At 37.9% G+C, this 72,089-nt stretch overlaps 2 protein-coding genes and 1 pseudogene across 2 annotated transcripts; all 3 read right to left on the bottom strand.

Annotated features, from left to right (window-relative positions):
• Window positions 1–6,510: 6,510 nt before the first annotated feature.
• On the bottom strand, window positions 6,511–8,944 carry LOC147791293 (cationic amino acid transporter 1-like). Its single transcript, XM_087127183.1, has 2 exons — window positions 8,524–8,944; window positions 6,511–7,844 (listed from the first exon to the last, which is right to left on the bottom strand). Exons 1-2 carry the CDS (start codon window positions 8,942–8,944, stop codon window positions 6,511–6,513), a joined length of 1,755 nt encoding a protein of 584 aa, XP_086983309.1.
• A 17,219-nt stretch (window positions 8,945–26,163) lies between these two features.
• Window positions 26,164–28,534, bottom strand: LOC147791292 (cationic amino acid transporter 1 pseudogene; annotated as a pseudogene).
• A 14,612-nt stretch (window positions 28,535–43,146) lies between these two features.
• Window positions 43,147–45,592, bottom strand: LOC147791291 (cationic amino acid transporter 1-like). The gene is made up of 2 exons (XM_087127170.1): window positions 45,172–45,592; window positions 43,147–44,480 (listed from the first exon to the last, which is right to left on the bottom strand). Exons 1-2 carry the CDS (start codon window positions 45,590–45,592, stop codon window positions 43,147–43,149), a joined length of 1,755 nt encoding a protein of 584 aa, XP_086983296.1.
• Between the last annotated feature and the right edge of the window lie 26,497 nt (window positions 45,593–72,089).

Raw genomic sequence — 72,089 nt, 5'->3', positions numbered from 1 at the left:
AAAAAAAAAAAAAAAAAAACCAACTAATCCATCTCTCCCGGCCAACCTCTCACACACTTCCCCCTCAACTAACTCTCCTTTCTCTCTCCCACTCTTCCATGTAACACCACGAGATCTCCCATGGTAAAAAAATGTTTCTCTTGCAATCACAACGCGAATCAATTATGTCAGGTGGATATAAGCTTCAAGGGAAAGTCGAGTCAATCTTTAAAATAGAATAGAATGTCATTCAAGGCAAACCAAGTAAATGACCTTATTATCGACATGGTTGTATTTGATGCTGACACGTGCCTCGTGGTTATGTACATGTCATATATTTGACATGTGTGAATTTTTTATGTATCGATATGACTATGATATGACATGCATATGAACGACATGATAACTCTTACGTTATGATATGCGTGAGATAGGATATGAGAAGGATGCGATGAACGTAATGTAATGATATGACTAAGATATGATTAATATAACGATACAATTAAGTTATGTATAGAAAACGACATGGTTATGATAAATTGAAAAAAAACGATATGTATAGGTTATGTAAGAAAATGATCTGATTATGATATATTGATAAAACGATATTGTTAGGGTACGTTTGGAAAATAATATGACTGAGGTATGTCCATAAAATGATAGGACTATGAGATGTATAAGGACGATAAGGCTATGACAAGATTAATAAAACGATATGACAGGGATATGCATATGGAAACGATATGAGTATCAAATGTTGTGATACGATATAAAATATATGTTATGGTACGATATATGTGATAAATTGATATGTTTATGTTATGAAATATTGTGATACGATATGTTATGGTATGACATGTATACGATTCGAATTGTTATGTCCGAAAATATGGAAATGTTATGATATGGAATGTGTACGTAATATGATTGATATATTATGATTGACATGCAAACCGATGAACTAGCATGAAATACAACCCCGACATACTCATGAAAGATATGTTATGAAGGAAGACACTAGCGAAATTGTATTAAATGAGAACGAAAATTGAAAAACATTGAGACCTTATGCATTATTGTGTGCTCATGCATTGGGGGATACCCCTTATCCTTCTTAATAGTACAGACACGTACGCTACAAGACATGAGAACGAAAATTATGTTAACATAATGCTGCCGTGATGATCGCTATTCATAACGGGCGTCTAACATCAACAACTACCAGAGAATGCTCGCCCGATCAGAAAGAGGGCCTAGGAGGAGTGCGAACTGACTGGTGGGTCAATACTCGCATGTGTGGACCGTGTGTAGGAAAATTAAGTACACATCCCAATTGCCCGTTATGATGGCCGTCGCAAGAAAATAGACTGTTATGATAGGTCTCTTTCATGAAATTGTATGTGTTATCATTTAACTCCAATAGTGGGGTCACTTACTATACTAAGTCACGTGCTACTTCTATTTCAGGTAAATGCAAGGCATCCCTGAACCGATGACGACCACATCACAACTAGAGACCATAACACATGTATAGGGTAGTCCCATTTATTTTCTTAGACTTAGTCAATCTCAACACATATCAGGAACATCTTTTGAGAGTCTAATGAAGGAAGTTCAATTGAGTCAATTAGCAACTGAGTTAGGAAATAGACATCTTGGAAGGCTACAAGCAGACACCAAAACGCCAAGAAGAGAGAGCAATAAAATTGAGAAGTGGGAAAGAAATATCCTACAAAAAAGGTGAAATTAAAGAACACATTAACAATCACTCACGGATACATAATAGAGAAAGGAGGAAAATGCTGGACAAAGAAGCCGAGAAAAAATTATGTGGAAGCAGAACAATATCCTAAAACACAAGCAGCAGACAACCTCAAGAAAAGGGTAGAACATACATGCCAACACCTTTTTACCACAAAGAATAAAATTAAAGAAAGATGAAGTCCACTTCGTAAAGTTCATGGATATTCTATATAAATTCATATAAACATGCCACTTGTGGAGACTTTGAAACAAATGTCAAGTTATGTGAAATTATTGAAGATAGTGTTCACTAATAAAAGGTAGTTTGAAGACTTTAAGGTAGTAGCATTAAATGAAGAGCGTAGGTGAATGAAATGGTAACGTACACAAAAATTAGGAAAACTTACATACCTACCAAGCTCGAACATTACAATGTAGGTGAATGAAATAGTAACGTACACAAAAATGAAGTGTAATTTCCCCAACTCTTAAACGACTCCTTTGGTAGAAAATCTTGCTTCGAACAACCACAAGATCTTCTTCTGATTCCTTCTTCACCACTAGCGTCACCATTCGGTTGATCCATTATGAATTCACACGGAAACAGTCAACCAAAAAAGAAACTAATCGAGAGAATCAAGTAACTTAAGACAAGGGGAGAGAATAAGAAAGGAAAATGGGGTTTATAAAGGAAGCAGACACGACCGGTGATAGCCGGTAGACATAGTGGTTTCAGAGTCTTGAATATGAGAGGAAACTGACATGTGGAGGTTAATTTGGCAGTCACATTTGTGGTACCAAGGTGTCGATTCTAAATTTAATCATCTCAACTGCTAAAACGGCTAATACAACACTTCTGAACTCCAAATCTTCGCCTTTCAAATCGTTTTGCAGATTTAATGTCGTCCCATCAGAATCGTAATTATATTCCAATTAAAGCTGAATTTTAAAACTATTCTCCTAAAACTAGATTTGGTTAGATGAACCGATTGTTAACTTCAAACAATACAGTTTTACTCCGGGTACAATTATATATAAAAATATTAATTTAACTTCATAATTATTTTACAAACTAATTTAAGTATTATAACTAGTGAGTAGTTTAATAAAGCTCTACAAAATAGTCTCTAGGGTCGAGATTAATCGTAAGGATTTTATAATATTCTAATATTCTAATACTCTGCTTGCATGAAGTCTAACACATGGACCATTGTACACGGTAGAGAATTGAACTTCAAATTGTTGTCATGGGTTCACATGGGTTGACTTGGATACAAAGGACAAAATCAAATTTTTATTAAGGATAAATTGGTGACACCAGCCTAAGCTAATTAGATAAGTGCCTTTACTATCCGCATGGTTAGAAACTGATGTCGTATGATGACACATGCTTCGTAGTTCTGCACATGTCATATGCTTGATATGTGTGAAATGTTTATGAAATGATGTGATGCGTCTGATGATATGTTTGAGATAAGATATGTGAAAGATATAATATATGTTATGGTACCATGCGTTTGACGATATATTTGAGATACGATATGTTATTTCTATTTTCTTGTCTTAAATTAAACGTGTAAGTACATGGCTACATTTGCAAATATTTTATTTCAGACTACCACCTATGTTATTTATGGAATTCATGTGGTGATGCTTCTAATTTAAGCAAGAATATTAAGGACGTTACATTACGAGTGATATGTGATGAAAGAATAAGGGTTGTCCTGCATGATTTATTACGCCACGAAGAAAAATATGGGAACCACATGCATATTTGTGTGTTCACGTGCATCGGGATACTTCTCCGTTATGACGAGTACGAACGCGTACACTATGAGACAAAAAAATGATTATCATGCTTACCATAGTTCAACGATGATCGCTATTCCCTCTGGGTGTCCGACAATAGTCCAGAGGAGCTAGCCCGACCAGTAGGCCTAGAGGGTGCGCGAGCCCTCCTGGTGGGCCCATGCTCGCACATGTGGGTAGTGTGCAGAGAAGTACCATATACCATATTTGCCAAGTCTGGAAAGTAGGCTTAGAGAATACGATTTCAAATTATCATAGTGGGATCACTTAACGAGTATTTCTTAAAATACTGAAGTTTTGTATTATTCTTAAATTTCAGGTAAAGGCAAGACATCCCTGTGTGGTTGACGGCCACGTCGCATTGAAGATCATGGAACCTATGTTAGTGTAGTTGCATTTTCACTTCTTAGATACTAGGTTAGATTAGGGCATCGTTTTAATTATTTCTTCGGTTTTATTTACATGTCACATTGAATATTTTTCGTTGTTTTTTGTTTTAAGACTCTTAACGCAACTGTATAAGTCCGTGACATTATTTTATTAATTATTTTAAAGAATGTTTCTACATAAAGTAGTCACTTCATGCATATGGTGTAAAACCAGTAAAAAAAAATTAAAAAAAAATCAACTAATCTCATCTCTCCTCCAACCTCTCACACGCCCACTCCCCTCTCGATACTCAACCAACTCCCCTTGTGAATCAATTCTGTCATATGGTTACAAGCTTTGAGGGACAAGTCAAACCAATCTTAAAAATAGAATAGGACGTGGTTGAAGGCCAACCAAGTAAATGACGTCATTATTGACATGATTATATTTGATACTGACACGTGCCTCGTGAATATGCACATATCATATATTTGATATGTGTGAATTGTTTATGAATCGATATGATATGATATGATATGTATATGTTATAATATGTGAATGGTATGATAACTCTTACGTTATGATATGTTTGAGTAGGATACGAGAATGATGCGATGAACGTAATGTAATGATATGACTAAAATATTATTAATATAACGATACGGTTAGGTTATGTATAGAAAATGATATGGTCATGATAGATCGAAAAAACGATATGTATAGGTTATGTATAGAAAATGATATGACTAGGATACGCATATGGAAACAATATGCCTCTGAAATGTTTACAAAATGATACGATTATGATATGACATGTGAATGACGAATATATATATATGTGTGTGTGTGTGTTGTGATACGATATGAAAATGATATGATATATGTTCTGGTACGATATATGTGATAAATTGATATCTTTATGTTATGGTATATTGTGATACGATATATTATGGTATAATATGTATACGATGAAAATTGTTATGTATGGAAATATGGAAATGTTATGATATGGCATATGTATGTAAAATGATTGATATGATGTGATTGACATGCAAAACGACGAACTAGCATGAGATACAAATTTAGTATACACATGATAGATATGATAAATGATACAACAAATGATATGAGAAATGAAGGAAGACACTAGCGAAATTGTATTAAATGATAATGAAAATTGAAAAATGTTGGGACCTTATGCATTATTGTGTGCTCATGCATTTGGGGATACCCCTTATCCTTCACGATAATACGGACACGTATGCTACGAGACAGGAGAACGATCATATGTTAACATAATGCTGCCGTGATGATCACTATTCGTAATGGGTGTCCAACATCAAAAACTACCAGAGAATGCTCGCCCGATCAGAAAGGGGGCCTAGGAGGCATGCGAACTGACTGGTGGGTCAATACTCGCACGTGTGGAGGAAAATTAAGTACACATCCCGATTGCCCATTATGATGGCTGTTCGCAGGAAAATAGACTGTTATGATAGGTCATTTTCATGAAATTGTATGTGTTATCATTTAACCCCAATAGTGGGGTCACTTACTGAGTATTTCTTAAAATACTCAACCCATGTGTTACTTCTATTTCAGGTAAATGCAAGGCATCCCTGAACGGCTCACGACGACATCACAACTCGAGACCCTGACACATGCATAGGGTACTCCCATTTAATTTTCTTAGACTTAGTCAAGCTCAACACATATCGGGAACATCTTTTGAAGCCTAACGAAGGAAGGTCAATTGAGTCAATTAGCAACTGAGTTACGAAATAGACATATGGGAAAGCTGCAAGCAGACATCAAAACGTCAAAAAGAGTGGGCAAGGAACAATGTCAAGCAATAAAATTGAGAAGTGGGAAAGAAATACCCTACAAAAGAGGTGAAATTAAAGAACACATTAACAACCACTCCACTAATACATAATAGAGAAAGGAGGAAAATGCTAGACAAAAGAAGCAGGCTCCAACACAAGAATGAAGAGTGTAGTAACATTAAGGTAGTAGTATTAAATGAAGAGTGTAGGTGAATGAAATGGTAACGTACACAAAAATTAGGGAAACTTGCATACCTACCAGGCTCGAACATTACAATGTAGGTGAATGAAATAGTAACGTACACAAAAATGAAAAATAAAAAATGCCAGTTCGACTATATGATACTACAATCTTGAACACTTGTGAATTTTTGTATTTTTTTTCTAATTAATTAATGTTGTTGATAATTATATAAGGTGGAACCATTTATCTTGTATCAATTCAATAATTTCTCTCTCAAATTATTGAATACTTTATTTTCACAATTTTTTTTTGCATTTTTTATAGCATCAATTATAATTACACAAAAATGATATAAAAAGTCTCAAACTTGTAATAACCTCCACCATGGAGATCTTAAAAAAAAAGACATTATAAAAAACATATTATAGCATTTTGTTTTGCTATAATTTTTACATGTACAAGCAAAGTAGAGAGAAAGCTCAAACATATACAGACCACCATCCCTCCCAACATGAATCCAAGCTAACACAATAACAAACATAAACCACAAATTCCCTAATCAAACCACTGAGCCAATCATTATAAATTCAAAAGATCCAATCACAAACTGCTATTAACTTCAACTATGGTAGTTTTGGACTCCATGACCGAGTCATAAGAAGCATGTAATCCAATCAAGATATAGTAAATTAACAAAATCCCAGTCCAGATTCCAAACCTTTCAAATGAAGCTTTGTCGATGGAGCCAAGAAGGAAAAGGTTGATGGCGATCGACAGTGAAGGCAACCACGGGACGAGCGGCACGCCCCACACGCGAGGCTTTTTGGCCTGTGGGACACCGAGCCATAGGGCCAGAGTTGAGAGAAACCATATGGAATTGGAGACCACCAAGCCGATCCAGTCGTCGCTTGAGCTCCAGTATACGGCGGTTGCTATTGAAGATCCCAGGATTAGAACCAGGCAGATTATGAGCTTGTTTCGGTCGGATGGTGTCGTTTCACCGCTGACGTAGTAGCGTCGGACGATCAGGCCGATGGCTACAAGCATGAAGATGAAGAGGGTGGAGATAGAGAGGAGGTTCGAGAGGATTCCCAAGCTTGTAAAGAAGGCGATTATTGCTGTTGCAGCGAGCATTGTGGCTGTTGCATTCACTGGAGTGCCAGTCCTTTCATGCACTTTGGCGAACCATGGTGAGATCATGTGGGTTCTGGCAATGTGCGTGAGATAGCGTGCCTGTCCAACAGCATTAACCAACAAAACGGTGGTCATGCCTTTAATAGCACCAGCAGCCACAATGTACTTAGCCCAACCCCATCCAACAGCCTCAAAAGCCATCGAAAACGGCGCGTCCTCATCAATTTGTTGGTACGGCTGCATCAAGCACAAGGTAACTGCAAGAATGCAATAGGCTAATGTGGTGATCACCATTGACCCAACAAGACCAATAGGTATATCTTTAGCAGGGTTCTTAGTTTCCTCAGCCATTGTCGAAACGGCGTCGAATCCAACGTATGCAAAGAACAAAACGGCAGATGCTACGAAGATGCCACGAGGGCCATAGGGGGCAAAGGGAGTGAAGTTTTTCGGGTTGGCCTTGGTGAGGCCGGCAATGACAATGAAGAGGATGATGGCAACGTGGAAAATGGAAGCAACATAGTTGAAGCGGGAGGAGCCTTTGGTGCTGGCTACAGCCAAGGTGCAAATGACGACGATGACAATGATGGCAATAGGGTCGAGCTGGTTGTAGGAGTCGGGGAAAGACGAGACGTGGATGCGAAAATCGTTCGGATGGTGATTGCACAAAGTTGCAAAGTATGAAGTCCATGAACGGGCCACAGCAGCGCTACCAATTACATATTCGAGGAGGATGTTGCCCGCTGCGATGAATGCCACGAAGTCTCCTAGTTCTACCCTTAGGTAGGCGAATGATCCACCTGAACAAATAATTACGATGCACTCGTGTAGTTAGTAATTTAGGAAAAACCAAAAGGAAATCTAAAATAATTTTAAATTTAGATTATTGTGAAAGTATGGTCTTTATATTTATATCTATTTCATACTTCTTGAATTCAAAATCTAAATTTTTTTTCAACCAATTAAGATGTCATGCTAAAAATTTCAATAGAATATCACTTCATGTCATTATCTCTGCCCAAAAACAAAAATAAGACCACTTCATTGAAGAAGAAGAAAAAAAAAAGCACACATTATAAACTTTTTTAATTTTTTTTTTTTTAATATTCAAAATAGTATTATTAGTACACATTTTTAAAAGACTGATAAGAAATAGATAAGCGGTCTCCATTCATATATTGAGTTTTAAAATTTTTAAAATTTTCTTTTAATTTAAAAGTTAAGGTATAATTCTTTTCGAGAGTATCTCTAATAAAATTAAAAGATAATTTTTTAATAGTCAACCGACAGAAAAGAATTAGTAAACCTTAATTCATTAATGTAAAAAGAATGAAATAATTAATAAAAGATTAATATATCATGGAAAAATACAGGGATAAATGTTTAAAATTTTAAAAATAGAAATTAATTTAAAAAATTAATAATAAAATATATAATATTTTGACCACAAACAGAGACAAAATAGAAAAAGGCACGTACCAGCTGCTGGAATCTCCACGGCAAATTCAGTGTAACAAAAGACGGAAAGCATGGCGGAGACACCGGAGACGACATAAGACAAGACAACAGCTGGGCCGGCGTGTTTCTTAGTCTCAAGACCGGTGAGGACGAATATTCCGGCGCCGATGACAGCGCCGATACCGAACCACATAAGGTCCCACCATGTGAGGCTCTTCTTCATCTCGTGCTGGCTGCGAGCCTTCATCTCGACGAGCTCAATGTGCTCCCCAGACCTGGTCGTGAGCCGATCCAAGAGCCGGGCCGGCGTCGCCTTCAACGCTTTAGTGTAATTTCCCCAACTCTTAAACGACTCCTCTGGTAGAAAATCTTGCTTCGAACAACCACAAGATCTTCTTCTGATTCCTTCTTCACCACTAGCGTCACCGTTCGGTTCGCCCATTATGAATTCACACTCAAACAGTCAACCAAAAAAGAAATTAATCGGGAGAATCAAGTAACTTAAGACAAGGCGGGAGAATAAGAAAGGAAAAGGGGGTTTATAAAGGAAGCAGAGACGACCGGTGACAGTCGGTAGACACAGTGGTTTCAGAGTCTTGAATATGAGAGGAAACTGACATGTGGAGGTTAATTTGGCAGTCACATTTGTTGTACCAAGGTGTGGTTTCTAAATTTAATCATCTCAACTGCTAAAAGGGCTTATACGACACTTCATAACTCCAAACCGTTCTCAATTGGATCCTTCGCCTTTCAAATCGTTTTGCAAATTTAATGTCGTCCCATCAAAATCGTAATTATATTCCAATTAAAGCTGAATTTAAAACTATTCTCCTAAAACTAGATTTGGTTAAATGAACCGATTGTTAACTCCAAACAATACAGTTTTACTCCGAGTACAATTATATATAAAAATATTTATTTAACTTCATAATTATTTTACTCACTAATTTAAGTATTATAGTTAGTCTGTAGTTTAATAAAGCTCTACAAAATAGTCTCTACGGTCTAGATTAATTATGAGGATTTTATAATATTCTAATACTCTACTTGCATGAAGTCTAACACATGGACTATTGTACAATGTAGATAATTGACCTTGAAATTGTTGTCATGGGTTCACATAGGTTGACTTGTATACAAAGGACAAAATAGAACTTTTATGAAGGATAAATTGGTGACACCAGTATAAGCTAATCAGGTAAGTGCCTTTACTATCCGCATGGTTAGAAACTAATGTCGTATGATGACACATGCCCCATAGTTCTGCACGTGTCATATGCTTGATATGTGTGAAATGTTTATGAAATGATGTGATGGATATGATGATATGTTTGAGATATCATATATATGTTATGATATATGTTATGGTACCATGTGTTTGACGATATGTTTGAGATACGATATGTTATTTATATTTTCTTGTCTTAAATTAAACGTGTAAGTTCTTGGCATCATTTGCAAATATTTTATTTCAAATTAACACCTATGTTATTTATGTAATTCATGTGGTGATGCTTCTAATTTAAGCAAGAATATTAAGGACGTTACATTACGAGTGTGATATGTGATGAACAAATGAGGGTTTCCTGCATGATTTATTATGCCACGAAGAAAAATATGGGAACCTCATGCATATTTGTATGTTCACGTGCATCGGGATACTTCTCCGTTATGACGAGTACGGACGCGTACACTATGAGACAAAAAATGATTATCATGCTTACCATAGTTCAACGATGATCGCTATTCCCTCTGGGTGTCCGACAATAGTCCAGAGGAGCTAGCCCGACCAGTAGGCCCAGAGGGTGCGCGAGCCCGCCTGGTGGGCCCATGCTCGCACGTGTGGGTAGTGTGCAGAGAAGTACCATACACCCAATTTGCCAAGTCTTGAAAGTATGCCTAGAGAATACGATTTAAAATTACAGGTCTCATCGTTATGCATGTGGTTGCATTCAACAACACTAATAGTAGGATCACTTAATGAGTATTTCTTAAAATATTGAAGTCTTGTGTTATTCTTAAATTTCAAGTAAAGACAAGACATCCGTGTATGGTTGACGGCCATATTGCGTTGAAGATCATGGAATCTGTGTTAGTGTAGTTGCATTTTCACTTCTTAAATACTATGTTAGATTAGGGCATTGTTTTATTTCCATGTATAAGTCCATGACATTATTTTATTAATTATTTTAAAGAATATTTCCAAACATATTTATATGCTCTAAAACCAGTAAAAAAATAATTAAAAAAATAGTCACTCCCCTTTCTCTCTCCCTTTCTCCCGTTCTCTTTACATTATCTGCACCATTGTTTAACACCACCCGATCTCCCATCATCCAAAATGGAAATCTTTTTCTTTCAATCAATTCTGTCAGATCTTTACAAGGTTCGAGGAACAAGTCAAGTCAATCTTAAAAATAGAATAGAACGTCGGTCAAAGCCAACCAAGTAAATGACGTTATTATCAACATGGTTATATTTGATGCTGATACGTGCCCCGTTGTTATGCACCTGTCATATAGTTGATATGTGTGAATTGTTTGTAAATCGATATGACTATGATATGATATGTATATATATTATAATATGTGAATGGTATGATAACTCTTACGTTATGATATGTTTGAGTAGAATACGAGAATGATGCGTTGAATGTAATGTAATGATATGACTAAGATATTATTAATATAACGATACGGTTAGGTTATGTATAGAAAATGATATGGTTATGATAGATTGAAAAAACGATATATATAGGTTATGTATAGAAAATGATATGATTATGATAGATTGATAAAACTATATGGTTAGGGTACGTTTGGAAAACAATATGACTAAGCTATGTCCATGAAATGATATGACTATGAGATGTATAAGGACAATAAGGTTATGACAAGATTAAAATTACGATATGACTTGGATATGCATATGGAAACAATATGTCTATGAAATGTTTACGAAATGATACGATTATGATATGACATCTGAATGACGAATGACATATATATATATATATATATATATATATATATATATTGTGATACGATATGAAAATGATATGATATATGTGTACGATATATGTGTTAAATTGATATGTTTATGTTATGGTATATTGTGATACGATATGTTATGGTATGATATGTATACAATGAAAATTGTTTAAGTCTAAAAATATGGAAACATTATGATATGGTATATGTATGTAAAATGATTGATATGATGTAATTGACATGCAAAACGACGAATTAGCATGAAATACAACCCTAATATACGCATGAAAGATATGATAAATAATGCAACAAATGATATGAGAAATGATATGATATGAAGGAAGACGCTAGCGAGATTGTATTAAATGATAATGAAAATTGAAAAATGTTGGGACCTTATGCATTATTGTGTGCTCATGCATTGGGGGATACCCCTTATCCTTCACGATAGTATGGACACGTATGCTACGAGATAGGAGAACGATCATTATGTTAACATAATACTGCCGTGACAATTTCTATTCATAACGGGTGTCCGACATCAAAATCTTCTAGAGAATGCTCGTCCGATCAGAAAGGGGGCCAGGAGGAGTGCGAACTGACTGGTGGGTCAATACTCGCATGTATGGACTGTGTGTAGGAAAATTAAGTACACATCCCAATTGCTTATTATGATGACTGCCGTAGGAAAATAGACTGTTATGATAAGTTTCATTCATGAAATTGTATGACTTTGCATTTAATCCCAATAGTGGGGTCACGAGTATTTCTTAAAATACTCAAGCCACATGCTACTTCCATTTCAGGTAAATGCAAGTCATCCCTGTACGGCTGGCGACGACATCGCAACTCGAGACCATGACACATGCATAGGGTAGTCACCTTTATTTTCTTAGAATTAGGCTAGAATAGGATGTTTTTAATTTAAATGCTTATTTATTTCATTTAGTTTATTGTTGTGTTGTCTTAAAGATGTTTTTGAACACGTAAGTTCATGGCTGTGTTTTTAGATGAAGTTTATGTTTTATGAATATGTTTAAATGAAGTATTTTCGCATGAACATATGGTATGTCCATACAGTAGCGAAACAAACAAAAATCTCAAAATTCGAGAATTAAAATTATAACTTTAAGTGTCATAAAGTTTAAATATTAAGTAGACAACTATCATAATTCTAAAATGTTGGAACTTTGAGTTTCTAACTTTTTGTTTGAACTAAGAAAAGTTTGACCATCTGAAGAGCTTGGTATGCAAGGGAGTTGCATCCAGAGGTACCACGAGAGTTGTCACAGTGTTAAAAGTCAAGAAATTGATACACCAAGGTGCATGAGAATTTTTAGCTATTGTGACAATTGACTATGGGGTATAGTTGCCAGTCCCCTCAATATGGGGTAAGAGAGTTTGAGGGTGTTTTTTTAGAGAAGTTGCTTGAGTTGCCACAATGCAAAGAACTCACTTTGGAATCGACTTGGAACAAGGTACCGTGTCAATCTTCTAAGTATCTATATATATATATATATATATATATATATATATATATATATATATATAAATATAGATATAGATATCCTTAAATGTTCCATTTTGTGACTAATATATCTAAGATACATTTAAATTTTAAAAGTTAATGGATCTATTCGATATAAATCTAAATTTAATGTCCATGAAACGACCCTAGATTTTTACTAACCTAAAGTCGCTACTGTCATCATAAAATACTCTCTTATACACAAATAAACATTTAAAACTTTATCATGAAATATTGTCATGGACTTACATGTTTGAAAATGTCTTTAAAGTAACATAACGAAATATTAAATAAAACAAATAAAACATTAAAATTAAGAACACCATGTACTACCTTAAGCCTAAGAAATGAAATACCACTATCTTATGCATGTGTCATGGTATTTACTTGCGATGTCATCGTCAACCATATAAGGGTGTCTTGCCTTTACCAGAAGTAGATGTAGTACCCGACTTGAGTATTTTAACAAATACATAGTAACTGACCCCACTATTGGGGTCAAGGAATGCAAACACATGACGCTCATGAACAGGGACCTATCTGTTGGGTTTTATGTCCTAAAACTCATAGTTTGTAAAAAAAAACATATTCTATTTTCAATAAAGTTATTATTGTTATTTATTCAGTAAAGATTGTTATTGAATAAAGTGAACTTTACGATCATTAATCTAAATCCAATAAACTAAGAACACTCTGGCTATAGTATGATTACTTGAACTATATGTAGAGACATAAGAGTGGATCAAGTTCAAGAATATAGTCAAAATGATCTATAGTATAAGGATAAGGCTGAGTACCTTATTCTGGGGACACTATGGATGCGACCCACTTTTGTATATGATATAAACAATGTGATCACTAAATTGTACATGTGGAGACATGTGAGTGGGGGCGTCCTATGCAATGAGTATTGCATAAGATCGGACCATGAAGAAAACCACTCTCACATTATAATGTCGTTTACTGTTGAGACTGATTTTCTTTTCATTCGATAACCTAGGTAACTCGGTTTTAATCCTGAGCTAACAATGAACTCCTGTTTATTCGGAATTATCCTTAGATTTGCATGGGTGAGAGTGACTCTAGTTCGCCGACTCAATAGGCCTCCCATTTCAGGGGTAAGACTGGGCGAATGGCTGGGGACGTGGGGTGCAAGATGCAATTCACTCCTACCTACTTTTAGGGACAGAAGAGAGGTAGTTCCCTTAAGCATTGACTCCAGGTCTTGAACAAGGAGCCCCACCCTCTCATTGGCCTGAGAGGGATTCGGTTTACTGGTTGGACCACAAACCAATTTTTCATTAGAGGATCAGTGAGACATAAGGAACAAGAAGTAGCTTCAGGGGTAAAACGGTAAATTGACCCAGCTCTAGTTACGAACAACCTGTGAAGGATCGATTTACTAATCATGGTTATATCAAATGGACAGAAATATATCTATAGTGAGGGGAGTGCAACTACTAAGCTATAGTGGAGTGCAACTACTCAGCTATAGTGGAGCATCCGTATTCATCATCATAAATGGAGAAGTAACCCGATGTATGAACACACAATATGTATAAAGTCCCTATAGTTTTCATCTTTAAATCATTCCCATGATCCAACTCTATACATCATCCACACATTATCCTAGATAACATGCATGCATTGGCCTTCATAAATTCATCATCTATAACATCGATTAGGGTTGGGTTTTAGAAAATAAAAACTTAGAGTAAAATTTATGAGACTTATTTGACTTTCTTAAATTTCATGAACAATACTAGTAACTATTCCAAAAAGAAAAAAAAAAAACATATAAACTATTGTATTTTGCTTTTATTATCATCAATATACAATTTTTAAAAAAAAAAAGTAACAAGGACTTTTTTTTTTTTTTTTTTTTTTTTTTTTTTTTGTCTAGATCAACTCCAATACATCATTTGAAGGTTTAAGAGTATTTCTCTCTAGGGCCAATCTCATGTTTGCCTAAATAGTCATCTTTAGACTTGCAGTGAGATAAGAGAGTTGAATCCTTCGTATTAATTGCCACTTCCAATGGAGAGAATCGACGTTGTATCCTTGAGCTTTGTGCAAAAGATGAGTTAATAGTCAGATTTGAATCAAAAGCAAACAACAAGATGAAACAAAAAATGTTTTGAAGTTTCTTTTTCTTTTTTTTGTTTGAGAATTTAATTTGATCAGTTTTTTTCTACACAAATGTATTTGGTATGGTTCAAAATGCTTTGTGCATAAAGGTATGGTTCAAAATGCTTTGTGCATAAATCTATTTTGTTTTGTTTTATATACATACTAAGTCAAATTTGCATACAAGGAAGATTCACAGGTTGTTTTATATATATACTATTTTGTTTTGTTTGGTTTTAAATCTCTTCAATTTTTTAACCTTATTTATTAGAACATATACCAGAATCTATCATAAATAAGAAGTTGTTGCAGCTAAGTTAAAATATTTTATATTTAGATGAGAGTTTGAATCGAACTAAACCTAACCTATAGTGATCGTGTTGTTGATAATGACTAATGCAAAAGTAAACAATACAAACCCATAATAATTCATTCTTTAATCAACCTCTTTGGCGGGTGACATAATCTAGAATCTGAACACTCTTTTATTTTTGTAAGATAAAAGATTTTGATCTAGTTTATGTTGAGGACATAATTCAAATTATGCAATAGTTTCTTTAATTACTATGATCTAAATCAAACTATTGAAGTTTTTATGAGATTTTCAACTTTGGAGCATATATTGAACATATATTAGTAGGTGGGATTCAAACAAGAGAGTTGTTTTTAATCATATTATATTACAAATAAAGGAAAACAAACTTATCACAATCGTTATATTCTCCGTCCCCATCTCCGCCCAATTCTTTGACCTTTTATATCCTCGTCCGGCTTGAAAGAGAGACTTTTTAAGTTTCATTTTCAAATCTCATGATTCAAAGAGGAAGAAAACATTCTATATCCCATTCCAAGTTCGAATAGATTTTTTGAAGTTCCAATGTGATAGATGTCTTGATTTTATTTGTTTGATTTGTGTAGTAACATAGGTTGGATTAGTTTTTGGGCTAATTAGATTAATTTATCTGTCATTTAGGTTATTTTGTGTGTTAATTAGAAAAACATCCAAGAATTCATTCACTATTGGTACCACATCCAATCTTTTCTTACCCTTTGGTATCTACTGCACTAGCCAATATGGCCCAACCTCCTTCTTGGATCAATTTCATAGCTTTTATCATTGAGACCACCTTTGAGGCAACTCCAGTGCAGGTGTTCTTGACCTCCTTGTTGGATCAATTTCATAGCTTTTATCATTGAGACCACCTTAGAGGCAACTCCAGTGCAGGTGCTAACTTAAAATCTACGAAATTAAATGTGACCACCCTATGCATGTGCCATGGTCTTTAAATTGCGATGCTGCTATCAAACGTGCATGGGTGTCTTGCCTTCAACATATCATATAGTTCAACATATCACATCAAAACATGTATCATATCATAGACATATATCATATCATAGACATATCATAGTATAGACATATCATATCATAAACATCTCACAGATATCAAACATATGACATGTGTAGAGTCACTGAGCACGTGTCATCTTACATAACACAAACTTCTAACCATGCCTATTGTAAGACCACTTACTTGGATGATCTTGATCAACTTTCTATCTAATACTCGAATACGCTTGATTTCATCCCTCAGAGTTTGCTTCAAGTATCGTAGAGATGTTTCACCCTATTAGAACATTCATCTAGTTTCCTTAGAAAATTCTAGTTTCCTAACTTAATTTAACTTCAATTGAGAATTGAATATTTGTATTCACATTAATTTTCCGGTCAAATTCAACTTCGAGAGGGTCAAAAATATTGAAATCGTTCTTAAAACGTCTAACCCAAATCGAATGACTTTTTTTCAGCCGTTAGGGCCTAGCGAAACCGAGCCGAGTGAGCCAGTGGCTGGGGATAAGACATGTGTCGATAGTGTGCCAGTGCGTGCAGGTTGCGATTCAGGTCGAAGCGTAGACTTCAGATCAGATTCTTGGCGTCGCGGGTCACGTATAATAATTATGGGCAGAGCTGTGTGGGTAGTGTCTGCGATTGTTTGGTCCAAGGTTCCTGGCTTCGTGGGCTATAGCTAATTTGGGCCGCGAATTGCAAATGGATCTCTAGATCAAATGGAAAGTTGGGCTGTGGGCTGGCTGTTATGATTGTTGCCCGAGTCCATGTCAAATCTGACCCAAATCTTGTCGTCTTCCATGCCCGATTCACACGTCCTTCTGTCTGCCCTTTCTCTCTTCTAGAAACAGTGTTCTGACGTCTTCGTATTTCATGGCCTAACATAATCATATCATAGTACATCATGGCATCTCATCACATAACATAATTCATCGTAACATAATTTGACATTTCTTTTGTACCATAATGTTATTTAACATATCTTAGCATATCATACAGAGACACATATCATAACATCAAACATACCAACATATCACACATATGACACGTGTAGGGCCATTGGGAACGTGTCATCATATATAAACCAATTTTTCCAACCCAACTTAAAGTAGAGCCACTTACGTTGTTGGCCTTAGCCGGCGTTCTATCTTATTTCTAAAATTGGCTTGACTTCGTCCTTTTAAGTTTGTATCAATCTACGTGGAGGCACTCCACCATATTAGAAATATTCACCTAATCCCTTTGATAATTCTACTTCCTAACTTAAATTGAATTATGAAATATTATACTGATCTTAGTTGTTTTCAATAAGGCCAAAATAAGCTTTGAGAGGGTAAAAAATGTGGGAATTGGTACAAAATTCTTAAACCCGAGCCGTTTAAGCCATTTTCCAATCGCTGGAGTTTTTGAGCCGAGTCAAAGTCGGTCAGTCGAGCAATCGAGCAAGTCAAGAGGAGGCACACCCATGCACGTGCAAGGGGGCTAGAGGCGCAGGCAGGTTCTCGAGTGGGTCGGGTTATGTTGCTCGGGTCACTCTTGCGTCAGTGGGCTTTTAGTGGGCCGTGTGCATTCGTGGCTTGCAGGTGGGCTTCTTGTCATGTGCATATAGTGGCTGCAGATGGGTACACCCCGGTTGCCTACGTATACACGACTGTCCCACTATGACTTTCAAACTCCCCGCATTTTTTTTATTATTATTATTATTATTTTATTTGTTTACATTTTAGCTCAATTATAATGGAATATTTTTTAATTTGCCCTTTTATTAAAAAATTATTACATTACTGTAGGGACTTCATGCATTTTGTGTATATATATACATCGAGCTACTTTCCTTTTTATAACGATGAGTGCATACGCGTACACTATGATGATTATGATGCTCATGTCTTGCATGACACTCAAAGGTCTGCTGACTTTCAGATGTCGCCATGTACAACTAGCTCGACGCTCGTATGTGTTGGTCTAAAGGGGTGCGAACCACCTGGAGATCCACGCTCGTACGTGTTGGTCATGTGTAGGAAAATACTACACATCTAATTTTGTCTGGACTGGAGGTCACCCCTGTGATGGTTTTAATGATAGATCCCTCCATCATGAGTTGCATGTGTTTGCATTACCAGACCCCAATAGTGGGGTAATGTACTGAAAATACTCATGTCATGTGCTACTTTTATTTTCAGGTAAAGGTAAGACACCCCTGTACGGCTGGCAACAAAATTGCAAGTAGAGACCATGACACTTGCATAAGATAGTAGTATTTTATTTTCTTAGAGATAGGTTAGTATAGGGTGTTTTACTTTTGATGTTTTAATTATTTTTTTAATTTATTATTTCGTTATGTTGTTTTAAAGATGCTTTCAAACGCCTAAATCTATGGGAGTATTTTAAATTTATATTTTAAGATAAAGTTTTAAATGTTTAGTTTAAGAGCATAGAGTATGATGACAGTAGAGAATTTAAGTTACTAGAAATCTAGGATCGTTACAATCTTTCATCCTACAAAAGTAAAAGAGTGGTCAGATTCTAGATTATATTACTCCGACAAAGAGGTTAATTAAATATTGAGTTTCTTATGTGTATGTATTCTTACTTTTGCCTTAGTCATTATCAACCAAAAAATCATTATAGGGTAGGTTTGGTTGGATTCAAACACTCATCCAAATATAACATATTTTAACTTGGATGTAACAACTTGCTATATATTTTACACCCTAATAATCATTACATGTATTGTATATATTTAGATAAATAAGGTTAGGAAAATAGAGAGATTTAGATGGTATAACTATTGAATCTTTATGGTATACCACTTTGATTTGGCTATATATATATAAGTGTACAAAGAAAAAGTTACCAACTTAAACTCCCCGAAAAAGATGAAGCCTCAAAACATATTATGTCTCCTCATATTGCTTGCTTTTAGATCAAACATGATTATTAGCTCATGTTTTGCACAATCTGACTTAAAGATACAACGTCCATTCTCCCCATGGGAAATTGTGATTTGGAATCATATGAAGGATTCAACTCTCTTGGCTCACTGCAAGTCTAAAGACAACGATTTAGGGGAACATGAAATCGGCCTTGGAGAGAAATACTCTTGGACCTTCAAAGAAAACTTTTGGCAATCAACACGATTTTGGTGCAATTTTAGTAGCAAACAAGGACATACTTCGGGTGAAGTATTTTGGCCAGAAATGGAAAATTGGTTTAGTGATCAATGTTATAATAGTATTTGTACTTGGACAGCAGAAGACAATGGCATTTCCTTACGTCTTGGTTCTAAAGAACCATATCTATTAGAGTACCCTTGGAAATGATGTTGAGTTTCATTGGGTTGATTTAAACACAACTTCCAAGGATGTTTTGTTTCATTGGATTGATTTCAACACAATTGTTCATTTAGACACAAGAAAACCCTTATTACTTTTCATTTTGAGATTGGAGGTCAATCCTTTTGTATTTGTTGAGCTAAAATGTATATTGATGATAATAAAAATAAAACATGATATAGTTATATTTTCTTTTTTTTTCTTTTTTTGAAAAGATACAAGTTGTAAGGACCGAGCTGACTCGATGACTTTATAAAAGACGGAAATTTTTTTAGTGAAATAAAATAAGAAAAATTAAAACATAATATATATTACATCAAAATAAAGTTCATACATAAGTTTTTAAAACACAACCCAACAGTTGAGGACGACAGGTAAAATTTGTCTACGGCACCTACTCCAGAGTCCGCTCTCGACCTCGAAAAGCTCCTTATTACTTGAAAAATATGAAAAATACGGAATGAGTATAAAGACTCACTAAATAGCCTACTTGTAGGCTGTTAATCGTGTCCTTGATATGCTAGAGTATCAGACTCTTTCTTTTCTTTTTCTTGTTCTTGTTGTAAGTACTTATGCTCTTTAGTTCTTATCCTTGACTTGTGGGTTCATATCACGATCTATCCGAAGGACCTTGGTCCTTGGATCCTTAAACTTTAGTTCTAATCCAAGGGCCTTAGTACTATGGTTCTTAGAGGTCTTGGTTCTTGGTCTTAGAAGTTAGATCTTGATCCATGTTCTAGTCATTGATCTGTCTTATTCTTGGTACATTCTAGGTTCTTGTTCGGCTCCTTGTTCTGTTAAGAATATTTAGTACTAAATTATAGTTTCTCATATATATCATATTTGATATTTTATTATAGACAAATATCTAAATATTTGCCTCCTTAACATAGGTATCTTTCCATATATTATTATTTTCATTTATTAATATTTTCATTTATTAATATTTTCATATACTTGTAATTTATTTTATTATAAATAAAGAACTTTCACACACCATTTACATGTGGTGGTTTTCATGCGTTCCAAGGGACAGAGATTCATAATATTGGGAGGTTATCTAGTTCATGAACCGAAGCTAAATTACCTTAGGGGTATTCTGGTCATTTTACATCATTTCTTGGTTTACCTACTTAATCTTATTCAATGACCACCAAATTTCATATATAGTCTTAACATACCATAGTATGCATTTGAGTTAACATGCAACAGTTCATGTAATATTAACAAACATGTTCAACGGAAAGTTAACGTTCATCTTCATCGGGAACGCGCAGATTTGACAAATTTTCCTTCCTCCTTTATCATGCATACATTTAGTATCACATTCTCACTCTAAAATGATTTCATAGTCAACCATATCTAGATCCCATTGATTTTCTTAATTAATTTATTTGTATGGCTTACATGCTAATATGCTAGGTCCGACTAGCTAGGTTTATCAATTTTATAGCATGCATGCTTAATCCAAGAGGTTCCTACAAGTACTACTTGTGGGAATCCAAATGGTTACTTGCGTGTTTTCTTGATCTCGAGTCTCTTATTGGAGAGGGTTCCAAAAATTATGAAATTTCCTTGATGGGTTATAATTCACTAATAATAAGGTCAGTATTGAAATTGGGATGAATAACAAGCAAACAGGCGAAAAACAGGTGAGAATAGGGGGCTCACGTGCCTGCACACACAGGCAAGCTCCCCCACGCGTTGTCACGTGCCCCCCACACGCAATGCACACACGCGGTTGGCTCGGGCATGGCGTGAGCAGTGGCGCACATTGAACCCCAACGATGCAAACTTACCCGTCAAATTTTTTGGGCGTCACACATGGCGCACAGGGAGTGGCAAGGTCGTTAGGTTGGACTGTGGGTCGCCAGATTGGTCACGGGCCAGTTTGGTGGTTCCAGACACTGTTCGATTCACGTGAGCATTTTGATTTCGGTTTGACCCGAATTTGAGCGTGCTGACGCGTGTCAACAGGTAGGCTGAATGCATTTCTCTAGCGAAATACTGCCACATTTCACTCACCAGCTCCGCCGCGCTCCTTTGTACATTAGGCGACATGTGGCGGCAATTTTCTTTCTCATGCGTGTTTTCAACTTTCTAGATTTCATCAGTTCCGTGTGTTCAAACCATTTGCTTCAGATTTTCGTAACTTTCGTAACTTTCGTACATAACTTGGATTGACTCGGTTTCTTCACCAAAGTCGTATCTTTTTTATTCACCTACATCAACGTATTTTTCTTTTATTTTTTTTGTTGAATATAGAATGAATTAAATCCATTCAAAGATACGAGAAAACTCACGTTTGCTGTTCTTTTCCGGTTCACCCAAACTCCGATTAAGCTCCATTCGTTCGGGATTCCTTCAAGAAACCTTTGTGAATCCTCTTTCAATTGCACACCTCAAAACTCCACATCTATCATTCAAGAAACTCCTTAGATCTAGGCAAAATCGAAACGAAAAGGTTATAGTCTTACCTTGTCCATTCTTGGCTTTTCTAGCCGGAATGGGTGAATCCACCACCCGAACTCTTCCTCTAGCACCAAGAGGAGTCTTGATTCAAAGTTTTTTTTTTTTTTTTTCCATTTTTTTATTTTTATTATTATCATCTTGGATTCGATCTCCAACAGCGGATTTGAGGCAGGCGATTTCTCTGTTCTTATCCTTCTTTTCCTCTCCTTTCTATACCATTCTTGTTATGACTCAACTATCAAGACTCCTCAAGTAGGAGTAGGGGCAAAATGACCTTGTCCCTATGTTGATCTTGTTCGTTTTTTTTTATCTTACAACTATCTCGAGCATTGTTTCCTTCTTCATCGACTCGAGCCTCAGTCTCTTCATCCTAAAATAAAAAATCACGACCTAATTATCATGCATATATTTGGATCTTAAGTAGGAAAACAAAGGTCGTTGATACCTCATAAGTTCAGGTGTTACAAAAAAATAACATAGTATTTGAATACAAAAATGAAAGGCCACCTATCAACTACTAAATGAAATCAATGCATACTACTATCCTATATTGACTTCCATAGCCATTCTAACATTCATCGTCATCGGGGGCACTTTCTCTATAATGACCCTAGATTTATATTAACCTAAAGTGGCTAATGTCATCATAACATACTCTCTTGTGCGAAAATAAACATTTAAAACTTCATCATAAAACGAAAATAAACATTTAAAACTTCATCATAATACACCGCCGTGAACTTACATGCTTGAAAAAATATTTAAAGCAACATAACAAAACTAAGTAAAACCAATAAAATATTAAAATTAAAAACATCCTATACTAACTTAAAGTCTAAGAAATGAAATACGACTATCCTATGCATGTGTCACGGCCTTTACTTGCAATGTCGTCATCAACCGTATAGAGGTGTCTTGCCTTTACCTGAAATAAATGTAGCACACGATTTTAGTATTTTAAGAAATGCTCAGTAAGTAACCCCACTTGAGATTGAACACATAAACAATAACATGACAATCAAACAAAATTGAGGGATCTTAGTGGTTAAGTACCCAAAACTCACCACGCGTAATTTTTAGCCCATGAAAATCAACATCTACCTTTACTCCTTAGAATGACTATCAATGACTGGTTACCCGAAACACATAGCGTGTAACCCTTACCTTGTTAATTATTTTCTGCAATCACCCCATAGAGTGACCATTAGTGCCTGGTTACCCGATACACACAGCGTGTAACCTTACCACATGAAAATCAACATTTATCCTAACTCCTTAAAATGATTATCAGTGGTTGGTTACCCGAAACACATAGCGTGTAACCTTTACCTTGATAACCATTTTCTTAAATCACCTCGTAGAGTGACCATTAGAGGCTGATTACTCAAAACACACAACGTGTAACCTTAACCACATCCTCCTTAATCATAAAAGGTAACATGCACGCATTATGTCACAAAATGTTTATTTTCATGAGCAACCATACATTATGTCACACAACTCACGTCAGATATATACTCAATCATCAAACATAATTATGCATGCAATAGGTCCCAAAACATTTATTTTTATAGTCAACATACATCGTATCAAACAACACTCAACCATATAATACCAAACATATTCAACCCTGGTAGAAAAACAAAACAGTTAAGTTTCAATAGGAAGACCTCTTACTTGGAGAGCTTCTTTTCTAATCGTCCCTATAGATATTGGTCCAACTTCGACTTAGATCGAGCCTACATTTAAACACCCAAGTTTAACCACCAACTTGACGTGATACAACGACCCCTACAAATCATAGGGTTTTATTGCTTTATGGAGGAGCTGAACACTAAAGTTTATTTTTTAATGTATTGGGCTTGGGCCTAGGGTTTATTTTTAATTTATTGGGCTGGGCCAGGGTTTATGTAGCTGAACAGTAGGATTTTTTTTAATGTATTGGGCCTTCGGGCCAGAATTTGGACTTTACGCATCCAACCATGTTTGGAATTGGAAAGAGTAGTCAAGTCCTAGTTTCTCTTACTAGGGTCATCGGTTCATTAATGAGGCATCTCACCTACTTCCAGCTTAGGTTACTGACTCTCTCTCAATATGCTTATCTAGAATTTTTGGACTCGTATGTAAGACTCGCTCTCGGTCATATACTACCGCCTACTAATTTCTGGCGGCCTGTAAATCTCATATACCAACGGTTAGGAGTACTCATTCTCTCTAACTTAGCACACAGCGCTTTGGTCAAGAACTCTGCAGGAATTAGTAAACTATAATACTCATATAAATAAGCCATGGCTCAACAATCTATAAGCATATTCTGAATTCATAGCCTTTCTATTAACATGCTTAGCATACTCAAATCTGATGCATACTTTCCTACGTTTATAATGTTCGACACATAGAACATTCTAGTAATCATTTATAATATGCTTACATCACAGGCAAACAGTCACAATATACAAGTAAACATTCAATAACATCAAAGCTCATTTTAACATACTAAGCTCATAATTAGGTAAACAACATACTCACATGTTGTAAACAAGTTAAGAACTAGTTTAAAGAATGATATGCTACTTACTTGGTTTCGAATCCCATTTTTCCTTGGTTTCGAATGCTCGCCCGATCAGAAAGGGGGCCTAGGAGGCATGCGAACTGACTGGTGGGTCAATACTCGCACGTGTGGAGGAAAATTAAGTACACATCCCGATTGCCCATTATGATGGCCGTTCGCAGGAAAATAGACTGTTATGATAGGTCATTTTCATGAAATTGTATGCGTTATCATTTAACCCCAATAGTGGGGTCACTTACTGAGTATTTCTTAAAATACTCAAGTCACGTGTTACTTCTATTTCAGGTAAATGCAAGGCATCCCTGAACGGCTGACGACGACATCACAACTCGAGAACCTGACACATGCATAGGGTAGTCCCATTTAATTTTCTTAGACTTAGTCAAGCTCAACACATAGCGGGAACATCTTTTGAGAGCCTAACGAAGGAAGGTCAATTGAGTCAATTAGCAACTGAGTTACGAAATAGACATATGGGAAAGCTGCAAGCAGACATCAAAACGCCAAAAAGAGTGGGCAAGGAACAATGTCAAGCAATAAAATTGACAAGTGGGAAAGAAATACCCTACTGAAGAGGTGAAATTAAAGAACACATTAACAACCACTCCACTAATACATAATAGAGAAAGGAGGAAAATGCTAGACAAAAGAAGCAGGCTCGAACACAAGAATGAAGAGTGTAGTAACATTAAGGTAGTAGCATTAAATGAAGAGTGTAGGTGAATGAAATGGTAACGTACACAAAAATTAGGGAAACTTACATACCTACCAGGCTCGAACATTACAATGTAGGTGAATGAAATAGTAACGTACACAAAAATAAAAAATAAAAAATGCCAGTTCGACTACATGATACTACAATCTTGAACACATAATGAATTTTTGTATTTTTTTTCTAATTAATTAATGTTGTTGATAATTATATAAGGTGGAACTATTTATCTTATATCAATTCAATAATTTTACTCTCAAATTATTAAATACTTTATTTTCACAATTATTTGCATTTTTTTTATAGCATCAATTATAATTAGACAAAAATGATATAAAAAGTTAAACTTGTAATAACCTCCACCATCGAGATCTTAAAAAAAATTAAGACATTATAAAAAACATATTATAGCATTTTGTTTTGCTATAATTTTTACATGTACAAGCAAAGTAGAGAGAATGCTCAAACATATACAAACAAACCACCATCCCTCCCAACATGAATCCTAGCTAACACAATAACAAACATAAACCACAAATCCCTTAATCAAAGCACTAAGCCAATCATTCAAAAGATCCAATCACAAACTGCTATTAACTTCTCCTATTGTAGTCTTGGACTCCATGACCGAGTCATAAGAAGCATGTAATCCAATCAAGATATAGTAAATCAACAGAATCCCAGTCCAGATTCCAAACCTTTCAAATGAAGCTTTGTCGATGGAGCAAAGAAGGAAAAGGTTGATCGACAGTGAAGGCAGCCACGGGACGAGCGACACGCCCCACACGCGAGGCTTTTTGGCCTGTGGGACACCGAGCCATAGGGCCATAGTTGAGAGAAACCATATGGAATTGGAGACCACCAAGCCGATCCAGCCGTCGCTTGAGCTCCAGTATACGGCGGTTGCTATTGAAGATCCCAGGATTAGAACCAGGCAGATTATGAGCTTGTTTCGGTCGGATGGTGTCGTTTCACCGCTGACGTAGTAGCGTCGGACGATCAGGCCGATGGCTACCAGCATTAAGATGAAGAGGGTGGAGATAGAGAGGAGGTTCGAGAGGATTCCCAAGCTTGTAAAGAAGGCGATTATTGCTGTTGCAGCGAGCATTGTGGCTGTTGCATTCATTGGAGTGCCAGTCCTTTCATGCACTTTGGCGAACCATGGTGAGATCATGTGGGTTCTGGCAATGTGCGTGAGATAGCGTGCCTGTCCAACAGCATTAACCAACAACACGGTGGTCATGCCTTTAAGCACCAGCAGCCACAATGTACTTAGCCCAACCCCATCCAACAGCCTCAAAAGCCACCGAAAACGGCGCGTCCTCATCAATTTGTTGGTACGGCTGCATCAAGCACAAGGTAACTGCAAGAATGCAATAGGCTAATGTGGTGATCACCATTGACCCAACAAGACCAATAGGTATATCTTTAGCAGGGTTCTTAGTTTCCTCAGCCATTGTCGAAACGGCGTCGAATCCAACGTATGCAAAGAACAAAACGGCAGAGGCTACGAAGATGCTACGAGGGCCATAGGGGGCAAAGGGTGTAAAGTTTTTCGGGTTGGCCTTGGTGAGGCCGACAATGGCAATGAAGAGGATGATGGCAACGTGGAAAATGGAAGCAATGTAGTTGAAGCGGGAGGAGCCTTTGGTGCTGGCTACAGCCAAGGTGCAAATGACGACAATCACAATGATGGCGATGGGGTCGAGCTGGTTGTAGGAGTCGGGGAAAGACGAGACGTGGATGCGAAAATCGTTCGGATGGTGATTGCACAAAGTTGCAAAGTATGAAGTCCATGAATATTCGAGGAGGATGTTGCCCGCTGCGATGAATGCCACGAAGTCTCCTAGTTCTACCCTTAGGTAGGCGAATGATCCACCTAAACAAATAATTACGATGGACTTGTGTAGTTAGTAATTTAGGAAAAACCAAAAGGGAATCTAAAATAATTTTAAATTTGGATTATTGTGAAAGTATGGTCTTTATATTTATATCTACTTTATACTTCTTGAATTCAAAATCTAAATTTTATTTCAACCAATTAAGATGTCATACTAAAAATTTCAATAGAATATCACTTCATGTCATTATCTCTACCACAAAAATAAGACCCACTTCATTGAAGAAGAAAAAAAAAGCACACGTTATAACTTTTTTTAATTTTTTTTTAAATATTCAAAATAGTATTACTGTTAGTACACATTTTTAAAATACTGATAAGAAATAGGTAAATGGTCTCCATTCATATATTGCGTTTTAAAATTTTTAAAATTTTTTATTTATTTAAAAGTTAAGGTATGATTGTTTTCGGGAGCATAAGATAATTTTTTAATAGCCAAATGACAGAAAACAATTAGTAAACCTTAATTCTATAATGTAAAAAGAATGAAATAATTAATAAAAAAATTAATATATCATGGAAAAATACAGGGATAAATGTATAAAATTTTAAAAATAGAAATTAATTTAAAAAATTAATAATAAAATATATAATATTTGACCACAAACGGAGACAAAATAGAAAAAGGCACGTACCAGCTGCTGGAATCTCCACGGCAAATTCAGTGTAACAAAAGACGGAAAGCATGGCGGAGACACCGGAGATGACATAAGACAAGACAACAGCTGGGCCGGCGTGTTTCTTAGTCTCAAGACCGGTGAGGACGAATATTCCGGCGCCGATGACAGCGCCGATACCGAACCACATAAGGTCCCACCATGTGAGGCTCTTCTTCATCTCGTGCTAGCTGCGAGCCTTCATCTCGACGAGCTCAATGTGCTCTCTAGACCTGGCCGTGAGCCGATCCAAGAGCCGGCGTCGCCTTCAACGCTTTAGTGTAATTTCCCCAACTCTTAAACGACTCCTCTGGTAGAAAATCTTGCTTCGAACAACCACAAGATCTTCTTCTGATTCCTTCTTCACCACTAGCGTCACCGTTCGGTTCACCCATTATGAATTCACACTCAAACCGTCAACCAAAAAAGAAATTAATCGGGAGAATCAAGTAACTTAAGACAAGGCGGGAGAATAAGAAAGGAAAAGGGAGTTTATAAAGGAAGCAGAGACGACCGGTGACCGTCGGTAGACACAGTGGTTTTAGAGTCTTGAATATGAGAGGAAACTGACATGTGGAGGTTAATTTGGCAGTCACATTTGTGGTACCAAGGTGTGGTTTCTAAATTTAATCATCTCAACTGCTAAAAGGGCTTATACGACACTTCTTAACTCCAAACGTTCTCAATTGGATCCTTCGCCTTTCAAATCGTTTTGCAAATTTTCCCATCAAAATCGTAATTATATTCCAATTAAAGCTGAATTTAAAACTATTCTCCTAAAACTAGATTTGGTTAAATGAACCGATTGTTAACTCCAAACAATACAGTTTTACTCCGAGTACAATTATATATAAAAATATTTATTTAACTTCATAATTATTTTACTCACTAATTTAAGTATTATAGTGAGTCTGTAGTTTAATAAAGCTCTACAAAATAGTCTCTACGGTCTAGATTAATTATGAGGATTTTATAATATTCTAATACTCTACTTGCATGAAGTCTAACACATGGACTATTGTACAATGTAGATAATTGACCTTGAAATTGTTGTCATGGGTTCACATAGGTTGACTTGGATACAAAGGACAAAATCGAACTTTTATTAAGGATAAATTGGCGACACCAGTACAAGCTAATCAAGTAAGTGCCTTTACTATCCGCATGGTTAGAAACTAATGTCGTATGATGACACATGCCCCGTAGTTCTGCACATGTCATATGCTTGATATGTGTAAAATGTTTATGAAATGATGTGATGCGTCTGATGATATGTTTGAGATATGATATGTGAAAGATATAATATATGTTATGGTACCATGCGTTTGACGATATGTTTGAGATACGATATGTTATTTCTATTTTCTTGTCTTAAATTAAACGTGTAAGTACATGGCTTCATTTGCAAATATTTTATTTCAGACTACCACCTATGTTATTTATGGAATTCATGTGGTGATGCTTCTAATTTAAGCAAGAATATTAAGGACGTTACATTACGAGTGATATGTGATGAAAGAATAAGGGTTGTCCTGCATGATTTATTACGCCACGAAGAAAAATATGGGAACCACATGCATATTTGTGTGTTCACGTGCATCGGGATACTTCTCCGTTATGACGAGTACGAACGCGTACACTATGAGACAAAAAAATAATTATCATGCTTACCATAGTTCAACGATGATCGCTATTCCCTCTGGGTGTCCGACAATAGTCCAGAGGAGCTAGCCCGACCAGTAGGCCTAGAGGGTGCGCGAGCCCTCCTGGTGGGCCCATGCTCGCACATGTGGGTAGTGTGCAGAGAAGTACCATATACCCAATTTGCCAAGTCTGGAAAGTAGGCTTAGAGAATACGATTTAAAATTATCGGTCTCATCGTTATGCATGTGTTTGCATTCAACAACACTAATAGTGGGATCACTTAATGAATATTTCTTAAAATACTGAAGTTTTGTATTATTCTTAAATTTCAGGTAAAGGCAAGACATCCCTGTGTGGTTGACGGCCACGTCGCATTGAAGATCATGGAACCTATGTTAGTGTAGTTGCATTTTCACTTCTTAGATACTAGGTTAGATTAGGGCATCGTTTTAATTATTTCTTCGGTTTTATTTACATGTCACATTGAATATTTTTCGTTGTTTTTTATTTTAAGACTCTTAACGCAAATGTATAAGTCCGTGACATTATTTTATTAATTATTTTAAAGAATGTCACTTCATGCATATGGTGTAAAACCAGTAAAAAAAATAATTAAAAAAAATCAACTAATCTCATCTCTCCTCCAACCTCTCACAAGCCCACTTCCCTCCCGATACTCAACCAACTCCCCTTGTGAGTCAATTCTGTCATATGGTTACAAGCCTTGAGGGACAAGTCAAGCCAATCTTAAAAATAGAATAGAACGTGGTCCAAGGCCAACGAAGTAAATGACGTCATTATTGACATGGTTATATTTGATGCTGACACGTGCCTCATGGATATACACATGTCATATATTTGATATGCGTGAATTGTTTATGAATCGATATGATATGATATGATATGTATATGTTATAATATGTGAATGGTATGATAACTCTTACGTTATGATATGTTTGAGTAGGATACGAGAATGATGCGATGAACGTAATGTAATGATATGACTAAAATATTATTAATATAACGATACGGTTAGGTTATGTATAGAAAATGATATGGTCATGATAGATCGAAAAAACGATATGTATAGGTTATGTATAGAAAATGATATGACTAGGATACGCATATGGAAACAATATGCCTATGAAATGTTTACGAAATGATACGATTATGATATGTCATGTGAATGACGAATATACATATATATATGTGTGTGTGTGTGTGTGTGTGTGTGTGTTTTGTGATACGATATGAAAATGATATGATATATGTTCTGGTACGATATATGTGATAAATTGATATCTTTATGTTATGGTATATTTTGATACGATATATTATGGTATAATATGTATACGATGAAAATTGTTATGTCTGGAAATATGGAAACGTTATGATATGACATATGTATGTAAAATGATTGATATGATGTGATTGGCATGCAAAACGACGAACTAGCATGAGATACAACTTTAATATACGCATGAAAGATATGATAAATGATACAACAAATGATATGAGAAATGAAGGAAGACGCTAGCGAAATTGTATTAAATGATAATGAAAATTGAAAAATGTTGGGACCTTATGCATTATTGTGTGCTCATGCATTGGAGGATACCCCTTATCCTTCACGATAATACGGACACGTATGCTACGAGACAGGAGAACGATCATTATGTTAACATAATGCTGGCGTGATGATCACTATTCGTAATGGGTGTCCAACATAAAAAACTACCAAAGAATGCTCGCCCGATCAGAAAGGGGGCTTAGGAGGCATGCGAACTGACTGATGGGTCAATACTCGCACGTGTGGAGGAAAATTAAGTACACATCCCGATTGCCCATTATGATGGCCGTTCGCAGGAAAATAGACTGTTATGATAGGTCACTTTCATGAAATTGTATGTGTTATCATTTAACCCCAATAGTGGGGTCACTTACTGAGTATTTCTTAAAATACTCAAGCCACGTGTTACTTCTATTTCAGGTAAATGCAAGGCATCCATGAACGGCTGACAACGACATCACAACTCAAGACCCTGACACATGCATAGGGTACTCCCATTTAATTTTCTTAGACTTAGTCAAGCTCAACACATATCGGGAACATCTTTTGAGAGCCTAACGAAGGAAGGTCAATTGAGTCAATTAGCAACTGAGATACAAAATAGACATATGGGAAAGCTGCAAGCAGACGTCAAAACGCCAAAAAGAGTGGGCAAGGAACAATGTCAAGCAATAAAATTGAGAAGTGGGAAAAAAATACCCTACAGAAGAGGTGAAATTAAAGAACACATTAACAACCACTCCACTAATACATAATAGAGAAAGGAGGAAAATGCTGGACAAAAGAAGCAAGCTCGAACACAAGAATGAAGAGTGTAGTAGCATTAAGGTAGTAGCATTAAATGAAGAGTGTAGGTGAATGAAATGGTAACGTACACAAAAATTAGGGAAACTTACATACCTACCAGGCTCGAACATTACAATGTAGGTGAATGAAATAGTAACGTACACAAAAATGAAAAATAAAAAATGCCAGTTGCTTGCTTTTAGATCAAACATGATTATTAGCTCATGTTTTGCACAATCTGACTCAAAGATACAACGTCCATTCTCCCCATGGAAAATTGTGATTTGGAATCATACGAAGGATTCAACTCTCTTGGCTCACTGCAAGTCTAAAGACAACGATTTAGGGGAACATGAAATTGGCCTTGGAGAGAAATACCCTTGGACCTTCAAAGAAAATTTTTGGCAATCAACACCGTTTTGGTGCAATTTTAGTAGCAAACAAGGACATACTTCGGGTGAAGTATTTTGGCCAGAAATGGAAATTTGGTTTAGTGATCAATGTTATAATAGTATTTGTACTTGGACAGCAGAAGACAATGGCATTTCCTTACGTCTTGGTTCTAAAGAACCATATCTATTAGAGTACCCTTGGAAATGATGTTGAGTTTCATTGGGTTGATTTAAACACAACTTCCAAGGATGTTGAGTTTCATTGGGTTGATTTCAACACAATTGTTCATTTAGACACAAGAAAATCCTTATTACTTTTCTATTTTGAGATTGGAGGTCAATCCTTTTGTATTTGTTGAGCTAAAATGTATATTGATGATAATAAAAATAAAACATGATATAGTTATATTTTCTTTTTTTTTTTCTTTTTTGAAAAGATACAAGTTGTAAGGACCGAGCTGACTCGATGACTTTATAAAAGATGGAATTTTTTTAGTGAAATAAAATAAGAAAATTTAAAACATAATATATATTACATCAAAATAAAGTTCATACATAAGTTTTTAAAACACAACCCAACAGTTAAGACACAAAACATTTTAAAATAAAAAGGTTGAGAACGACAGGTAAAATTTGTCTACGGCACCTACTCCAGAGTCCGCTCTCGACCTCGAAAAGCTCCTTATTACCTGAAAAATATGAAAAATAAGGAATTAGTATAAAGACTCACTAAGTAGCCTACTTGTAGGCTGTTAATCGTGTCCTTGATATGCTAGAGTATCAGACTCTTTCTTTTCTTTTTCTTGTTCTTGTTGTAAGTACTTATGCTCTTTAGTTCTTATCCTTTATTTGTGGGTTCATATCATGATCTATCCTGAGGACCTTGGTCCTTGGATCCTTAAACTTTAGTTCTAATCCAAGGGCCTTAGTACTATGGTTCTTAGAGGTCTTGGTTCTTTTCTTGGTCTTAGAACTTAGATCTTGATCTATACTCTAGTCATTGATCTTTGTCTTATTCTTGGTACATTCTAAGTTCTTGTTCGGCTCTGTTAAGAATATTTAATACTAAATTATAGTTTACTATATATATCATATTTGATATTTTATTATAAGTAAATATCTAAATATTTTCCTTCCTAACAATGCATGTTTCATATATTGTTATTTCCATTTATTACTATTTCCATATTCTGTTAATTTATTTGATTATAAAGAGAGAACTTTCACACACCATTTACTTGTGGTGGTTTAGCAAACATTCCCAAGTTCGTTCTCCAAGACACTCCCCCTAAGATTTACAGTACAAGTCATGTACTTGACAACCTTTGTCCAAGGTTTCATGCGTTCCAAAGGACAGAGTTTCATAATATTTGGAGGTTATCTAGTTCATGAATCGAAGCTAAATTACCTTAGGGGTACTATGGTTATTTTACCTCATTTCTTGGTTTACCTACTTAACCTTGTCCAATGACCACCAAATTTCATATATAGTCTTAACATACCATAATATGCATTTGAGTTACCATGCGGCAATTCATCCAATATTAACAAACATGCTCAATGGGAAGATAACGTTCATCTTCATCGGGAGCGCTGATTTCACAAATTTTCTTTCCTCCTTTATCACGCATATATTTAGTATCAAATTCTCACTCTAAAATGATTTCAAAGTCGATCATATCTAGATCTCATTGATTTTCTTAATTAATTTATTTTCATGGCTTACATGCTAATATGCTAGGTCCGCTAGCTAGGTTTATCAATTTTACAGCATGCATGTTTAATCCAAGAATTCCTATAAGTACTACTCATGCGAATTCAAATGGTTACTAACTTGGTTAACGCGTGTTTTCCCGATCTCGAGTCTCTCACTAGAGAGGGTTCCAAAAATTATGAAATTTACTTGACGGGTCCTAATTCACTAATAATAAGGTCAGTATTGAAATTGGGATGAAAAACAAGCAAACAGGCGAAAAACGGGTGAGAATAGGGGGCTCTACGTGCTTGCACACACAAGCAAGCTCCCCCACGCGCTGCCACGTGCCCCCCACGCGCAATAGACACACGCGGTCTGCTCGGACATCGAGTGAGCAGTGGCGCACATCAAACACCAACGACGCAAACTTACCCTTCAATTTTTTAGGTGTCACCATGGCGCACAGCGAGTGGCGAGATCGTTAGGTTGGACTGTGAGTCGCCAGATCGGTCACGGGCCAGTTTGGTGGTTCCATACGCTGATCGATTCATGTGAGCATTTTGATTTCAGTTTGACCCGAATCTGAGCGTGCTGACGCGTGTCAACAGGTAGGCTGAATGCATTTCTCTAGCGAAATGTTGTCACGTGTCACTCACCCGCTCCGCCGCGCTCCTTTGTACATTAGGCGACGTGTGGCGGCAATTTTCTCTCTCATGCGTGTTTTCAACTTTCTAGATTTCATCAGTTTCGTGTGTTCAAACCATTTGCTTCAGATTTTCGTAACTTTTTGCACATAACTTGGATTGACTCGGTTTCTTCACCAGAGTCGTATATTTTTTATTCACCTACATCGACGTATTTTTCTTTTATTTTTTTCTTGAATATAGAATGAATTAAATCCATTCAAAGATACGGGAAAACTCACGTTAGCTGTTCTTTTCCAATTCACCCAAACTCCGATTAAGCTCTATTCGTTTGGGATTCCTTCAAAAAACCTGTGTCAATCCTCTTTTAATTGCACACCTCGAAACTCCAAATCTATCATTCAAGAAACTTCTTAGATCTATGCAAAATCAAAACAAAAAAGGTCATATCTTACCTTGTCCATTCTTTGATTTTCTAGCCGGAATGGGCGAATCCATCACCCAAACTCTTCCTCTAGCGCCAAGAGGAGTCTTGATTCAAAGTTTCTTATCTTGGATTCGATCTCCAACCGAGGATTTGAGGCCGCTGATTCAAAGTTTCTTCTTTTCTTTCAAAATCCTAACTTCTTCTTATCCTTCTTTTCCTCTCCTTTCTATACCTTTCTTGTTATGACTCAACTATCAAGACTTCTCAAGCACGAGTAGAGACAAAATGACCTTGTCCCTATGTTGATCTTGTTCGTTTATTTTTTTTTAATCTTACAACTATCTCAAGCATAGTTTCCTTCTTCATCGTCTCGAGCTTTAGTCTCTTCAGCCTACAATAAAAAATCATGACCTAATTATCATGCATATATTTGGATCTTAAGTGGAAAACAAAGGTCATTGATACCTTAAGTTCAAGTGTTACAAAAAATAACATAGTATTTGAATACAAAAATGAAAGGCCACCTATCAACTACTAAATGAAATCAATGCATACTACTATCCTATATTGACTTCCATGGCCATTCTAACATTCATCGTCATCTGTGCAGGGCACTTTCTCTGTAATGACCCTAGATTTATACTAACCTAAAGTGGCTAATGTCATCATAACATACTCTCTTATGCGAAAATAAACATTTAAAACTTCATCATAAAACACTGCTCTGAACTTACATGCAAAACACTGCTTTGAACTTACATGCTTGAAAAAATATTTAAAGCAACATAACAAAATTAAGTAACACCAATAAAATATTAAAATTAAAAACATCCTATACTAACCTAAAGTCTAAGAAATGAAATACCACTATCCTATGCATGTGTCACGGTCTTTACTTGCAATGTTGTCATCAATCGTATAGAGGTGTCTTGCCTTTACCTAAAATAAATGTAGCACGCGACTTTAGTATTTTCAGAAATGATCAATAAGTGACCCCACTTGAGATCAAACACATAAATCATCACATGACAATCAAACAAAATTGAGGAATCTTAGTGGTTAATTACCCAAAACTCACAACGCCTAATTTTTACCACATGAAAATCAACATTTACCTTTACTCCTTAAAATGACTATCAATGGTTGGTTACCCAAAACACATAGCGTATAACCCTTACCTTGTTAATCATTTTCTGCAATCACCCCGTAGAGTGACCACTAGTGCCTGGTTACCCGATACAAACAGTGTGTAACCTTACCAAATGAAAATCAACATCCATTTAACTCCTGAAAATGATTATCAATGGTTGGTTACGTGAAACACATAACGCGAAACCCTTACCTTAATAACCATTTTCTTAAATCACCTCGTAGAGTGACCATTAGTGGCTGATTACCCAAAACACACTGCATGTAACCCTAACCACAACCTCCTCAACCATCAAAGGTAACATGCATGCATTATATCCCAAACTGTTTATTTTCATGAGCAACCATACATTATGTCACACAACTCACATTAGATATATTCTCAATCATCAAACATAATTATGCATGCAATAGGTCTCAAAACATTTATTTTTATAGTCAACCTACATCGTATCACACAACACTCAACCATATAATACCAAACATATTCAACCCTTGTAGAAAAATAAAACAGTTAAGTTTTAATTGAAAGACCTCTTACTCGGAGAGCTTCTTTTCTAATCGTCCCTATAGATATTGGTCTAACTTCGACTTAGATCGAGCCTACATTTAAACACCCAAGTTTAACTAATCCAACTAGACGTGATACAACGACTCCTACAAATCATAGGGTTCTATTGCTTACCTTCTTCCTACGTAGAGGTTGGGTCAAATCCGAACTATTCAGAAAAGAAACCACATTGTAGCTTCGATTGTTGGCACATTGTACCTTGGTTACGTTTACTCCTCCACATCGTGGTTCTGCCGATGAGACAGTATTCAATTCGTGATGACGACAACAATTCGATGCGCGACGGCGACTGGCGGTGGTTGTTGTTTTTTGACAATCGGCAAGGGGAAATCCCTTTTCACAATTGGTGTGAGAGGAAATCGTTTGACTGAAAGAGAGAAGAAAGTTGTTGGAAGAAAATAAAAACGGGCAAAAATAACAGAGAGAGAGAGAGAGAGAATTGAGATTTGACTTTGCTTAAAAAGAGGTGATGTTTTCTTTCTCAATTAGCCTATTTAAATAATTAACTTACACTAAAAATTGCCAAGAGTAGCCAACTAAATCTGCGACACTTCCTTCAAAATGGCCACCTAAAAGTTGGTAATCCATTCGTGTTTGTCAAATGGTCAAAGGAAGATATTCAATTAACTAATTGAAACGTGTAAAGCTAAATAAGAAAACCTCAGGCTTTTATTTAACAATCTCCTACTAAAACCTGTGGTATATCTACCTTATTATTTGAACTCCGATCTTTGAATGGAGTTCCTCAAATTTTACCCGTGCCGAAGACTTGGTGAAGATGTCTCCAAGCTGTTCCTCTGTTCGGATGAAGTCAATCTTGATAAGCCCTCGATCTAACGGAATAAGCAAGATCAGGGTGAGTGTTTACCAGATAGCGCAGGCTCCCGACAATGCTGCGGTAATTGGTGGAGTCGACTACCGTCGTAGTGCCGGCCTTCCTCAGCTGGAGTCGGGCCTCCATTGACGTCCTTGTAGGGTTACTGTCTGCTAGTCTAGCAGTGTCCAACAGCTTCTTTGCGCACGCACTTTGACAGATGGTGATGTCGGCAGTACTCTGTTGCACTTTGATGCCGAGGTAGTAGCTAAGTACGCCGAGATCGCTCATCTTAAAGTTCTTTGATATCTCCCTCTTGAATCTTCCAAGGACTTCTATGTCGCCTTCAGTGATTATAAGGTCGTCGACGTACACTCCCACAATCAGTCGCTGCTCGTCGTGGTTGTGCGTGTACATGCCATGCTTAGAGGCACAACATTTGAACTTCAGTGACAGTAGGGTACTGTCAAGCTTCGCGTTCTAGGCTCGTGGTGCTTGTTGAGGCCCGTAGAGTGCCTTGTGAAGGCGTAGTACCTTACCGGAGTTGTCGTTGACCAGGAAGACAGGTGGTTGTCGGACGTAGATGGTCTCCTTCAGCTCTCCGTTAAGGAAAACAGACTTCACATCCATGTGGTGGACCTCCCAAGAGCAATGTGTCGCGATTGCCAGCAAAAGGTTGACGAATTCTAACCTTTCCACCGGCGCAAATAACTCTTCGAAGTCCACACCTTACTTCTGGACGTAGACCTTCGCCACCATACGGGCCTTGTGCTTCACAACTTCTCCCTTTTCGTTGCGCTTCAGTTTGAAGACTCATTTGAGCCTTATGGCTCGGTGTCCCGATGGCATATCCTCCAGACTCCACGTCTGGTTCTTGGTGATGGATGTCATCTCCTCCTGCATTGCCTTCAGCCAGCACGAGTTCCTTTCTGCTTCTGCGAAGATGTTCGGTTCATCTGCACTGATGGCATGCAGTTTGGCCACCTCTTGTTCGAGTTCTTGTGGCGCCAATCTACGTGGTTCACCTCCTCCCACTAGGTCTTCCATCCTCCGATACCTGGCCACCAGATCATCATCGTGATCGGCATCCAGGGTCGAATTCGCAGTCCGTGGTGTTGCAAACTTCACTGGTTCAGGGGGTGTTGCTGTTGGCGGCGGTGACGGTTCCTCATGCTGGACTCCTCCTTACTGTGGCTCAGTGACGAGGTACACCACCGTGAATTGATTTGGGTTGTGGTCTGCCTCGATCACGTCGTTCCACTATCTGAAGGTGCTTTCGTCGAAGATGACGTCGTGAGACACGTGAGCTCGCCCCCCCCACCCTGCAGGATCATAGAGTCTGTACGCCTTGCTCCCGGGTTCGTAGCCGATGAAGACGAATTTCAACCCCTTGGGATTGAGCTTGGCGAGGTGGGGACGCGCTACCTTCATGTATGCAATGTAGCCGAACACTCGGAGATGGTGTACCGTTAGCTTCTTGTTGTACCAGGCCTCATGTGGCGTCTTCCCGTTGAGACTTCGCGTTAGCGAACGATTGAGGAGGTAGACTACCATCATTACCACCTCTCCCTAGAATCTCCCAGACATCCCGACCGTCATCAGCAAAGACCTTGCTGTCTCGACGATGGTCTGATTTTGGCGTTCCACCACTCCGTTCTGCTGGGGGGAGTAGGGCGCCATTAGTTGCCGCTGCATGCCGAACTCGTCGCAGTACTTACCGAAGCTCGCTGAGGTGAATTCTCCGCCTTGGTCCATGCATAGCATTCGCATCTTCTTCCCACATTCGGCCTCTGCTCGCGCCTAGATGCGCTTAATCGCCTCTGCCGCCTCACTTTTCGCTTGCAGCAAGATCAGCCACATGAAGCGGCTTTCGTCATCAACCAACAAAATGAAGAGGGTCTTGCCGCCTGGGGTCGCCGGCTTGATGGGCCCGCAGATATTGCCATGTACAAGCTCCAACGGCTCATCGTCGCGGTAGGATGTCCAAGACGGAAAGGGGGTGCGCTTCTGTTTGCCGATGAGGCACCCGTCGCACAGCTTGTTCACACCTTTGATTGCCGGAAAATCGTGCATCATCTCCTCCTTTTATAGTTTTTCTAGATCAGGAAAGTTTAGGTGCCCATACCTTGCATCGCACAGCTTGTTCACGCCTTTGATTGCTGGAAAACCGTGCACCATCTCCTCCTTCTATAGTTTTTCTAGAGCAGGAAAGTTTAGGTGCCCATACCTTGCATGCCACCTCCAAGATACTTCTTCAAGCACTCGTCGCACAACTTGTTCATGCCTTTGATTGCCGGCAAACCGTGCACCATCTCCTCCTTCTGTAGTTTTTCTAGAGCAGGAAAGTTTAGGTGCCCATACCTTGCACCGTGCACCATCTCCTCCTTCTATAGTTTTTCTAGAGCAGGAAAGTTTAGGTGCCCATACCTTGCACCGTAATCTCGCAAAACGTGAACCCAACCCGTTTTCCTTCGTCTTCCTTACCCGAAATCTCGCAAAAACCCTAATCGTCGCTGCGCCGCCAACGACGTCGTCACAACCCCGATTCCGACTACGCGACAACACCCCTTGCCTATTCCGACCGACGCGCAACGATATTCAACACCGATAGCCTCGGTCGCTTCTCCCTCCGGCCACTCATCGAAGAAAATCCAGCGAACCACCTCACACATTTTTCTTGGCTAACCCTCTCGATTTTTTCGTACTCTTAGACACCCTCGAAAACCCTAAATGTTTGGAGAGCAAAAGTTGTTTTCAACGAAGGAGAAGAGTTGTATATGGGAATATAAAAGGTCTTTATGACTTTTCCATTAAGGCAGTAATTTCCTTGCTAGAAATCATTCCTTTTCCAGCGACAATAAATGCAGCATAATATCTTTTCGTTTTGGCAGCAAAAATAAAATCTTAGCATAAAATGTAAAATAAATAAAACAAAAATTCGAATCCTTACATTATCCCCTCCTAAAAAGGACTTTCGTCCTCGAAAGTCTCCCTAGAAATAACTCTGGATACTTTTCTCTTATCTCATCCACTCGTTCCCATTACGTAACTTCCCCTACTAGTTTTTAGAATCCTTTGTGCCGCCTCCCGAGCAATCCTTGGCCACGTGGTCCTCCTTTCCACACCGAAAACAGGCTCTAATGTGACCTAAACATTTACCCCAGTGATTTTTCCCACACTTATTACACTTAGGCTTGCCATCTAATTCGTTTTCATGTTCGTGACGACGTTTTTGTCCCACTGACGATGAAGGGGTTTCATGCGAACTATCAAGTCCTTCCATAGACTTAGCTGCTCTCAAGGCGACAGCGTAAGTGGCAGGTGCAATCGCCTCAACAGTTTTACGAATCTTCATATCTAACCCCAGCACAAATCGTTGGGCTGTCTTGTAGTCTGTGTTCACTAATTCTGGGGCAAAACGCTTTAGCTTAGAAAATTTCCTAGCATAGGTAGTAACAGTACGCCCCCTCTGACTCAATTGGGTAAACTCCTGCTGCTTTCGCAACTGGACATCCTCTGGGTAATATTCTTCAGAGAAGGCATCCTTGAACTCCACCCACGAGATTGCACCACACTCAGGACTAATAAGGTCGCGGGTGGCCTGCCACCACAATTCTGCATCATCACGCAGCATAAACGTAGCACACTCTACCCTATGGGCCTCAGGGCAGTTGGTCAACACAAATACTGACTCAATGGACCTCAGCCACATTTGTGCCACCGTTGGATCTTCAGATGCCCCCTTAAAAGTTCGAGGGTCACCCCTCTTGAAATCCTGCAAGTACCTAGCCTCCATAGTTGATGTAGAAGCATTCGCTTGCTGGTTGGCAGTCAGATTTTGAATCACAGTTTGTAATGCATTTACTAGGACAGCTGTAGGATCTGGTGCGGCCTGAGGTGCCGCTGGTGCGGGATAGGCTGCTCTACAGAATCCTCTCGTCTCCCATTACGTCCCCTTCCTCTTCCTCTACCCCTAAGTGGGGGTCGTCCCCTAAGACCTCCTCCTCAAGTTCTAGGTGGCATCTCGACAGTGCATGTAACCACTACGTCACACACTTATCTAATACATTCTATTCTAACATTCGTAGTCATGCAAGTCACGCATACATACAACTATAGCATTATCATAACCATCCGATAGTACATGACATATCATAACTCATGCCAACATATGAAACATGTATATCATATCATTCACCACAAAACACACATTCACTACTACATACATCATTAATTAAGAAGCTTTATTTTAAAAAAAGGCGTACCTGACGGCGACGACGCGTTTGCTGGAGGACCATGGAAGTACGTTAGGCCTACATTGTAAGCAAGTCTACAAGATCTATAACCTAGGGCTCTGATACCAACTGTAACGCCCCTAATTAGGTTAAAGAAAATTAGGGGCGTTATAGACTTAGTCAAGCTCAACACATATCGGGAACATCTTTTGAGAGCCTAACGAAGGAAGGTCAATTGAGTCAATTAGCAACTGAGTTACGAAATAGACATATGGGAAAGCTGCAAGTAGACATCAAAACGCCAAAAAGAGTGGACAAGGAACAATGTCAAGCAATAAAATTGAGAAGTGGGAAAGAATACCCTACAAAAGAGGTGAAATTAAAGAACACATTAACAACCACTCCACTAATACATAATAGAGAAAGGAGGAAAATGCTGGACAAAAGAAGCAAGCTCGAACACAAGAATGAAGAGTGTAGTAGCATTAAATGAAGAGTGTAGGTGAATGAAATGGTAACGTACACAAAAATTAGGGAAACTTACATACCTACCAAGCTCGAACATTACAATGTAGGTGAATGAAATAGTAACGTACACAACAATGAAAAATAAAAAATGTTAGTTCGACTACATGATACTACAACCTTAAACACTTGTGAATTTTTGTATTTTTTTTTAATTAATTAATGTTGTTGATAATTATATAAGGTGGAACCATTTATCTTGTATCAATTTAATAATTTCACTCTCAAATTATTGAATACTTTATTTTCACAATTATTTGCATTTTTTATAGCGTCAATTATAATTACACAAAAAAAAATATAAAAAGTCTCAAACTTGTAATAACCTCCACCATCAAGATCTTAAAAAAAAAAGACATTATAAAAAACATATTATAGCATTTTGTTTTGCTATAATTTTGACATGAAAAGGCAAAGTAGAGAGAATGCTCAAACATATACAAACAAACCACCATCCCTCCCAACGTGAATCCTAGATAACACACTAACAAACATAAACCACAAATCCCCTTATCAAAGCACTAAACCAATTATTATAAATTCAAAAGATCGAATCACAAACTGCTATTAACTTCTCTTACTGTAGTCTTGGACTCCATGACCGAGTCATAAGAAGCATGTAATCCAATCAAGATATAGTAAATCAACAAAATCCCAGTCCAGATTCCAAACCTTTCAAATGAAGCTTTGTCGATGGAGCCAAGAAGGAAAAGGTTGATGGCGATCGACAGTGAAGGCAGCCATGGGATGAGCGGCACGCCCCACACGCGAGGCTTTTTGGCCTGTGGGACACCGAGCCATAGGGCTAGGGTTGAGAGAAACCATATGGAATTGGAGACCACCAAGCCGATCCAGCCATCGCTTGAGCCCCAGTATACGACGGTTGCTATTGAAGATCCCAGGATTAGAACCAGGCAGATTATGAGCTTGTTGCGGTCGGATGGTGTCGTTTCACCGCTGACGTAGTAGCGTCGGACGATCAGGCCGATGGCTACCAGCATGAAGATGAAGAGGGTGGAGATAGAGAGGAGGTTCGAGAGGATTCCCAAGCTTGTAAAGAAGGCGATTATTGCTGTTGCAGCGAGCATTGTGGCTGTTGCATTCACTGGAGTGCCAGTCCTTTCATGCACTTTGGCGAACCATGGTGAGATCATGTGGGTTCTGGCAATGTGCGTGAGATAGCGTGCCTGTCCAACAGCATTAACCAACAACACGGTGGTCATGCCTTTAATAGCACCAGCAGCCACAATGTACTTAGCCCAACCCCATCCAACAGCCTCAAAAGCCACCGAAAACGGCGCGTCCTCATCAATTTGTTGGTACGGCTGCATCAAGCACAAGGTAACTGCAAGAATGCAATAGGCTAATGTGGTGATCACCATTGACCCAACAAGACCAATAGGTATATCTTTAGCAGGGTTCTTAGTTTCCTCAGCCATTGTCGAAACGGCGTCGAATCCAACGTATGCAAAGAACAAAACGGCAGAGGCTACGAAGATGCCACGAGGGCCATAGGGGGCAAAGGGAGTGAAGTTTTTCGGGTTGGCCTTGGTGAGGCCAGCAATGACAATGAAGAGGATGATGGCAACGTGGAAAATGGAAGCAACGTAGTTGAAGCGGGAGGAGCCTTTGGTGCTGGCTACAGCCAAGGTGCAAATGACGACGATCACAATGATGGCGATGGGGTCGAGCTGGTTGTAGGAGTCGGGGAAAGACGAGACGTGGATGCGAAAATCGTTCGGATGGTGATTGCACAAAGTTGCAAAGTATGAAGTCCATGAACGGGCCACAGCAGCGCTGCCAATTACATATTCGAGGAGGATGTTGCCCGCTGCGATGAATGCCACGAAGTCTCCTAGTTCTACCCTTAGGTAGGCAAATGATCCACCTGAACAAATAATTACGATGGACTCGTGTAGTTAGTAATTTAAGAAAAACCAAAAGGAATCTAAAACAATTTTAAATTTAGATTATTGTGAAAGTATGGTCTTTATATTTAATCTATTTTATACTTCTTGAATTCAAAATCTAATTTTTTTTTTCAACCGATTAAGATGTCATACTAAAAATTTCAATAGAATATCACTTCATCAATAGAATATCACTTCATATCATTATCTCTACCACAAAAATAAGACCCACTTCATTGAAGAAGAAAAAAAAATAAAGCACACGTTATAAACTTTTTTAATTTTTTTTTTAAATATTCAAAATAGTATTACTGTTAGTACACATTTTTAAAATACTGATAAGAAATAGATAAACCGTCTCCATTCATATATTGAATTTTAAAATTTTAATTTTTTTTTTGTTTAAAAGTTAAGGTATAATTCTTTTCGAGAGTATCTCTAATAAAATTAAAAGATAATTTTTTAATAGTCAAGTGACAGAAAATAATTAGTAAACCTTAATTCATTCCGGTAAAAAGAATGAAATAATTAATAAAAAATTAATATATCATGGAAAAATACAGGGATAAATGTATAAAATTTTAAAAATAGAAATTAATTTAAAAAATTAATAATAAAATATATAATATTTTGACCACAAATAGAGACAAAATAGAAAAAGGCACGTACCAGCTGCTGGAATCTCCACGGCAAATTCAGTGTAACAAAAGACGGAAAGCATGGCGGAGACACCGGAGACGACATAAGACAAGACAACAGCTGGGCCGGCGTGTTTCTTAGTCTCAAGACTGGTGAGGACGAATATTCCGGCGCCGATGACAGCGCCGATACCGAACCACATAAGGTCCCACCATGTGAGGCTCTTCTTCATCTCGTGCTGGCTGCGAGCCTTCATCTCGACGAGCTCAATGTGCTCCCCAGACCTGGCCGTGAGCCGATCCAAGAGCCGGGCCGGCGTCGCCTTCAACGCTTTAGTGTAATTTCTCCAACTCTTAAACGACTCTCCTGGTAGAAAATCTTGCTTCGAACAACCACAAGATCTTCTTCTGATTCCTTCTTCACCACTAGCGTCACCGTTCGGTTCACCCATTATGAATCCACACTCAAACCGTCAACCAAAAAAGAAATTAATAAGGAGAATCAAGTAACTGAAGACAAGGCGGGAGAATAAGAAAGGAAAAGGGGGTTTATTAAGGAAGCAGAGACGACCGGTGACCGCCGGTAGACACAGTGGTTTCAGAGTCTTGAATATGAGAGGCAACTGACATGTGGAGGTTAATTTGGCAGTCACATTTATGGTACCAAGGTGTGGTTTCTAAATTTAATCATCTCAACTGCTTAAAGGGCATATACAACACTTCTTAACTCCAAACCGTTCTCAATTGGATCCTTCGCCTTTCAAATCGTTTTGCAAATTTAATGTCGTCCCATCAAAATCGTAATTATATTCCAATTAAAGCTGAATTTTAAAACTATTCTCCTAAAACTAGATTTGGTTAAACATTGTTAACTCCAAACAATACAGTTTTACTCATACAATTATATATAAAAATATTTATTTAACTTCATAATTATTTTACTCACTAATTTAAGTATTATAGTTAGTCTGTAGTTTAATAAAGCTCTACAAAATAGTCTCTACGGTCTAAATTAATCATGAGGATTTTATAATATTCTAATACTCTACTTGCATGAAGTCTAACACATGGACTATTGTACAATGTAGAGAATTGACCTTGAAATTGTTGTCATGGTTTCACATAGGTTGACTTGGATACAAAGGACAAAATCGAACTTTTATTAAGGATAAATTGGTGACACCAGTATAAGCTAATCAGGTAAGTGCCTTTACTATCCGCATGGTTAGAAACTAATGTCGTATGATGACACATGCCCCGTAGTTCTACACATGTCATATGCTTGATATGTGTGAAATGTTTATGAAATGATGTGATGCATCTGATGATATGTTTGAGATATGATATGTGAAAGATATAATATATGTTATGATATATGTTATGGTACCATGTGTTTGACGATATGTTTGAGATACGATATGTTATTTATATTTTCTTGTCTTAAATTAAACGTGTAAGTTCTTGGCTTCATTTGCAAATATTTTTATTTCAAACTATCACCTATGTTATTTATGTAATTCATGTGGTGATGCTTCTAATTTAAGCAAGAATATTAAGGACGTTACATTACGAGTGTGATATGTGATGAACGAATGAGGGTTTCCTGCATGATTTATTACGCCACGAAGAAAAATATGGGAACCTCATGCATATTTGTATGTTCACGTGCATCGGGATACTTCTCCGTTATGACGAGTAGGGACGCGTACACTATGAGACAAAAAATGATTATCATGCTTACCATAGTTCAACGATGATCGCTATTCCCTCTGGGTGTCCAACAATAGTCCAGAGAAGCTAGCCCGACCAGTAGGCCCAGAGGGTGCGCGAGCCCGCCTGGTGGGCCCATGCTCACACGTGTGGGTAGTGTGCAGAGAAGTACCATACACCCAATTTGCCAAGTCTTGAAAGTATGCCTAGAGAATACGATTTAAAATTATAGGTCTCATCGTTATGCATGTGGTTGCATTCAACAACATTAATAGTGGGATCACTTAATGAGTATTTCTTAAAATATTGAAGTCTTGTGTTATTCTTAAATTTCAAGTAAAGACAAGACATTCGTGTGTGGTTGACGGCCATATTGCGTTGAAGATCATGGAATCTGTGTTAATGTAGTTGCATTTTCACTACTTAAATACTAGGTTAGATTAGGGCATTGTTTTATTTCTATGTATAAGTCCATGACATTATTTTATTATTTATTTTAAAGAATATTTCCAAACATATATATATGCCGTAAAACCAGTAAAAAAATAATTAAAAAAATAGTCACTCCCCTTGCTCTCTCCCTTTCTCCCGTTCTCTTTACATTATCTGCACCATTGTTTAACACCACCGGATCTCCCATCATCCAAAATGGAAATCTTTTTCTTACAATTACAACCTCAATCAATTCTGTCCGATCGTTACAAGGTTCGAGGAACAAGTCAAGTCAATCATAAAAATAGAATAGAACGTCGGCCAAGGCCAATCAAGTAAATGACGTTATTATCAACATGGTTATATTTGATGTTGATACGTGTCCCGTTGTTATGCACCTGTCATATAGTTGATATGTGTGAATTGTTTGTTAATCGATATGATTATGATATGATATGTATATATTATAATATGTGAATGGTATGATAACTCTTACGTTATGATATGTTTGAGCAGGATACGAGAATGATGCGTTGAATGTAATGTAATGATATGACTAAGATATTATTAATATAACGATACGGTTAGGTTATGTATAGAAAATGATATGGTTATGATAGATTGAAAAAACGATATATATAGGTTATGTATAGAAAATGATATGATTATGATAAATTGATAAAACTATATGGTTAGGGTACGTTTGGAAAACAATATGACTAAGCTATGTCCATGAAATGATATGACTATGAGATGTATAAGGACAATAAGGTTATAACAAGATTAAAATTACGATATGACTTGGATATGCATATGGAAACAATATGTCTATGAAATGTTTACGAAATCATACGATTATGATATGACATCTGAATGACAAATATATATATATATATATGTTGTGATACGATATGAAAATGATATGATATATGTGTACGATATATGTGTTAAATTGATATGTTTATGTTACGGTATATTGTGATACGATATGTTATGGTATGATATGTATACAATGAAAATTGTTAAGTCTGGAAATATGGAAACATTATGATATGGTATATATATGTAAAATGATTGATATGATGTAATTGACATGCAAAACGACGAATTAGCATGAAATACAACCCTAATATACGCATGAAAGATATGATAAATAATACAACAAATGGTATGAGAAATGATATGATATGAAGGAAGACGCTAGCGAGATTGTATTAAATGATAATGAAAATTGAAAAATGTTGGGACCTTATGCAGGGATACCTCTTATCCTTCACGATAGTATGGACACGTATGCTACGAGACAGGAGAACGATCATTATGTTAACATAATGCTGCCGTGACGATTTCTATTCATAATGGGTGTCCGACATCAAAAACTTCTAGAGAATGCTCGTTCGATCAGAAAGGGGGCCTAGGAGGAGTGCGAACTGACTGGTGGGTCAATACTCGCACGTATGGACCGTGTGTAGGAAAATTAAGTACACATCCCAATTGCCTGTTATAATGACTGCCGTAGGAAAATAGACTGTTATGATAAGTTTCATTCATGAAATTGTATGTCTTTGCATTTAATCCCAATAGTGGGGTCACGAGTATTTCTTAAAATACTCAAGCCACGTGCTACTTCCATTTCAGGTAAATGCAAGTCATCCCTGTACGGCTGGCGACGACATCGCAACTTGAGACCATGGGACATGCATAGGGTAGTCACGTTTATTTTCTTAGAATTAGGCTAGAATAGGATGTTTTTAACTTAGATGCTTATTTATTTCATTTAGTTTATTGTTGTGTTGTTTTAAAGATGTTTTTTAACACGTAAGTCCATGGCTGTGTTTTTAGATGTAGTTTATGTTTTATGAATATGTTTAAATGAAGTATTTTCGCATTCAATGTTCATGGTATGTATCGACATTAGATTGAGTAGAAAATTTAGAATTGTTACATATGGTAGCGGCTTAGAGTCATTACAATTTAAACTTGTTAGGAACCCACTGGATACCGAACCTGTTAAACACTTTTGAAAGTTCATGTTCTAAACAAACAAAAATCTCAAAATTCGAGAATTAAAATTATAACTTTTAAGTGTCATAAAGTTTAAATATTAAGTAGACAACTATCATAATTCTAAAATGTTGGAACTTCCCGTTTCTAACTTTTTGTTTGAACTAAGAAAAGTTTGACTTAAGTTTGATCATCTGAAGAGCTTGGTGTGCAAGGGAGTTGCATCCAGAGGTACCACGAGAGTTGTCACAGTGTTAAAAGTCAAGAAATTGATACACCAAGGTGCATGAGAATTTTTAGCTATTGTGACAATTGACTATGGGGGTATAGTTGCTAGTTTCCTCAATATGGGGTCAGAGAGGGGTGTCTTTCTAGAAAAGTTGCTTGGGTTGCCACAATGCAAAGAACTCACTTTGGAATGGACTTGGAACAAGGTACCGTGTCAATCTTCTAAGTATCTATCTATTTATATATATATATAGATATATATATAGATATAGATATCCTTAAATGTTCCATTTTGTGATTAATATATCTAAGATACATTTAAATTTTAAAAGTTAATGGATCTATTCGATATAAATCTAAATTTAATGTCCATGAAACGACCCTAGATTTTTACTAACCTAAAGTCGCTACTGTCATCATAACATACTCTCTTATACACAAATAAACATTTAAGACTTCATCATAAAATATTGTCATGGACTTACATGTTTGAAAATGTCTTTAAAGTAACATAACGAAATATTAAATAAAACAAATAAAACATTAAAATTAAGAACACCCTGTACTACCTTAAGCCTAAGAAATGAAATACCACTATCTTATGCATGTGCCATGGTCTTTACTTGCGATATCATCGTCAACCATATAAGGGTGTCTTGACTTTACCAGAAGTAGATGTAGCACACGACTTGAGTATTTTAACAAATACTTAGTAACTGACCCCACTATTGGGGTCAAGGAATGCAAACACATGACGCTCATGAACAAGGACCTATCGTTAAAATCATCATAGGGATGACTTCAAGTCTGGACAAAATTGGATGTGTAGTACTTTTCGACGCACATGCAAGCATGAGTCCTCAAGTAGCTTGGACCCCTAGACCCATCATACTCGGCCTTGTTGTTTGTAGACGGACGTCCGGAGATCAGCAAATCCCTGAGTATCATGTGAAAAATGATTATCATCACCATCACCATAGTGTACACATCCGTACTCATCATCATAAATGGGGAAGTAACACGATGTTTGAACACACAATATGCATGAAGTCCCTATAGTTTTCATCTTTAAATCATTCTTATGATCCAACTCTATACATCATCCACACATTATCTTAGATAACATGCATGCATTGGCCTTCATAAATTCATCATCAATAACATCGATTAGGGTTGGGTTTTAGAAAATAAAAACTTAGAGGAAGATTTCTGAGACTTATTTGACTTTCTTAAATTTCATGAACGTAACTATTCCAAAAAGAAAAAAAAAACATATGAACTATATTGTATTTTGCTTTAATTATCATCAATATACAATTTTTTTAAAAAAAAGTAATAAGGACTTTTTTTTGGTGTCTAGATCAACCATGGTGTTCAAACACAATGAACTCCAATTACATCATTTTCAAAGGTGCTATAGATATGATTCTTTAGAACTAAAACGTAAGGAAATGTAATCGTCTAAGTACAAATACTATTATAACATTGATTACTAAACCAATTTTCCATTTCTGGCCAAAATACTTTTTAGAAGCATACCTATGTTGCTGCCAAAATTGCACCAACACTATGTTGATTGCCAAAATTTTGATTTGAAGGTCTAGGAGTATTTCTCTCTAGGGCCAATCTCATGTTGGACTAAATAGTCGTCTTTAGACTTGCAGTGAGATAAGAGAGTTGAATCCTTCGTATTAATTACCACTTCCTATGGAGAGAATCGACATTGTATCCTTGAACTTTGTGCAAAAGATGAGTTAATAGACAGGTTTGATTCAAAAGCAAACAACAAGATGAAACAAAAAAATGTGAGGTTTTTTTTTTTTTTTTTTTTTTTTTTTTTTTTGAGAATTTAATTTGGTTAGTTTTTTCTACACAAATGTATTTGGTATGGTTCAAAATGCTTTGGGCATAAATCTATTTTGTTTTATATATATACCAAGTCAAATTGCCATACAAGGAACATTACGGGTTACAATTTAAATCTCCTCAATTTTTTAACCTTATTTATCTAAACATATACCAGAGTCTATTATATATAAGAAGTTGTTGCAGCTAAGTTAAAATATTTTATATTTAGATGAGAGTTTGAATCGAACTAAACCTAACCTATAGGGATCGTGTTGTTGGTGTTGTTGATAATGACTAATGCAAAAGTAAACAATACAAACACATAATAATTCATTCTTTAATCAATCTCTTTGGCGGGTGACATAATCTAGAATCTGAACACTCTTTAATTTTTGTAAGAAAGATTTGATCTAGTTTATGTTGAGGACATAATTCAAATTATGCAATGGTTTCTTTAAGTACTGTGATCTAAATCAAAATATTGAAGTTTTTATGAGATTTTCAACTTTGGAGCATATATTGAACATATATTAGTAGGTGGGATTCAAACAAAGAGAGTTGTTTTTAATCATATTATATTACAAATAAAGGAAAACAAACTTATCACAATCGTTATATTCTCCGTCCCCATCTCCGCCCAATTCTTTGACCTTTTATATCCTCGTCCGGTTTGAAAGAGAGACTTTTTAAGTTTCATTTCCAAATCTCATGATTCAAAGAGGAAGAAAACTTTCTATATCCCATTCCAAGTTCGAATAGATTTTTTGAAGTTCCAATGTGATAAATGTCTTAATTTTATTTGTTTGATTTGTGTAGTAACTTATGTTGGATTAGTTTTTGGGCTAATTAGATTAATTTATCTGTCATTTGGGTTATTTTGTGTGTTAATTAGAAAAACATCCAAGAATTTATTCACTGTTGGTACCACATCCAAGGTCTTCTCTTACCATTTGGTATATACTGCACTAGCCAATATGGCCCAACCTCCTTGTTGGATCAATTTCATAGCTTTTATCATTGAGACCACCTTAGAGGCAACTCCAGTGCAGGTGCTCTTGAATTTAAAGTTAGATCCAGATGGCGGTGAGAATATCACTTCCCTTTTATGACAATCTATGGTAGGGTGGTTCTCAACCAACTAATTCATTCCTAGTATTATGTCGAAATTTGTCATGCTAACAACTATCAGGTCTACGTCTAACGTCTATCCTGCCACTATTACTTGTCAACGTTTTACTCTACTCTTATCGACTAGGTCTTCCCGGGTACTGACAGTCAATACATGCAATAAGGGTTCTACCCTAATGCTTGACTAACAAATCGTACAAATATAAATGAATGTGCAGAGCCTGAATCAAATAAAGTGAAAGTATAGTGTCCTAGGATAGATAAAGTACCTATCACCACTGTGTCACATTTCTTGGTTTCTCAACTAGTCGAAGTAGATGCTCTTGCCTGAGAGCGAGTCTGCATGAGTTTCTCTATACCACCTAAGTCCCTTGGTGGGTTAACCGAGTTTTCCATTCTCCTTATAATGAAATTCTAAGCAACATTGCCTTCCCGGCCACACCAGGAACAAACTTTGGATTTGACCATACACCTACCTCAATGCTTCTGTCCACATGCGTGATTTCTCGTTTCCTCTTGCCCTCTCTTGGTCCCGACGATATCTATCGTTTGTTGTTGTCTGCATGCTAATGGTAGGCCATTTAGCTCCCTCAATAATACCATCTTTTTTGTCCTATAGTAACTGCTAACTCTCAACATTCCTCAATTCGAGGCTCCTCCATAGCCTTAGCTGCCCTTAGAGTGACACAACATAAGTGGTAGGATCTATGACCTCCATAGTACGACGAATCTTTGCGTTCAAGCCCAGGATGGACCTCTCAGCCATCTTCAATTTAGTGTCCACCAGCTTCGGTGCAAACTATTTCAACCTCATAAATACTCTTGCATAGGTGTCAACAGGGCGTCAACCCTGTGTCAGCTTGGTGAACTCCTATTGCTTCGATGTTGGGCTACCTTTGGGTAATACTCTGTCATATATACCTCTTTAAAATTTGACAATGGTATCAACTTCTATTTGAGCTGAGAATCTCTTAGCTATCCATCCACCATAGCTTTGAGTCATTTTTCAGCATAAACGACATGCATGACACCTTCTCATCATCCAAATAGTTCATTAACAAGAAGATCGTCTCCATTGGCATTAACCACAATTGTGCCTCTGTTTGGTCTCCTGAGGTCCCATTAAAGGTACATGGATCATACTGCTTAAAATTTTATAAGTACCTTGCTTCTCGCATGGACGGCGTACTATTGGCTTGTTGCGTGGCCACCACAATTTTCATCATGGCTTAGAATAATTCCTACATTAGGTTAGTAGTGGGGTCAATTCTAGCCTCCAATGCTGTTGAGGGTGATGTAGCTGCAACAGTTGAGTTACATATCCTTCACAAGCTAGGTTCTCTCTACCTCTACTCGTCCTTTAACCTCCCCCCTTCCTCCACGTCCTCTTTCGTGGCCTCTAGGTGCCATGATTCTAAAATTACCATATATGTATTCTTAACGTTACTGCTTTTTGGTTTAAATCATATTGCACATAATATCATGACAAATATTGAACTCAATCAACAGTTGTACAATCAATGGTGACACATTCAATTAGAAATTACATCCGACAATGACCAAGCAGCAACAATATATTTAATAGGTGACATTTACCTTAATTTTTTTGCTATCTTATGCATAACATACCTGATGGTGACAGAGTATCAACGGTGGGACCATGGAACATGTTAAGCTTACCTCATATGTTAGTCTATAGAATCTATAAATTAGAGCTTTGATACCAATTATAACGACTCGAATTTCCTACTGAAATAGAGTCGCTACTATATGCATGACACAAACTTTCTATTTGGAAACATTCATTTAAAATCATTAATAAAATGATGTCATCGACTTATCATTTGTATTAAAAGATTTAAAACAAAATAATGAAATAACAAATGTGAAATGTAAATAAATGAAAAAGAAGATTCAGAACGATGTCTAACTTAAGATCTACAAAAATAAAATGCAACTACCCAAACACAAGTTTCGTGGTCTTCAACACGACGTCGCCGTCAATTGTACAGGAGTATCTTGCCTTTACCTGAAATTTAAGAATAACACAACGCTTGAGTATTTTAAGAAATACTCAATAAGTAATCCCAGTATTGGGGTCAGGGAATGAAAACACATGCAATATGAATGAGACTTATCATTTAAAATCGTATTCTCTTAGGCGACTTTTTAGTCCGAGCAAATTAGATGTGTAGTACTTCTTTACACACTTCTACACACGATCCACACGTGCGAGTAAGAGCCCACCACTCGCATACCCCTGTGTTGCCGGTCAGGCTACCAACTATAGTGTTGTTGCCAGAAACATAGAGGGAATAGCGAACATCGTAGCACCATAATGAACATGATTATCATTTTTATCTCATATTGTACTCGTTCATACATATATTAAAGGGTAAGTATCCCAATGCATGTGAATATACAATTATGCATGTGGTCCCTATAATTTTCCATTTTAAGTAAATCATGGAAGACAATCTCTGTTTATTCCTCAATCTTATAAAATCATTTCTTAAATGACCCTAGTATTCTACTAACTTAAACTCAAGTCACTACCACATGCATGACGTAACATCTTGGATAGAAATATTCATTTAAAATGTTCATAAAACTATACCATGGACTTGTTTAAGAAAAAAGTCTTAAAATAATAAAAAGAAAAAAATTAAAATAATCATAGGTAAGAATAAAACAACACTGCCCTGTACTAACCTAAAATCTACGAAATTAAATGTGACCACCCTATGCATGTGCCATGATCTTTAAATTGCGATGCTGCTATCAAACGTGCATGGGTGTCTTGCCTTCAACATATCATATAGCTCAACATGTCACATCATAACATGTATCATATCATAGACATATATCATATCATATCATAGACATATCATAGTATAGACATATCATATCATAAACATCTCACACATATCAAACATATGACATGTGTAGAGTCACTGAGCACGTGTCATCTTACATAACACAAACTTCTAACCATGCCTATTGTAAGACCACTTACTTAGATGATCTTGATCGACTTTCTATCTAATACTCGAATACGCTTGATTTCATCCCTCAGAGTTTGCTTCAAATATCGTAGAGATGTTTCACCTATTAGAACATTCATCTAGTTTCCTTAGAAAATTCTAGTTTCCTAACTTAATTTAACTTCAATTGAGAAATTGAATATTTGTATTCACATTAATTTCCGTTAAGTAAGGTCAAATTCAACTTCGAGAGGGTCAAAAATATTGAAATCATTTTTAAAACGTCTAACCCAAATCGAATGACTTTTTTCCAACCGTTAGAGCCTAGCGAAATCGAGCCGAGTGAGCCAGTGGCTGGGGATAAGACATGTGTCGGTAGTGTGCTAGTGCATGCAGGTTGCGATTCAGGTCGAAGCGTGGACTTCAGATCAGATTCTTGGCGTTGCGGGTCACGTATAATAATTATGGGCAGAGCTGTGTGGGTAGTGTCTGTGATTGTTGTTTGGTCCAAGGTTCCTGGCTTCGTGGGCTATAGTAATTTGGGCCGCAAATTGCAAATGGATCTCTAGATCAAATGGAAAGTTGGGCTGTGGGCTGGCTGTTATGATTGGTTGCCCGAGTCCATGTCAAATATGACCCAAATCTCGTCGTCTTCCATGCCCGATTCACACGTCCTTCTGTCTGCCCTTTCTCTCTTCTAGAAACAGTGTTCCGACGTCTTCGTTATTTCGTGGCCTAACATAATCATATCATAGTATATCATGGCATCTCATCACATAACATAATTCATCGTAACATAATTTGACATTTCTTTTATACCATAATGTTATTTGACATATCTTAGAATATCATATAGAGACACATATCATAACATCAAACATACCAACATATCACACATATGACACGTGTAGGACCATTGGGAACGTGTCATCATATATAAACCAATTTTTCCAACCCAACTTAAAGTAGAGCTACTTACTTGGTTGGCCTTAGCCGGCGTTCTATCTTATTTCTAAAATTGGCTTGACTTCATCTTTTTAAGTTTGTATCAATCTACGTGGAGGCACTCCACCATATTAGAAATATTCACCTTGATAATTCTACTTCCTAACTTAAATTGAATTATGAAATATTATACTGATCTTAGTTGTCTTCAATAAGGCCAAAATAAGCTTTGAGAGGGTAAAAATGTGGGAATTGGTACAAAATTCTTAAACCCGAGCCGTTTAAGCCATTTTCCAATCGCTGGAGTTTTTGAGCCGAGCCAAAGTCGGTCAGTCGAGCAATCGAGCAAGTCAAGAGGAGGCACACCCATGCACGTGCAAGGGGGCTAGAGGCGCAGGCGGGTTCTCGAGTGGGTCGGGTTATGTTGCTCGGGTCACTCTTGCGTCTGTGGGCTTTTAGTGGGCCGTGTGCATTCGTAGCTTGCAGGTGGGCTTCTTGTCATGTGCATATAGTGGCTGCAGATGGGTACACCCCGAGTCTAGGTTTGACCCGATTTCGACAACGCTTGAATCCCTTGAATGCACCTACAATAATGATTTTTTTTAATCATCATAAACCTCTCCATAAAACACCCACCTTACATGCACACAAAATGTAGCGTAATCGACGTAACACACGGTCAGGCTTACAATTTATGATGTAGTGAGTATATTATTCGATAATGATGTATGATATATGATGATGTGATTGTGTTATATGATGATACTATATGATGTTATATGATGCTCTACATTGTTTTTACATCATGATGTTTTATGACGATGATGATGCATGACAACCTAACGATGTAAGACGTAAGATTATGAGATTACTTAATATGACATTATTCAATATTAAGACGTGGTGCATATTTTAAATTCCATGATACATTATGATGATTATTTTTCTAATATATAACCCTAGTTAATGTTAATGATGATGAACGTAAGAAGACCAATGCATGCATTAGGGTAATATGTGGACGGAATATATGGTTGTGTCATATAGATGTAATAAAGATGAAAAACTATAGGGATTTCATGCATTTTGTGTATACATATACATCGAGCTACTTTCCTTTTTATAATGATGAGTGCAGACGCGTACACTATGATGATGATGATGCTCATGTCTTGCATGATACTCAAAGGTCTGCTGACCTTCAGATGTCGTCATGTACAACTAGCTCGCGCTCGTACTTGTTGGTCTAAAGGGGTGCGAACCGCCTGGGGATCCACGCTCGTACGTGTTGGTCATGTGTAGGAAAATACTACACATCTAATTTTGTCTGGACTGGAGGTCACCCTTGATGGTTTTAATGATAGGTCCCTACATCATGATCATGAGTTGCCTGTGTTTGCATTACCAGACCCCAACAGTGGGGTAATGTACTGAGTATTTCTTAAAATACTCATGTCATATGCTACTTCTATTTTCAGGTAAAGGTAAGACACCCCTGTACGGCTGACGACAAAATCGCAAGTAGAGACCATGACACTTGCATAAGATAGTAGTATTTTATTTTCTTAGAGATAGGTTAGTATAGGGTGTTTTACTTTTGATGTTTTAATTATTTTTTTAATTTATTATTTCGTTATGTTGTTTTAAAGATGCTTTCAAACGCCTAAATCTATGGGAGTATTTTAAATTTATATTTTAAGATAAAGTTTTAAATGTTTAGTTTAAGAGCATAGAGTATGATGACAGTAGAGAATTTAAGTTACTAGAAATCTAGGATCGTTACAATCTTTCATCCTACAAAAGTAAAAGAGTGGTCAGATTCTAGATTATATTACTCCGACAAAGAGGTTAATTAAATATTGAGTTTCTTATGTGTATGTATTCTTACTTTTGCCTTAGTCATTATCAACCAAAAAATCATTATAGGGTAGGTTTGGTTGGATTCAAACACTCATCCAAATATAACATATTTTAACTTGGATGTAACAACTTGCTATATATTTTACACCGTAATAATCATTACATGTATTGTATATATTTAGATAAATAAGGTTAGAAAAATAGAGAGATTTAGATAGTATAACTGGTCAATCTTTATGGTATACCACTTTGATTTGGCTATATATACAAGTGTACAAAGAAAAAGTTACCAACTTAAACTCCCCAAAAAAGATGAAGCCTCAAAACATATTACGTCTCCTCATATTGCTTGCTTTTAGATCAAACATGATTATTAGCTCATGTTTTGCACAATCTGATTCAAAGATACAACGTCCATTCTCCCCATGGGAAATTGTGATTTGGAATCATATGAAGGATTCAACTCTCTTGACTCACTGCAAGTCTAAAGACAACGATTTAGGGGAACATGAAATCGGCCTTGGAGAGAAATACTCTTGGACCTTCAAAGAAAATTTTTGGCAATCAACACGGTTTTGGTGCAATTTTAGTAGCAAACAAGGACATACTTCGGGTGAAGTATTTTGGCCAGAAATGGAAAATTGGTTTAGTGATCAATGTTATAATAGTATTTGTACTTGGACAACAGAAGACAATGACATTTTCTTACGTCTTGGTTCTAAAGAACTATATCTATTAGAGTACCCTTGGAAATGATGTTGAGTTTCATTGGATTGATTTCAACACAATTGTTCATTTAGACACAAGAAAACCCTTATTACTTTTCTATTTTGAGATTGGAGGTCAATCCTTTTGTATTTGTTGAGCTAAAATGTATATTGATGATAATAAAAATAAAACATGATATAGTTATATTTTCTTTTTTTTTTCTTTTTTGAAAAGATACAAGTTATAAGGACCGAGCTGACTCGATGACTTTATAAAAGATGGAATTTTTTTAGTGAAATAAAATAAGAAAATTTAAAACATAATATATATTACATCAAAATAAAGTTCATATATAAGTTTTTAAAACACAACCCAACTGTTTAGACACAAACATTTTAAAATAAAAAGGTTGAGGATGACAGGTAAAATTTGTCTACAGCACCTACTCCAGAGTCCGCTCTCGACCTCAAAAAGCTCCTTATTACCTGAAAATATGAAAAATAAGGAATGAGTATAAAGACTCACTAAGTAGCCTACTTGTAGGCTGTTAATCGTGTCCTTGATATGCTAGAGTATCAGACTCTTTCTTTTCTTTTTCTTGTTCTTGTTGTAAGTACTTATGCTCTTTAGTTCTTATCCTTTATTTGTGGGTTCATATCATGATCTATCCTGAGGACCTTGGTCCTTGGATCCTTAAACTTTAGTTCTAATCCAAGGGCCTTAGTACTATGGTTCTTAGAGGTCTTGGTTCTTTTCTTGGTCTTAGAACTTAGATCTTGATCTATACTCTAGTCATTGATCTTTGTCTTATTCTTGGTACATTCTAAGTTCTTGTTCTGCTCTTTGTTTGTTAAGAATATTTAATACTAAATTATAGTTTACCATATATATCATATTTGATATTTTATTATAAGCAAATATCTAAATATTTTCCTTCCTAACGATGCATGTTTCATATTCTGGTAATTTATTTGATTATAAAGAGAGAACTTTTACACACCATTTACTTGTGGTGGTTTAGCAAATATTCCCAAGTTCGTTCTCCAAGACACTCCCCCTAAGATTTACAGTACAAGTCATGTACTTGACAACCTTTGTCCAAGGTTTCATGCGTTCCAAAGGACAGAGTTTCATAATATTTGGAGGTTATCTAGTTCATGAATCGAAGCTAAATTACCTTAGGGGTACTATGGTCATTTTACCTCATTTCTTGGTTTACCTACTTAACCTTGTCCAATGACCACCAAATTTCATATATAGTCTTAACATACCATAATATGCATTTGAGTTACCATGCGGCAGTTCATCCAATATTAACAAACATGCTCAATGGGAAGATACCGTTCATCTTCATCGGGAGCGCTGATTTCACAAATTTTCTTTCCTCCTTTATCACGCATATATTTAGTATCAAATTCTCACTTTAAAATGATTTCAGAGTCGATCATATCTAGATCTCATTGATTTTCTTAATTAATTTATTTTCATGGCTTACATGCTAATATGCTAGGTCCGCTAGCTAGGTTTATCAATTTTACAGCATGCATGTTTAATCCAAGCAGTTCCTATAAGTACTACTCATGGGAATTCAAATGGTTACTAACTTGGTTAACGCGTGTTCTCCCGATCTCGAGTCTCTCACTGGAGAGGGTTCCAAAAATTATGAAATTTACTTGACGGGTCCTAATTCACTAATAATAAGGTCAGTATTGAAATTGGGATGAAAAACAAGCAAACAGGCAAAAAACGGGTGAGAATAGGGAGCGCTGATTTCACAAATTGAAATTGCTCTACGTGCTTGCACACACAAGCAAGCTCCCCCAAGCGCTGCCACGTGCCCCCCACGCGCAATAGACACACGCGGTCTGCTCGGACATTGAGTGAGCAGTGGCGCACATCAAACACCAACGACGCAAACTTACCCTTCAATTTTTTGGGTGTCACCATGGCGCACAGCGAGTGGCGAGATCGTTACGTTGGACTGTGAGTCGCTAGATCGGTCACGGGCCAGTTTGGTGGTTCCATACGCTGATCGATTCACGTGAGCATTTTGATTTCAGTTTGACCCGAATCTGAGCGTGCTGACGCGTGTCAACAGATAGGCTGAATGCATTTCTCTAGCGAAATGCTGCCACTTGTCACTCACCCGCTCCGCCGCGCTCCTTTGTACATTAGGCGACGTGTAGCTTCGATTTAATCCAATGCTTTAGAGGTTGGGTCAAATCCGAACTATTCAGAAAAGAAACCACATTGTAGCTTCGATTGTTGGCACATTGTACCTTGGTTACGTTTACTCCTCCACATCGTGGTTCTGCCGATGAGACAGTATTCAATTCGTGATGACGACAACAATTCAATGCGCGACGGCGACTGGCAGTGGTTGTTGTTTTTTGACAATCGGCAAGGGGAAATCCCTTTCCACAATTGGTGTGAGAGGAAATCGTTTGACTGAAAGAGAGAAGAGAGTTGTTGGAAGAAAATAAAAACGCGCAAAAATAACAGAGAAAGAGAGAGAATTGAGATTTGACTTTGCTTAAAAAGAGGTGATGTTTTCTTTCTCAATTCACCTATTTAAATAATTAACTTATCCTAAAAATTGACAAGAGTGGCCAACTAAATCTGTGCCACTTTCTTCAAAATGGCCACCTAAAAGTTGGTAATCCATTCGTGTTTGTCAAATGGTCAAAGGAAGATATTCACTTAACTAATTAAAACGTGTAAAGCTAAATAAGAAAACCTCAGGCTTTTATTTAACAATCTCCTACTAAAACCTGTGGTATATCTACCTTATTATTTGAACTCCGATCTTTGAATGGAGTTCCTCAAATTTTACCCGTGCCAGAGACTTGGTGAAGATGTCTCCAAGCTGTTCCTCTGTTGGGATGAAGTAATGGAACCTGATCTCTATGTGCTTGCTTCGGTCATGCAAAACTGGATTTTTGATCAGGGAGATCATAGCTTTGTTGTCCACATAAAGCATTGGTGGATCGCCTTCTTTTCTGAAGAGTTCTTCCATCAGTCGAACAAGCTAGACCCTCTGTGTTGCTGTCGTCGAAGTGGCAATGTACTCTGCTTCGCAAGAAGATAAAGCAACTACCTTTTGCTTAGATGATTGCCAGCAGATCGCACCGCCTGAGAGAAAATAAATCATCCCGCTGGTACTCTTACGATCATCAACGTCACCGGCCATGTCACTATCACTGTAGCCGACCAGCTCAAGCTTCTTCTTTCCTCTCCCTACATAGTATCTTACACCCTAGCCTCTGGTTCCAGCTACATAGCGCAAGATGCGCTTGAAAGCTACTAGATGCTCCCCCCTAGGTGCTTCCATAAACCTACTCACGTATCTAATGGAATAAGCAAGATCAGAGCGAGTGTTTACCAGATAGCGCAGGCTCCCGACAATGCTGCGGTAATTGGTGGAGTCGACTACCGTCGTAGTGCCGGCCTTCCTCAGCTGGAGTCGGGCCTCCATTGGCGTCCTTGTAGGGTTACTGTCTGCTAGCCTAGCAGTGTCCAACAGCTTCTTTGCGTACGCACTTTGACAGATGGTGATGTCGGCAGTACTCTGTTGCACTTTGATGCCGAGGTAGTAGCTAAGTACGCCGAGATCGCTCATCTTAAAGTTCTTTGACATCTCCCTCTTGAATCTTCCAAGGACTTCTATGTCGCCTCCAGTGATTATAAGGTCGTCGACGTACACTCCCACAATCAGTTGCTGCTCGTCGTGGCTGTGCGTGTACATGCCATGCTTAGAGGCACAACACTTGAACTTTAGTGACAGTAGGGTACTGTCAAGCTTCGTGTTCTAGGCTCGTGGTGCTTGTCGAAGCCCGTAGAGTGCCTTGTGAAGGCGTAGTACCTTACCGGAGTTGTCGTTGTCCAGGGAGCCAGGTGGTTGTCGGACGTAGATGGTCTCCTTCAGCTCTCAATTAAGGAAAATGGACTTCACATCCATGTGGAGGACCTCCCAAGAGCAATGTGTCGCGATTGCCAGCAAAAGGCTGACGGATTCTAACCTTTCCACCGGCGCAAATAACTCTTCGAAGTCCACACCTTACTTCTGGACGTAGACCTTCGCCACCATACGGGCCTTGTGCTTCACAACTTCTCCCTTTTCGTTGCGCTTCAGTTTGAAGACCCATTTGAGCCTTATGGCTCGGTGTCCCGACGGCATATCCTCCAGACTCCACGTCTGGTTCTTGGTGATGGATGTCATCCCCTCCTGCATTGCCTTCATCCAGCACGGGTTTCTTTCTGCTTCTGCGAAGATGTTCGGTTCATCTGCGCTGATGGCATGCAGTTTGGCCACCTCTTGTTCGAGTTCTTGTGGCGCCAATCTACGTGGTTCACCTCCTCCCACTCGGTCTTCCATCCTCTGATACCTGGCCACCAGATCATCATCGTGATCGGCATCCAGCGTCGAATTCGCAGTCCGTGGTGTTGCAAACTTCACTGGTTCAGGGGGTGTTGCTGCTGGCGCGGTGATGGTTCCTCATGCTGGACTCCTCCTTATTGCGGCTCGGTGACGAGGTACACCACCGTGAATTGATTTAGGTTGTGGTCTGCCTCGATCACGTCGTTCCACTGTCTGAAGGTGCTTTCGTCGAAGATGACGTCGTGAGACACGTGAGCTCGCCCCCCCCTACAGAATCATAGAGTCCGTACGCCTTGCTCCCGGGTTCGTAGTCGATGAAGACGAATTTCAACCCCCTGGGATTGAGCTTGGCGAGGTGGGGACGCGCTACCTTCATGTATGCAATGCAGCCGAACACTCGGAGATGTTGTACCGTTAGCTTCTTGTTCTACCAGGCCTCATGTGGCGTCTTCCCGTTGAGACTTCGCGTTAGCGAACAATTGAGGAGGTAGACTACCGTCATTACCGCCTCTCCCCAAAATCTCCCAGACATCCCGACCGTCATCAGCAAAGATCTTGCTGTCTCGACGATGGTCTGATTTTGGCGTTCCACCACTCTATTCTGCTGGGGGGAGTAGGGCGCCATTAGTTGCCGCTGCATGCCGAACTCGTCGCAGTACTTATCGAAGCTCACTGAGGTGAATTCTCCGCCTTGGTTCATGCGTAGCATTCGCATCTTCTTCCCGCATTCGGCCTCTGCTCACGCCTAGATGCGCTTAATCGCCTCTGCCGCCTCACTTTTCGCTTGCAGCAGGATCAGCCACATGAAGTGGCTTTCGTCATCAACCAACAAAAGGAAGAGGGTCTTGCCGCCTGGGGTCGCCGGCTTGATCGGCCCGCAGATATTGCCATGTACAAGCTCCAACGGCTCATCGTCGCGGTAGAATGTCTAAGACGGAAAGGGGGTGCGCTTCTGTTTGCCGATGAGGCACCCGTCGCACAGCTTGTTCACGCCTTTGATTGCCGGAAAACTGTGCACCATCTCCTCCTTCTATAGTTTTTCTAGAGCAGGAAAGTTTAGGTGCCCATACCTTGCATGCCACCTCCAAGATACTTCTTCAAGCACTCGTCGCACAGCTTGTTCATGCCTTTGATTGCCAACAAACCGTGCACCATCTCCTCCTTCTATAGTTTTTCTAGAGCAGGAAAGTTTAGGTGCCCATACCTTGCATGCCACCTCCAAGATACTTCTTCAAGCACTCGCCGCACAGCTTGTTCATGCCTTTGATTGCCAGCAAACCGTGCACCATCTCCTCCTTCTGTAGTTTTTCTAGAGCAGGAAAGTTTAGGTGCCCATACCTTGCACCGTGCACCATCTCCTCCTTCTGTAGTTTTTCTAGAGCAGGAAAGTTTATGTGCCCATACCTTGTGTGCCACCTCCAAGATACTTCTTCGGTCCTGACCGAGAAGCTGACTGATTGTTCTATCTCCAACTCCAGGATGTAAAGGCGGTTGGTTTGTCGTGCGCCGAACTTGCGTGAGCGTCGTTGATCATCGCAGAAGTTTAGGTGCCCATACCTTGCATGCCACCTCCAAGATACTTCGAGAACGCAGATCTATTAGCCCCGGTCATATGGTTTGTTGCCCCTTTGTCGAGGACCCATCGCTGGTGCTCATGCTTGCTCGTCCCTCTCGCCGATTACCTCCACCTCCGTGGATTTGGAATCGAAATTGGGGACATCGGATAAGACCGATGCACTTACCATGAAGAGAGCTGGCTCGTCCTCCGAGTGGTGATGCTGTTGGCAAGCTCCTTGATCCGGCATTGAAAAGTCATCGACGGATTCACCACCCTTAAAGCGAATCTCCAAGAGCTCCCTTCCCACAACTGCTCGACATAACCCTTGCGCCTGTAGGTGACGTGTATTTTCACGCTTTGCATTTTCTTCTACTTGATGAACTTGAGACATATGTGTTGTTAGGTCGACGCTCTAACCACTTGAGCTATTCAACTTGACTATTGATAAGGTTGACTCTTCCGTAATGATATACCATCGATGGATTGAACCAGATTTTTTGACCATGGGGAAATCCCTTTTCACAGTTGGTGTGAGAGGAAATTGTTAGGCTATGGAGCCTGATACTTATTTATAGCTTGGTCAACGGTTATATCCGGTAAAGCTATATTTGGTAAAGCTATATATAGTAAAGCTATATATGGTAAAGCTATATCCGGTAAAGCTATATATGGTAAATAGCTATATATAGTAGATGGCTAAATCTGGTAAAGCTATATATAGTAAACTATACCATATATATATCTGGTCCGGTAGAGCTTTGAAAATGTACTTTTTCTATTCTCTGTACTCTCTCTTGTTGTACATACCTGAAGTCATCAATACAAAATCCTTTTAGCCAGATTTTCCTTGCAACTTTTCTCTATCCTTTTTTCTTTGTGTTCATCTAGATCGAGCGTGTGCGTTGTTGTGCGATCCTAACAACTGGTATCAATCCTAACAACTGGTATCAGAGCCAGGCGGTGTCAGAGCCAGGCGGAAGTCAGAGCCAGGCGGTATCATAGCCAGGCGGAAGTTAGAGCCAGGCGGAAGTCACCACGATCTGTGAAGATGGAAAGTTCAAAGATTGGAATTGAGAAGTTCGATGGATCCGATTTCGGTTTCTGGAAGATGCAGATTGAAGATTATCTGTACCAAAAAGATCTTCACGAACCTCTGTTGGGGGTGAAGCCGGATACCATGACCACGAAACAGTGGAAGCTCAAGGATCGATAAGCCTTGGGGCTGATCCAGTTGACGCTATCCAGAAACGTGGCGTTCAACATTATCAAGGAGAAGACAACGTCAGGTCTGTTGAAGACGCTGTCGAATATGTACGAAAAACCGTCGGCTATGAACAAGGTGTATTTGATGCGGAGATTGTTATGAGTCCTTGTGAGAACTTCGTTATGAGCAAACATAAACGAGTTAGCTTCACAAAGACTGTTAGAGAATTGAAGAAAAGTACCGGAAGAAGCGTTGCTGAAACTCCAGAGGGGGTTGCGTCGACCGGAAGCGTCGCTGAAGCTCCAGAGGGGGTTGCGTCATCTGGAAGCGTCGCTGAAGCTCCAGAGAGGGTTGCGTCGGCCGGAAGCGTCGCTGAAGCTCCAGAGGGGGTTGCGTCGTCCGGAAGCGTCGCTGAAGCTCCAGAGGGGGTTGCGTCGTCCGGAAGCGTCGTTGAAGCTCCAGAGGGGGTTGCGTCGTCCGGAAGCGTCGCTGAAGCTGCAGAGGGGGTTGCGTCGTCCGGAAGCGTCGCTGAAGCTCCAGAGGGGGTTGCGTCGTCCGGAAGCGTCGCTGAAGCACCAGAGGGGGTTGCATCGTCCGAAAGCGTCCCTGAAGCTCCAGAGGGCGCTGCGTCGTCCGGAAGCGTCGCTGAAGCTCCAGAGGGGGTTGCGTCGGCCAGAAGCGTGGCTGAAACTCCAGAGGAGGTTGCATGGGCCTGAGACTCTTGCTGAAACACCAGAGGTGAAGCAAGTGGGAGTTGAGGTTGAGTTGCTGAAAGATTCACATAGTGATGTTGTAGCAGATACTCAAGAAACTCCTGAGACTCATGCTGTTGGCGAGGAACCCGGTCTATCATTCAAAACACAGAAGGCGATACCATTTCACTCGGAGGTTAGTTGAAGATGGTGATGTGTTTTGAGAAGATAGAGGGTGCAAAGAATCCAGCAAACATGTTGACAAAATGTGTTGATGTTGGAATATTGAGGTTGTGCAAAACCTCAATTGGTATGGTGCAGTGAAGATGCTCATGGTCGTTTGAGAGTGAAATTCTTGGTTGACTAGATCAGTCTCCAAGTGGGAGAATTGTTAGGCTATGGAGCCTGATACTTATTTATAGCTTGGTCAACGGTTATATCCGGTAAAGCTATATTTGGTAAAGCTATATATAGTAAAGCTATATATGGTAAAGCTATATCCGGTAAAGCTATATATGGTAAATAGCTATATATAGTAGATGGCTAAATCTGGTAAAGCTATATATAGTAAACTATACCATATATATATCTAGTCCGGTAGAGCTTTGAAAATGTACTTTTTCTATTCTCTGTACTCTCTCTTGTTGTACATACCTGAAGTCATCAATACAAAATCCTTTTAGCCAGATTTTCCTTGCAACTTTTCTCTATCCTTTTTTCTTTGTGTTCATCTAGATCGAGCGTGTACGTTGTTGTGCGATCCTAACAACTGGTATCGATCCTAACAGAAATCGTTTGACAGAAGAAAGTTGTTGGAAGAAAATAAAAACGCATCAAAATAACAGAGAGAGAGAGAGAGAGAATTGAGATTTGACTTTGCTCAAAGAGAGATGATGTTTCTTTCCCAACAAATTCACGTGTTTAAATAATTGACATATCCTAAAAATGGTGGAGGCCAACTAAATGTGTGCCACTTCCTTCAAAAAGGCCACCTAAAAAGTTGGTAATCCATTCGACGTGTTTGTCAGTCAAAGGAAGATATTCATTTAACTAATTAAAACATGTAAAGCTAAATAAGGAAACCTCAGGCTTTTATCTAACAGTGTTCGTCTGACGTGCGGTGGTGGCACGGGACGGCGTGGGCGATGGTGGCGCTGGACAACACGAGCGATGGATGACAACGATGACTTAAAGAAGAAGAAGATGATGATAAAGAGGAAGAACAAGGCAACGACTAGGGTTTGTGAGTGGCTGGCTCATCTCAGGCTTCGTGCTCTATTACATGGGTGGCTTGCTTTCGTGACTTTATGTAGTTGAACCCTAGAGTTTATTTTTTAATTTATTAGGCTTGGGCCTGGGGTTTATTTTTTAATTTATTGCTGGGCAGGGTTTATGTAGCTGAACACTAGGGTTTATTTTAATGTATTGAGCCTTCAGGCCAGAATTTGGACTTTACGCATCCAACCATGTCTGGAATTGGAAAGAGTCCAAGGTCAAGTAATGGTTTTAAAGGATATGTCCCATCAATAAATGTGTATATTGCATTACTAATCCCAACAATGAGGTAACTTATTTAGTATTTCTTAAAATGTTCAAGCCACATGCTACCCTTATTTTTCACGTAAAGGTAAAGTGACCCTACATAGATGACGATAATTTCTAAAATGAACATGGAAGAAATTGTGATAGAGAAGTAGTATGCAATGATTTTCATTTAGTAGTTGATAGGATGTGTAACACTCACTCACCGGCAATGCGATTAACAGAAGTTACCACGGACACCGACAACAAACTCTGGCAACCAATCATAAATTTTTAAAAATCAAGTAAAACATTTAAAACCAGTATTAGTTAAAACCGAAGACAACCATCATAAATTTTAAGAAAAAGAAAGCATAAATACACAAAACAGACCCAGACATGGATTTGCTAAAGTCTCTAGCTCGCTGGTCTCGTCCTCGTCCTCGGTTGGCCTGCATCATCTAAATCTGGAAAGAGAAGTTAAAATAATTTTAATGAGTAATTAAATTACCCATTAAATAGCCAACTTATTTTTCATGAGTTATAACTGATCTTTAGAGGTGTTTTTAAGTTTTATTCATCATTGACTCCTAGCTTCTCTTACCAGAGTCATCTGTTCATTAATGAGGTATCTAAGCTACCTCTAACTTAGGTTATTGACTCTCTCTCAATATACTTATCTAGAATTTTTGGACTCTATGTAAAACTCGCTCTCGGTCAAATACGACCCGTCTACTAATTTCTCTAGCGGCCTGTAAATCTCATATACCAACGGTCAGAAGTACTCATTCTCTCTGACTTAGCACACAGCACGTTGGTCAGGAACTCTACGGGAATTAGTAGACTATAATACTCATATAAATAAGTCTTGGCTCAATAATCTATAAACATATTCTAGAGTCATAACATTTCTATTAACATGCTTAGCATACTCACATCTGATGCATGCTTTCATACGTTTATAATGTTCGACACATAGAGCATTCTAGTAATCATTTATAACATGTTTACATCGCAGGCAAGGAGTCACAATATACAAGTAAACATTCAATAACATCAAAGCTCATTTTAACATACTAAGCTCTTACTTAGTAAACAACATACTCACATGTTGTAAACAAGTTAAGAACTAGTTTAAAGAACTACTTACTTGGTTTCGAATCCCTTTTTCCCTTGGTTGTAGGTTTAATAGGGTATTTCAACCCACTTTCTTCCAATTAAACCTATATTTCACAATTTTCAAGATAAATATAGACCAATCTTGATAGCACAGGTCAAAAGGAGTCGAACGGAATAAACCGGGAATCAAAATAGCATCACACGCGTCTGCACACGCTCGGTGTGTTCTTCTCATGCGCCTGATCTGCGCACAGTGGTGCTCTCACTCGCAGACTCCCACGTGCCTCGCGTGTCTCTCACGCGCTCGTCTTCAACCTCGCATTTCTGCAATTTTCCAGTTTTTTCATTAATACCCGTTGTATCCCTAAGCCATATCCTACTTCTACAATCCGAATTTCATCCTGATTCCTTCTATAAATTTATAGATCTCCTTATTACGATTCTAACAAGCCCTACTTCATAACTTATTACGTAATATAGACCAAGATATCGGGATTTAAAAATTTGGTAATATGGGTTTTCTCACCTTCGGTAATTCTTCAATACCAACTCAAGACCACGAAATTCCTCACAAGAAAGCTTATGCGAACATCCTACTAGCCTCTGCCTTGCTCCTCATCACGAATGTTCACAAATCACCAGTTATTTCAAGGATTCCCAATTTTAGTCTTCCTCCCCTGTTTTCCCCTTTCTTTTCCTTGTTTACCAGCCCACGTTAACTTCACCAATCTTCCTTTCACCAACATCACACTCCTACAAGCATTCATTCGCACCAAATTCCATTTACATGTGTCTCCCTCTCCCATTTCTTCCATTAAAGCAGCTTTTTTTTCTTTTCTTTTTCATTAGCTTTTTTTTTTCTTTTTCATTTTCCTTATTTTTCTGTTTTCCTTTATTATTATTGTTATCATTATTATTTTGAATATCAGCACACCAAAATATATACATACATATACATATTTTATTTTTATTTTTTTTTCTAGATTATGACAATTTTACCCTTCTTTTAAAAACTTTCGTCCTCGAAAGTTTCTAACTCCACAAACAAGTGTGGATATTCTCGTTTAAACTCCTCTTCACGTTCCCAAGTAGCTTTATTAACTTGCTGATTTTCCATAGAACTTTAACAAAAGGAATATCTCTACTACGCAAAGATCTCCCTTCACGCGCCAAAATTTTAACAAGTTGTTCTGTATCGTCTCATTGGTCGTCCGTAACAAATCCGAACCTAACAGTTGTTTACTACCCGCCTCCGTGGTTGCCTAATAACTATTGTTATAGGCAAATTCCACCTTATGTAGGTAGGTGTCCCAATTGCCAGCAAAATCAAGTACACATGCACAACATGTCATCGAGAATTTGATTTAATCTCTTTGTTTGTCCATCTGCCTGAGGATGGAACGATGTACTAAACTTCAGTTGTGTACCAAGGGCTACCTGAAGACTCTTCCAGAATCGAGAAGTAAACTATACATCCTTATCTGACACACTAGAAACTGGTATACCATGCAACCTTACAATTTCCTTTAAGTACAATTGTGCCCACTTGTCAACGGAATACGTTGACTTCCCTGGTATAAAATGAGTTGTCTTAGTTATCTGTCCACAACAACCCATATCACTGTAAACCCTGACTGGGTTCTAGGTAGTCCTGTAATAAAATCCATGGTCACCTCTTCCCACTTCCACTAGCATATTCAGAGGTTGCAATAATCCAGTAGGTTTCTGTCAAGGTGCCTTAACTTGTTGACAAGTTAAACACCTACTCACATATTCAACATCATCCTTCTCTTCCTCAGGTTACCAAAAGCATGTTTTCAAATTCTGATACATCTTTGTGGTACCTACATGTACGGTATAGAATTTTTTTCTTGATCTCCACATCGTTGGGCACACAAGTTCAATTTCGCCACTTCAAACATCCATCATTTGTCATTAAGAAATCCTTAAATCGTTTCGTCTCAAGTTGCTTCATGACTTTTGCAAAATAAGAGTCTCTTTGCTGACCCTGAATAATTAGTTACTGCAACATTAGCAGATAGTCATAAGAGCTAGCTGAGTTGTCGCTTCCCTGACCAAAACAGCTATCTAAGCTCGTTCGAATTTCATCTGAATGTTGGGTTGTCTCGTCAACATTGTAGATGAGTGATCTATTTTACGACTCAAGGCATCAAATACCACATTAGCTTTACCAGGGAGATGTAGGATCTCCATATCATAATCTTTTACTAACTCCAACCATCATGCTGCCTCATGTTAATCTCTTTCTATGTGAACAGATATTTGAGACTCTTATGTTCTGTATAAACTTGTAACTTTTCACCATAAAGATAATGTCCACATAACTTTAGAGCAAACACCACATCAACTAACTTTAAATCATGAGTTGGATAGTTGCGTTCATCATCCTTCAACTGTCGAGAGGCATAAGCAATAACTCTCCCGTTCAGCAGAAACACGCAACCCAACCCATTCTTAGAGGCATTACTATAAATTACTAGATTCTCAGTACCGTCAGGTACATTAAGCACTGGGGCTGACGCTAGTCCTTCGATGAGTTCCTGAAAACTCCTTTCACAGGCTCGACTCCACTCAAATTTCTTTCCTTTTCAAGTTAACTGAGTCAAAGG

Source organism: Cucurbita pepo, chromosome 9 (genome assembly GCF_057944985.1).
Source record: "Cucurbita pepo subsp. pepo isolate OVF chromosome 9, ASM5794498v1, whole genome shotgun sequence".
NCBI lineage: Eukaryota > Viridiplantae > Streptophyta > Magnoliopsida > Cucurbitales > Cucurbitaceae > Cucurbita > Cucurbita pepo.
This window is presented reverse-complemented; position numbering and strand designations above follow the sequence as displayed.

Coding starts and splice junctions, on each gene's coding strand:
- LOC147791293 (XM_087127183.1), bottom strand. CDS start 8,944: ATGGGCGAACCGAACGGTGACGCTAGTGGTGAAGAAGGAATCAGAAGA. Junction 7,845..8,523: donor CGTGGAGATTCCAGCAGCTG/GTACGTGCCTTT, acceptor TTATTTGTTCAG/GTGGATCATTCGCCTACCTA.
- LOC147791291 (XM_087127170.1), bottom strand. CDS start 45,592: ATGGGTGAACCGAACGGTGACGCTAGTGGTGAAGAAGGAATCAGAAGA. Junction 44,481..45,171: donor CGTGGAGATTCCAGCAGCTG/GTACGTGCCTTT, acceptor TTATTTGTTCAG/GTGGATCATTTGCCTACCTA.